At 42.2% G+C, this 72,089-nt stretch overlaps 1 protein-coding gene across 1 annotated transcript; it reads left to right on the top strand.

Moving 5' to 3' along the window:
- The first annotated feature begins 18,607 nt into the window (after positions 1 to 18,607).
- nox5 (NADPH oxidase, EF-hand calcium binding domain 5) lies at positions 18,608 to 65,587 on the top strand. Its single transcript, XM_078530058.1, has 15 exons — positions 18,608 to 18,727; positions 20,872 to 21,022; positions 23,615 to 23,825; positions 27,182 to 27,419; positions 29,762 to 29,915; positions 31,314 to 31,486; positions 32,598 to 32,780; positions 34,984 to 35,116; positions 37,619 to 37,761; positions 43,678 to 43,722; positions 45,604 to 45,728; positions 48,248 to 48,332; positions 52,281 to 52,380; positions 54,038 to 54,204; positions 65,306 to 65,587. The coding sequence occupies exons 1-15, from the start codon at positions 18,608 to 18,610 to the stop codon at positions 65,438 to 65,440; spliced, it is 2,163 nt and encodes a 720-aa protein (XP_078386184.1). The 3' UTR covers positions 65,441 to 65,587.
- Positions 65,588 to 72,089: the final 6,502 nt, after the last annotated feature.

Here is a 72,089-nt window from a genome sequence, read left to right as displayed (position 1 = left end):
AAAATAGCTGGAATATAAAGCTAGTCCCAGTAATGGTGACCATGAAACCATTGTCAATTACTGTAAAACCCCATCTGGTTCACTAATGTCCTTTAGGGAAGGAAATCTGCTGTCCTTACCTGGTCTGGCCTACGTGTGACACCAGATCCACAGCAATGTGGTTGACTCTGAACTGGCCTAGCAAGCTACTCAGTTCAAGGGCAATTAGGGATGGGCAACAAATGCTGACCCTGCCAGCGATGCTCACATCCCATGAAAGGAATTTTTTTTTTTAAATCACCATTGCAAGTTTCTGTTAACACACTTGCGAACTTTCAAGGAGACGTGAAAAATTAGGCTGGAGCTTTTGGGCGCAAGGACCCCAATGGGCGCATTGTAAAAGCTTTTGAAAGTAACCTTTTTTAATTTACTGAGAAACTGACTACTGTGCCAATGTGACTAAGTGTATCTCTTAAAAGCCATTTTCCGTCATTTAGAACAATGTTAATCACAGGTAGTGGATTGCCACTGTGATTAAAACATGCTTATTTTTTATGATAAACCCATTCTCTGCTCTGTTAATCAAACAAGTTGCTACTTGTAAAGATATTAAAGAATATTTTTAAAGCAAACTGTTAGATTTGGGCAATGAGACTGTACCCTCTGACTAAATAGCATGCCAACAAATCTCTTGTGTGAATAATGATCTATTGGACATGGTGATGGAGGTTTGAAGGGGTGAAGGACTTTGTGAAATAAAGAGAAGGCAGTAAAATTTGGCAGAGAAAATTAGCAAGGGAATATTTTTTACAAAAGAACTAAGAACATAAGAACATTAATAAGACTAGACCATTCAGCCCCTCCGGCCAGCTCCATCATTTTATAACATTATGGTTGATTAGATTGTATCCTCAGCTCTACTTTCTTGTCTACCACCATAAATTTTGACTCATTTGTCAATTAATAATCTATCTAATACAGCCTTAAAAATATTAAATGAACCTACCTCCACCGCTCTCTGGGGAAGAGAATTCCACAGACTAATAACCTTCTGGGAGAAAAATATTCTCCTCATCCCCATCTCCTTTGCAGATGGAAGGAGTATGTCCTTGCATTGTGCCTTTTTCAGCTGAGGAAAAGCTTGGGGACAGCCATTCCCTTGTTCATTCCCCAGGGCAATGCCTTGAACAGTCAGAGTCGATCTTCTGGTTTGAATTTAAACAAAGACTTGGCAGTTAACTGTTCCCTGGTGCATTCTGCATGGCAATACCTCTAACAATCAGAGTCCACCTGCCAACCAATTAGCACTCTCTTCTCATGCAGTATAAATTGTTTTTCCCTTTATAAGTAATATTCTTGAAAATATGTCCTGATGAGTGCAAGATGAATAGCTTTGACAGCATGTCTCTTTTTTTAAACAATACTCAAGTTCTGTACTACCTAACAACTATTTGTACACCTGAGACAGACATACAGCAAAGGCCAAATTTGGGATGTCATCAACATAGTTCTACTCACAGGTAAGTTAAAAACAGGTAAGCTATCTATCAAATTTCTCTGGGAGTGTATTAGACCCAAGGTTGTGCAAGTGTTCATTTCTAAGCGTTTTGATGATGCTAAGGTGAGAAACAGTCCCATGATTAAGCGAGCGCTTATTCAAGATGAGATTAAACAGATTGGTAGTAGGATTACTCATTCATGTTGTGCCCTAGACTGCGCTTGGTCTGAGGTGTGCAAATTTCTTTCATTTTTTCATTTGATCTGCTAGTGCCGCTATATTGCCTTAGTAGATGACTGCACCATAAGAAATACCTGTTTGAAACACGCCCGCACTGTAAACTCACTGAAGAGGAGCGGTTTGGCAGCACAATTAATGACACCACCAAACATGTAATAAATCTCTCTGACCATGTATTCTCTGAAAGTGAGGAGTCTGTTCTTGTGCTAGGCTTCAATTTTGTTGAACCTTCTTCACATATTAAACAGCAAGAGGTATTTGCTGAGTTTGAGCTCCTTTGCTCGCAGCTATTCTGCTACAAACTAGTGTCCAATGAAGATGCTGAATCCTTGAAATCGCACCGAGCTGGTCTGGTGCATGCATATTATGGGATTCTCAACGATGTGGCTGATTTTCGCAAGGAATCATGAATGTCTGGTAGTGTTGTGAGGCCTCAAGACCAACCCAGACATAGATATCTGTAAACCCGACAAAGGGACTGGAATAGTCATCCTTAACAAAGTGTGAATATATCAACAAAATGCAAACCATTCTTCATGACGGGTCCAAATTCGTATCCATTGGACCTGCTGCTAAGAATGACCGGACAGCCCTGCTCAAAAGCAAGTTACAAAAATGCTTGGGTTTGAGTAAGAGTAACGAACTGCCAGTGGTATATATAATAGAACTCGTCCTCATGACTCATCTATGCGTCTGCACATGTATGGGCTGCCCAAGACACACAAAAGTAATGTCCCTCGACGCCCCTTAGCTATGACTGGTTCTGCACAACATGAATTGGCGAAATGGTTGGGCAAGTTTCTACCACCAGTTTTGAGCAAGTTTTTCACATACACAGCGAAGGATTTGTTCACCTTTGCGAAGACCATGCAGGACTTGCATATCAATGGCAATGGCATGTCCATGCGCTCATTCGACATTGCTAGCCTATTCATCAATGTACCACTCAATAGACATTTGCATCACATCACTATATTATGGTGAACTAGACCCACTGCCATTATCTGAAATTGGACTTATGAACTCAGCAATTCGTGCAGTTGAGTTCAGTTTTAACGACGCCATGCGTGCCCAAATAGATGGTGCTGCCATGGGATCCCCTCTAGACCCAGCTCTCGCAAACATCTTTGTCAGTTTCCACGAGAAATGCGCCTTCGATGGAATGACCTCTAACCTCCTACCCCTTGCATATTTCCGATACGTAGATGATACATTTGCTATATTTGAATCTGTGGCTGCATGTAAGAATTTCCTTACACACCTTTAATGGGCTCTATCCTGCGCTCAAATTTATCTTTGAAATGGAATAGTCAAATGAACTCTCTTTCCTCGACCTACTAGTTGAGACATCTGCTAATGGGTTCTCTACTACTCTCCACTGCAAGCCTACCTTCACTGGTCAATTAACATGTTGGGATTTCTACACTTCCACACTCTATAAGATTGGCTTTATCGGCAACCTCGTAACTAGGGTCCAAGACATCTGCCCACCATACAAGCTTGATGCCGAGATAGGGCACATCAAAGTCATCCTGTGGGATAACGGCTACCCTGATCAGATCATTGCTCGTTGTATATCATGCAAACTCATGAATGGGCCTAAGGCTGCCAATTTCGGTCCTGAAAAGTGCCCAGTCCACCTCAAAAATTTGAGCAACAGGTGAAGCTAGCTGTTTGATGCTGCTACTAAGCTGTAGCAACACGAGTAGTATTCCCTACTAATAGAATGCTGCCATCAAGCCAAAAAGACATTCTGCCTGTCACAAATGAGTAATGTGGTATATGCATTTCAGTGTTGGTGTGATGCCAAGTATATAGGCCGTACCTCCCAATGACTGGCGGATCAAACAGCACGTCCCTTCGGTTCTTTGCAAAAGGCAAAGTACTGACTGTACCCAACCAGCCAGTGCTTGCAAAACTCAAAACATAGTGTCCAACATTAGATGTGATTCCACAATTGGACAGCACCTGCTAAACAATCCTGAATGTGCTAATATTTACACTGACAACCAATTTAAGATTATCAACTGGGCTCACAGTGTGGCTCCTTTACACATGCTAGAAGCTACATATATTCACAAACAGGGCCCTGTCCTTTGCAAACAGCAGGAGCATGTCCATGCATTGTACATTTTTCAACTAAACATAGGAACATAGAAACTAGGAGCAGGAGTAGGCCATTCGGCCCTTCGAGCCTGCTCCGCCATTCATTATGATCATGGCTGATCATCCAACTCAATAGCCTGCTCCCGCTTTCTCCGCATACCCTTTGGTCCCTTTCGCCCCAAGAGCTATATCTAACTCCTTGAAAACATACAATGTTTTGGTCCCAACTACTTTCTGTGGTAACGAATTCCACAGGCTCACCACTCTCTGGGTGAAGAAATTTCTCCTCACCTCAGTCCTAAATGGTCTACCCCATATCCTCAGACTGTGACCCCTGGTTCTGGACTCCCCCACCATCGGCAACATCCTTCCTGCATCTACCCTGTCTAGTCCTGTTAGAATTTTATAGGTTTCTATGAGATCCCCCTTCATTTTTCTGAACTGCAGTGAATATAATCCCAGTCGACTCAATCTCTCCTCATATGTCAGTCCCGCCATCCCAGGAATCAGTCGGGTAAACCTTCGCTGCACTCTATAGCAAGTACATCCTTCCTCAGATAAGGAGACCAAAACTGCACACAATATTCCAGGTGTGGTCTCACCAAGGCCCTGTACAATTGCAGCAAGACATCCCTGTTCCTGTACTCGAATCCTCTGGCTTTGAAGGCCAACATACCATTTGCCTTCTTTACCGCCTGCTGCACCTGCATGCTTACCTTCAGTGACTGGTGTACAAGGACGCCCAGGTCGTGTTGCACATTTCCCTCTCTCAATTTATAGCCATTCAGATAATAATCTACCTTCCTGTTTTTGCTACCAAAATGGATAACCTCACATTTATCCACATTATACTGCTTCTGCCATGCATTTGCCCACTCACTCAGCTTGTCCAAATCACACTGAAGCATCTCTGCATCCTCCTCACAGCTCACCCTCCCACCCAGCTTTGTGTCATCTGCAAATTTGGAGATATTACATTTAATTCCCTCATCTAAATCATTAATATATATCGTGAATAACTGGGGTCCCAGCACCAACAAAAGCTTGGGGGACAGCTATTCCTTGGTTCATTCCCCAGGACGATGCCTTGACCAACCAGAGACTAGTTTGAATTTAAACAAACGCTTGGCAGTTAACTGTTCCCCAGTGCAGTCTCCATGGCAATGCCTCTACCAATCACAATCCACTTGCCAATCAATCAGCGCTCTCTTTTCATGCGGTATAAATTGTTGTTCTCTTTACAATTGGTATTCTTGCCTGATGAGTACAAGATGAAAAGCTTCAACAGCATATTTTATTTTAGCAATTCTCATTCTGTACTACCAAGCCACTATTTGAATACCCGATCTCTGTCCTATGCTTGCACCCATACTGTTGATGCAGTCTGTCCAGTTAATTATCTGGCCAGTACCGAGCCCCAGGATGTTGATGGTTTAAAGGGCAGGGAGACATGGTTTTGTCTCTTTTTGGTTGAAGATAGCCACTGACCAGCATTAATGTTGCTTGTCTGCCCAAGCCTGGACGTTATCCAAGCCTTGCTGTAGGCTGACATGAGTGGATTCATTATCTGTGTAAAAAGCTGTCGAATCATCAGCAAACAGTCCCTTATGACAGACGGAAAGACATTAATGAATCAGTGAAAGATAGTCGGGCTGAGACCCCAGCCCTGAGGAGCACCTGCAGTAAAGTTCAGATTCTTTGATGGTTTCCCTCCAAAAACCATGACCATTCCTTCGTGTTGGGTTTAACATCTCTCAGTTCGGAGTTTTGCTTGGTTCCCACAAAAGGTCACAGGCCTTTAATGTTAACTCTGTTCCTCTCTCCACAGATGCTGCCTGACCTGCTGAGTATTTCCAGCATTTTCTGTTTTTATTTCAGGTTTCCAGCATTCACAGTATTTTGCTTTTGTTATTGCTGCTTGTGGGAGCTTGCTGTGTGCAAATTGGCTGCCATGTTTCCTGCATTACAGCTGCGTCAATGCTTCAAAAATACTTCTTTGACTGCAATGCGCTGTGGAACATCTTACAGTCATGGAAGGCGTTACATAATTGCAAGTTCCTCAATAACCACTTGAAAGGTGTAATTTAGAATAGATTGTCAGCACCATCTGTTCCCCCAATGAATCAGAAATATTTTAAGAGAGGAAAGAAGAAAAATTAAACATCTTTCTTAAAGTTGCAGAAATAAAAGAGTTACTCGAATTTGTGTCGTGGAAACAATTCACTGGTTCTTTGGTGACTCCGTTTTCTTTGCAATTAGATTGTACATTTTGGAAATTAGACTTTCTAGAGCCAATTAATACTTTCATTGTTTTCAAGAGGAGAAGTATTTGAATAGAAGCTTCATTAATATTCAGATTCATGTATGGAATCAATCATGCTCCTGAAAAACTGCACCTTAGCGTCATCTGAAACTGGAACCACTTGAAAGGTGTAGCTGGGAATAGGTTGTCAACAGCACATGCTCCCTGATGAATCATTCAAAATCCTTTAATCTACAGATGAACACACGTAACTACCACAAATCAGAGTGAAAGCATAACTTGAAAACCTCCTGTACCACCAGAAACACAATCCAGGCAAGATATTCCATACTCAAATAAATCCATTGTACACAAAAAAGGAAAATAAATCAAGAGAAAGAAGTAGCTTGAAACAGAATTGTTGCAAGATGCTTTGGACAGTAGCTGCAGCCCTTCAGACATGGTTATGAACAATGACAGGTAAATCTACTCCCTGTATTTTTTGAGGTTTATTTTTAAAGTAATCTAACTATGTATTCAATTTGTAAAGATCTAATCTTATGCATTGTTGTTGTCTTCGTGGTGTATGTTACTTAGATTGTTTTTATTTTGCCGGAGTTTGATTTCTTTGGTACCAAGAAGCTTGAAGTTAAACTTTTAATTCTGGCTCTGTTGGATACATTTTTCTTCCTGCTATCCACAATTTTGTCTTCTACCTTCTTGGAAAATGAGAGCTCCCATGTTGGGGCATAGGTCCCACAAATGCTGAAACCCCTCTGGTTCCTCACCCAACTGACCATTCTGAAATGAGATGGAGTAATGGTCAAGCAGGCTGTCAAGTCATGGAAAGGATTAGAGGTTAAACTTGATCCTGTTCTGACTGGATGTTCCAGTAGCCGTAACTGGATAACAGTCAGGAGTGGAAAACCAAGCCAATTTCCACCCTCAACAGCTCACCATAGCATCCCAAACCATGCTGTTTGAGATCAATTTATTCAAGATTGATGTGGTTTGAGCACCAGATCGTCCTGGTTTCAGTATCATACTATTTAATGCAATTACTACTATTCTTTTTTTGCACTGAATTCCAGTCAACCAAATCCTTTCTCATTTACATAGAATTCAAGAAAACTCTTCCCTTCCCATTCACTCCCAACTCATCAATTGTGCTGATGAACATGAGGAATGCTGCAACAGATTCTTTTCTACTCAATTCCTTTAAAGGTTATGAAGAGAGTTTCAGTGTTCATTGTATAGGGTGTTTAATTGTATTCAGGTGGTGGCATTAATTGGAGACACATCTATGCTCCTATATGTTGCAGTAAGTTGAAACTTTGAAAGTTGCATTTGAGGAATATGATATCTAATGTCTGTCTCTGTAAATAAATACTTGTAAGTGTATAAAGACTAGGCTCCAGTTCTGTCTTCACCGCCGGCTAGATAAGTTGTAACAGGCAGTGCATTTCTGATGTGTATCATTTGTCAATTGTTTTTATGCTTAACTGTTGTTTGAAGCAGTGTTGGAATAGAGATTTTTATTTAGGGACTGTGCTTGATGTTACAACATGACTGACAAGGGCTGCTCTTAGCTCACTGCTTGCACACAGTACTTGGTATCTGCACAGTAGAACTTTATGATGTGCTAAGACTCTATAGCTTAACAGAGCATTTTACCAATGCTGTAAATACTAGCTTCAAGTGGCAATTTCTGAATCTCTCTCACAGAAGATCAAGAGAAAGGAACTGAAAAAAGAATGTGGCTGATAATTTGGAATTCTAACCAGTTCAGGCAGGATAGGTGTTCCTTTTCCCCCCAAAATTGGGCTGTTTAGGGAGTCTTGTGGTGCAGTGGGTAGCATCCCTGCCTTTGAGCCAAAAGCTCCGGGTTCAAATCGCACCCGAGGACTTGATGGTCAAGGAAGGTGTGTTTGTAACACGGCCAAACAAGTTGAGTATCAACCTGTAAATCCTTCCAACATATGGCAGATGGTAAGAGAGCGGAGAGATCCCTGATCAGCCATGTAATGGAAAGAAATTGGCACCTCCACCATCATTGTTCATATTTCACACTACAATGTGCATGTAAAAGTGTGTATTGCCACTGCAACTCAGACTTCTTGGGGAGCCAGTTGACTGAACAGCTATTGTGGATGAGACTGGTGCCAATAACACAAGTTTCTATCCCCATTTCGGCTGGGGTGGATTCGAGATCTGCCTCCTTGCCCTACCCATGGTTGAAGCTGTGGGTCGGACCTGCCTTTGGGCAGAGAACTGAAAAAGAAGAATTGGGCTTACTAAAACAGTTTGGAACTCTTGCCGGGCATGTGCCCATGATTCAGCCACACAAACTGAAGGGCTTTTACAACATGCTCTGAACTGGTCTGCTTTCCACTTGCTCTACAAACTGAAAAACAGCTCAACACATAAGTTCTACCCAATGCTGCCTTCCCCCTTCAAACTGCAGCCACACAGGGATTAAACCTCCAGTTCCAAACAGTTCTGATTTGCAAATGAAATGGCAGAAAATATTGGCAGTGAACAACTGAGATAACTAGTGCACACTGCTTAGTGGACAAGCCATTCAATCGTCACGCTGCTCTGTGCTTCCACAAATAACTCCTTTTCTAAATAAACTGGTCGATGATAACCTGTGCATGTAGATGGTATGTGGCTTATACGCACATACAGGCCAAGTGTATTCACACCTGACTTCATGGGTTGAATTACCAGAATAGACTTGCTGATGCGATAAACACTGTACCATTACTCTCAATGCATTCTTGGTTTAATTCTCCTTTTGAAGTTTATTTTATACACTAGTTAATTTTAAAATAGTGCTTGCAGGAAACACTACCTCTAAAAACAGAAGTCCTAATGAGTTCAGTTTAAACAAGTCTAGTGTAAGTGTGTGTAGAACGTGGATGAAGAACTCCATTGGTTTCCTGTTCCCTAAAACAGCGCATTCAAAAATCTTGATTCTCATCAATGAATCCCCATGTCCGTGCCCTCCACTCCCACCCCTGCAATCTCCTTCAGCTCTTCACGCTCTCTGCTCTTTTGACTATCGTTTGCAGCTCACTGACCCACACTTCCCCTCTCACCGTTGCTTAATTGGCAAGTGTTGGGGCTTTCAACCTCCTGACTCAATAGTCAGGAACTTTCTCTTAACCTGTTCCTGCTTCCCCTGAATCCCCTTCAAAACCTGCCTCTTCAACCTTTTCTTTAGTCATTTCCCAAGCTTTTCGCCTGGTTCTGCCCTTCCTCATGCCTGTAAAGTGCTTATGTTAAATGTGCTATACAAATGGGAATTGCTGTTGTTTGATGTGCACAATACTCCAGTCACCTAGTTAAGAGGATTCCTCCTGGACTTCTTTGAAATGCCACTCTAATCAAATTAGGCGAGTTTGTTTTCCCACTGATATTCCCCTTACGTGGTTTCACCCGCCTTGGCCCCACACTCAAACTTCTCTTAAACGTCTCCAGCTTGCTGCTTCTCTACTCTCCATGAACCCTGAGAGTCTGTCAGGTAGGAAATCGAAGGTCGCAGCTTGTATCTGACCACCTTGTACAGTGTGCGGGAATGTTGTGTCAAGAGACTCTCAACGATAATATTTTTTTCTTTCATGCAGTCACCTAGAAAATGTAGTTAATAATTTCATCATCATGGAAGTAATACCAAATAGCTGGAATTTAATGGCTTTGGTGTGATTTATTTTTGTTTTTAATTAGCTACTCAATCCTGACTTAACAAGTCAATTGGGAAAGAAAGCTCATTTAATCTGCTCTTTGCCTCTGACATTAAATCAGGAAGGCGGCAACTGGGTAAGGACAGCAAGTTGCAAACTGGGATGACACGGATCCAGTGACAGAATCCAGGAATACGAGCGGAACTGCTTGTGAGTCATGAGTCCAACCCAAATATCAGCTCAGACTCATTTTGGTGCATTAATCACTGGGAAGCAATCGGAAGCAAGGGGCTACCTGATTTTTCCCAGGCCCAGAAGCTTTATGATTATATTGTCCCCAATCACTGCTGGAGCTGAGAACCAATAATATGGTGAAGGGCTGGATTCTATGGTCAATGGCAAAGCAATGGCGCTCACTGCTGACTTCAAAGAAAATTGCCGACATCTGTGCCCCTTCTCTGTAACATGAATTTTCTATTTTCTTGGCAGCAGTTTAAATCTGGCACTAAGCCAAAGGGGGCTCCAGGCATCCAACAGCTGTGATGTCAGCGACCAGGCTAAGCAGCCAATCACAATTAAGTATTCTCACGGTCAGCAATAAAGGAGGTTAAAAGCATTGAATCCTTTCACTTTTAATTTGCAAATTGGAAAATAAATGATTATGATAAGATTAAGACAGAAGCTAAAATAGTCTAAACAAAGATTTTTTTAAAATAGATAGAAGTTTTTTATCATTATAGATAAATTTGATATTCCATAATATAAAATTAGCTTTTAGGGGCCAGTGAAGTTTTTTTTTAAGCAATAATTTTGAAATCAGTGTACTGTTAAAAAAAAACAGTTATACTTCAATCAACGCTGTGTAACTATGTTGTGGTGTAACAACATAAAAGTGGAAGCTTCCATCAATTCACTTACTGCTTAGAGATTGCACTCTGGAGAATCTCAACAGTGCACCGACTGGAGGAGTAAAAAACTCCTCCTTACTGACAACAATTTCTGGATTTCTCTAATGTTTTGCACATGTGCAGACCCCCAAATTCACTGTCAGTTTCAGTTGAGTAACGATTGTGATGCTGAGATTTTGGTCATCATTACCACTACGAAATACAGGTCACAGTGTGATGCAGGGGATTGAACAAGAGGCCTTTTGGCGCCAATTGATTTCTTAAGCGAGCCACATTTTTACTTAAAGACGACATAATTATAATATGGAATTCCCGCTCTAAAGGCTGAATTTTCTTTCACTCCTGAGTCGGGAAAATTCCCAACTCTGCAAACATGGCTCAGGAGAAAGTGCCCTGGATATTCGGATTTTCGTTTTGGGGCGAGGAGGGGTGTTAACAGGAATTGGGTCCACTGGACCCCGAAAAGAGTGCGGAAGAAGCCACAGGGGCCGCTAGGTGCAGAGCCAGGCTGTTGAAAAGGCCCACCTCGGCACCCCAGGACTTCGTCCCATTTGTTAAAAAAAAAGCAATAAAACCAAAAGCCACCCTCAAGCCCTCACACCACTATATCCCCACACACTCCCCATGCCCCATCCATGCCAACTCATGCCACCTCATGCCCCCACCTACCCCATGGCCCCTCATACCCTTCGTTCCAATCTATGCCCTTCTACCCATCCCCATGGCTCCTCATACCCTATGTGAAAATGCTTCTCTATCCACCCCATGGACCCTCATACCCTCAATGCCAACCTATGCTCCTCTACCCATCTGCCATGGTCATTTGTAGCCCATATGCCATCATAGTGCCAATCCATGCCCCACCATACCTTGCCCTTAAATCCTCCATGCCAATTCACCCAGTATCCACCATGGGCAGACCTTAGGAACCATGGTGAGATGAAATAAAATAAAGTTCTGTGTCTATTGATAACTTCACTATTTAAAAAAATACTCTTAATTCGTAAAAAGACAATACATTTAAATTCCTTCAAGTACTTAAACCTTTATGAAAATAAACATTTGTACTCATCACATCAAAGACTTTATAACCTTAGCTTAGAGCTGTCAATCAAGCTGTGAGCTTACAGTCCCACCCCCACTGTAATACCAGTCATGCAGCATTAACCCTATAATGATAACCCTCAGGCCTATGGCAACAGACAGCTAGTGAAATTGCAAGCACTGATTTCTTTCAGCTGCAGGCTGTTTTTCCCCCAAATTTTTAAAGAGAGCTTGGGGATTTAAATGTCCTGACAGCTTGACAGTTCCTCTGAGTTTATTCATCTTTAGTGCACATTCATGTCTACATTTAACAATACCAAAGGACACCTTACCTCTCCAAAAGGGGCACTTGACCTCTCCCAAGGAGGCGTACCTGGACCTCTCCAAAAGGGTACCTGACATCGCCAAAAGAGTACCCTACCTTTCCAAATAACTCCGACAGCTTTAGGCCTTTTTCTCAAATGTCTAAAGTATTTTGGAATCCCACTAATGAAAATTACATCTGTTTGAAGCATGTGCAGCTGTCCCCGTGAATCACAGATGTGCAAACAACAACCTGCCCCCGTTCCCATCCCCCCTCACACCCCTTCTCCCCCACCAGCAAAAATGGTGGGTTCGGGCTCAGGGGTGGGACTTCGGTGCCATTTTGGTAAAGGCACAAAGCCCTTCCATCATTGCAAATATTCGGGCCTAAATCCCTCCATTTTTCTCCTCTTTTCACATCGTACTTTAAACCCATTTCTTTTCATCACCCATCGCAATATCTCCTTTCTTGGATTAATGTCCAGTTTATGATTACACCTGTGTGAAATGCCTGGACTGTCCTGCTATGTTAAATGGGCTCTATTATGCATTGTCAGTAGATGCAGAGTGCAGATTGATTTCAGTGGCGGCGTGCCTGCAACTTCTTGATAGCCCAGAGGCAGAGGCAAGAATCCAGTCACAACACATCCCCGAAAATGGAAAGGGTAGCAGCATAGCGGAAAGCCGATAGAAATGAAGGGAGAAACAAGCTGGGCTTCTAAAGCTCATGGATTCCCACACAGAATGAATTAATTTTACAATGTATTACAAAGTATTTACAACACCAAAACAGACCAGTTGGCGCAGTAGATCTATGGCAATGTTAATGCCCCTTCAAGCCTCCTTCCACCACTATTTATCCACCCCGCATCCTTCTATTCCATCTCACTCCTATGTTTAGCTTGCCTTTAAATGCATCTGGGCCATTAACCTCAACTACCTACTGCTCCTCGTGGGAGTGAATTCCACATTGTCACCACCCTCTGGTAAAGAAGTTTCTCCTGAATTCCCAAGTAGACTTACTAGTGATTGAACCTATATTGATGGCCTCTAGTTTTGATGTCGCTCGTCAATGGAAACCTCTTCTTCGTGTGTACCATAATATTAGAAACCTCCATAATGCCACCTCTCAAATCTTCTCCAGAAGGAAGAGTCCCATCTTGTTCAATCTTTCCTGATAGGAATATCTTCTCAGTTCTTATTGGATTGAATGATTTTCATTTGTGTGAATGAAAGCAGCATTTCACACTGTCCAATGTATAAGCCACATGTCCCTACGTACCAGGTGTTTGCTTTCTCTTGCTTTCAATCCAAACTACTCTGCATTTAAAATGGATGAGTTAGTGACTGTTCCATGCTGTAAGCCCTTGTCTGCAGAGGATAAGCTTGGGAGCAACGCAGCTCATTTTGGTGTTGTTATTAAAGATATTTTAAGAGGGCTGCAGCCTCCTGTGCTACTTAGCTGAAGGCTTAAAGTCTCTGGAGTCAGAGGGGATTAGTGTCAAATAAACAAAGTGTGAGTGACTATAGAGGCTATAATTGTGAAATAACTGCAGCCAAACAAACCTGACCTAAGTGTGAAACAAATTTAAGTTGACATTAATTGTTTCCCTTTATCTGAATTTTCATTGTAGCTGTCAACGTACATATCACAGGGTGTGGTGAGTGGTTGGAATATTACAGAGCTTAGAATTGTTTTGACTCAAGTGCTGCCGCCAGGAAAGATTAGATTAAATATATGATGGACAGGGACCAGAATAAGAAATAGCAAAGAAAATGAGCTAAGTCAGTGCCAGGGGCTCTGTTTCGGAGTTAGAGTAATGTATCTCACAGCTGCCACCAAGGACAAGGACATTTCCCCAGCATGTTTGCATCCATGAGTGATATGCTTTGCATTATGCTTTAAAACTGACTTAGAAGTGAGGTTGCCAACCCTTCAGGACAAGACCTGGAGTCTCCAGGATTTGAATAATGATCTCCAGCTCAATACACTCCTGGGAGCAGTCCTGCAGGGAAAATCATTGGGGAATTTTTTGTTTTCATTTTCTTTGAACAATTTTGTTTCTTAATGATAAAAATATTGGAGGTGGGGAAAAGGCTATTTGGCAGATTTTACTCCTTTTTTTCGTCGGTTTCCCACCTCTTCCAGGAGGACAGCAAGGCAGGCATCCGAGAATCTGGGGGCACAGTGGCCCCCCCGCTGGCCTCTCCTGCAGCCTGCCCCCCTCCTCCTCCTCCACCTCCTCCTCCTCTGCCCTCCACGCAACATTTCTTGATCTCGGAGTGGCCATGGTGCACTGCCTCATGCAGGCTGCCTGGCCACTCTTCAAACAGGCAGCTGGCTCCCCATTGGAACCGGCAGTCTGAGGCCACCCACCGCCACCCTCCCAACTATTTTCCCGTTCTCCACGGGAATGGTGGCACGGCCCATTCCACCAGCGGCAATCGGCCGCCCGCCCGCCCGACCAACCAACGAACGTAAAATTCTGGCCATAGAGTTTTCTTTCCCCCAATCTAATCACTTGCACATAAAAAAAGGGCCAAGCTTGCTGTACACAGAATTTTCAAGACCTTAGCATAAATTTCTTGGCATCACTGTTTGGATAACAGTGAGAAGGAGCAGACCACCATTGTTACAGGATCACCGAATTTTCACTCCATCAATATCATTCTGTAACAGGTGGGATGTGCGCTCTTTCAGATGCCTGGGAAAATGAAAATTTCCCCATCTCCATTCATGAAAAAGCCCCATCTTCTGCTCCATTTTATTCTCTTCCTGCATTTTCCCCTCTTCCTCTTCTTCCTTAGATGGTCTAAATCCATGAGCCAGAATTACACATCATGATGAGAGGAGCTACCTGGCAGGTTGTGGGCTAGAAGAAGGAGCCTGCATGTCACATTTGACCAATGGGGCGATTGTAGGACCATCACTGAGGTGGAAAGTTTCTCAGATCTCATTTTCTTCCATAACTTTGGATAAAACAAAAGGAAACTTATCAGTTTAAATGATAATATATCTGGTCTCCACAAAATACTCCCGTCCCTGTGGTGCTCACTGCTCACAGAAGGCAGCATGTGCTTCCTCTCCGGGACCACACAGCATGAGCAAGACCACAGAAGAGAGGCAAGCAGCCAGAGTGACACATTCCCAGTCGCCTGGGCTGCATCCATCCTGGACCTGCAAAGGAGCAAGATAAATTAATTTATATTATCAGCATTCCGCAATGGTTTGTTTGATAATTCAATCATTTTTTTTTTGTCACTTTTATCTTCAATCCGTTGGTCATCTGTTTAAGGTAGCTGAGCTTTTAAAAGACACTCGATTGGTTATTGAATACTGGGAAACATCTCACCTACTCTTGTCTAACATTGCTCAGATACATTGGATGTAGTCGCTGGTTGGCACAACTCTTGTAATGAATCCTAAACTTGTACTAGGTTTTTCTCTGTGCTTTATGTTTTATTTTTGGAATGGATTAACAGTCCTTTACAAAAACTCTGTGGAGGAATTTAACATGAACGTGTCAAGAATCTGTGTGGTAACACTGGTTGAAAGTTAAATTTGGTTGGTCTTATGGATGAAAGCTTCCCAAAAGACAGAACAAGGAATTAGAATGACACTGACCTAAGAATTACCATCATAAATTGCAAGCTTATAAAATGAAGAGATAAAGGCGCACTAAAGAGAGTGGCAATGGAAAGGCTGTAATTTAAGCGTTTATATTAAGAATTCTGTACAAAGATATGGGGGATAAATTGATTTCCATTGCATTTTTTTTTTAGGTATTTTAAAGCAAACAGAGTCTATTTGCAAAAGTAAAAACAAAATACTGCGGATGTAGGAAATTTGAAACAAAAACAGAAAATGCTGGAAAAACTCAACAGGTCTAGCAGCACTTGTGGAGAGGGAGAAACATTTCGAGTCCGTATGCGTCTTCTTCATTTACAAAAGGCTCTGTAGCAAACAGAACTCCTGCCTGAAACGACAGCAACATCTCCCAATAAAAGTAGGGTGATTTTTCCAGCAAAATGCAGTAAGTGGAGGATAGTTGCATTATACGAGTCAATGCTAATCACTTACTCCAGGGGTGATTGATGGGGCAATTACTCTATCATCTCCATTCTGGCCGGGGATTGTGGTGTCACTGTATGCAACCTAACTGGAGCACCTCCACCTCTAAAGCAGCTTATGGCAAGGTACTTAGAATAAATCCTTTGTCATGAAGGATTTGGTAAAACTGGGGGTAGCACAGCCATGAGGAGTCCCAAAATAAGGAGAAAGTGACACTGTAATATTTCATCCATTGGCAATGCATGTGAGTTGCAGACAAGTTGAAACCTTGCCATGATACACTGCCCTAAAACAAAAAAGTGCTGTTCTAATTTGAATATATTTGCATAATTACCATGCAACCTCACAAATCTTTTGTAAATTAGCCTTAAACTAGCAACTGGTCTTCAATAGTAGGTGACAGCAGTGTTACAAATTATGCACATTAAAAATAATTCTCATTAAGTAAACTTGGGTAAGATAATTGAACTAAGTCCGTCGAGGGAGAAGATTTTCTCTGGTTGTAATGCATCAGCGACATTATAAACACAACAGGAAGGCTTTTTATCTTTGTTTCTTCCAGTGCAATCCTGAAGCTGTACTAAGAAAGTGAGTTTATGATATTGGAAATTACAACTGAAGATTCATCCTCCAGAGTCCTTTAATGAGGCACATTTTTCATACAATAAAATTTGGTAAAACGCATTTTTTGGAATCGTGGAAATTTATTTGTGTTAACAATATTGGAAATTTATTTGTGGTAACAATATTGGAGATAAGAGGAGGAAGGACAGTTTGACAGACTATTTGCTTTCTAATTGGTGTGGGAAGATGGTTCCTCAGGATGATGGATATGTCAGGTGTTGTATATTTTATACATCTCAGAGCAATGCAGAGACGACACTAGTTTCTAACTGTGCAACAGATTCACAAAATGTCTGCACTCATGATTACAGCTCAGCTTCTGGTAGCTTCTAGCTGCTCTGTTTGCTTACCTCCAGGCTTAACCAATCAAGCACAGTGAGCATAGATCAGTTATCAGACGGACACAGTCAAATACGGAACAATTGAGTAACCAATGGTGGGAGGGTGGAGGTGGGCTGCTTGGCTATAGAAATTCATGTGATGAAAACACCAGGAATACACCAAATCAGAGTTGGCAACCATACAGCTGCATTACTATTCCCCAACCTCCAAAATAATCTTCAGAGTAACAATCCAAGTTTCAAATCTACCATATTTACCTTTAACTGGTCATCTTCCAGGGCACGATATTCCCGTAACTTCCATACCAAAGGAGCCAACGCTTTTTATGTAGGTTTGCTTTTCTCTGTCTATATTTATATTTTATTTTCCATTCCTACCCTTATCAAATATTTATGTAGATCCATTCCAAAAGATTTGCTTAACACACCAACTACTTTGATTGCAAGTCTGTTCCACATAGAATGATAAAGCACAGAAGGATGCCTATCGTCCTGTCCTGTTGTACCTGTGCCTGCTCATTGAAAGAGATATTCATCCATCTTGCTTCAAGCTTGTTAATCTTTGTCCATCTTTGTCCTCAAGCCTGCTATTATATGGAATCATGGACATTTGAACACAGGAGAATATTGGGCCCTTCTTTTCTGCACTGAATTTAGACCTCTCTATGGAGTTGGTTTTACATCAACCAATAATTTTGCTTCCTCGCCAATCCCTCTATCTGCACACCACCTTCTATAAGTAATTACCCATATCTTTTTAATGCTGTGATCAAGTTAACATAGATCACCAGTTGTGGCAAAACACCTACAATCTACATACAGTAAATAAGCATCTTTTTTAAAATCTCCACTTCTGTGTATACACTGCTTATCTTATGATCATGATCTTTTGTCTTCAGTTGATCCACCAATAGAAATATAATATCCTTGCATCTCAGCATTTTTAAAAAATGGACCCCATCTCAATCTTTTCCTAAATGAAACCAAGTTCAGTTTTGCAAGTCACTCTTCATAACTTTTAAATTGGTTTGATCCAGGAAGTGCTGGAAATGTATAACTAACCTTTCAGCGTTTGAAGAGAGAAGATTAATTAATGTTGCGGGTGAAGACTTTATCTAAGATCCCCATATGCTGAAATTCCCCTTTCAGCTCTGAACCCTGCCAAATGCATCAATGTTCTTTCGAAGGTTTGAGGTTTAAAACTGCATGCAGTATTACAAAAATTACCTCCCTAGTGATTCGATACAGAATAACATCTGCAACAAGATTAATCTTTTCAAATTGTTCACAGTGGCAAAAGGTTCAAACTCTAGGGGACACATTAGGATTAAGGAACCAAATGAGGGAGAACATTTTCACCCCCTGGTTGTAAAATAAATTACCAAAGAAGTGGATGGTATAAAAATGGGTTCAACAGATAATCTTTTTATGTTTTAGAGAAATGAGTGAGGATGGGGCAATGAGACTGACCTTGGTAAAAGGGACAAGGTTGTTGATCCTTATGAGTTTTCCTTTTCCTAAATATTGTATCATTTTTTTAACCATCTCTTTCTGTTGCAGCACAATGAGTGTAGATGATGATGCCAAGTGGCTGGAATGGGTAACCAAGCAGTTTGAAAATATTGCTGGAGAGGATAAAGAGATTAATTTGGAAGAATTCAAGACAGCACTTAAAGTAAAAGAGGCAAGTTTACCTTTTTAACACATAGAGAATATTTTATGATTGTTGCCAATTCAAAACTCAGCAGTTCTAGATTTTTATAGTTAAAATTAAAACAGGAACTCAGAATCACAGAAATGTTACGGTGTAGAAGGAGGCCATTCGGCCCATCATGTCAGCACCGGCTCTCTGAGCATTTTAACTTAGTGCCAGTCTCCTACCTTTTCCCCATAACCCTGCACCTTGTTTCTATTTAAGTAATCATCCAATGCCCTCTTGAATGCCTCAACCACACACCCAGGCAGTGCATTCCAACCCTAACTACTCGCTGTGTGAGTAAGTTTTTTCTCACCTCGCATTTGCTTCTTTTGCAAAACACTTTAAAACTGTGCCCTCTGGTTCTCGATCCTTTTGCAGGGAAAACTTTCCTCTGTGTATTAAAACAGTAAATGTGTTTTATTTTTAAAAATGTTTATATTTTTAAATACTAATTACAAGCAAAGAAAATCTTCCTGGCTATGTTTTGTTCATCATTAGATAATATTCACACTGATGGTTGCAACAGATTTCATCTTAACTGTGTATTATATTAATTGTTAAGTGTATCTTGAGTGCTTTGGGAACTATTCAGGTAGAATTACCTATTTTGTTTTTAACACTGTGATCAGAATTTGAATATACAATGAAGTTTGCCCAATGCTGCACTGTTGTGCTGCAAGCATCAGTCAACAGTTGGAAAATTCTTTACAAACGTTCATTTAGAAAGACATTGCCAGCAGACAGGATAAAGAAAGAATCATGGAAACATACAGAAGGAGGTCATTCAGACCATTGTGTCTGTGCCAGCTCTTTGAAAGAGCAGTCCAATTAGTCCCAATAATCCCCTGCTCTTCCCCACAGACCCGCAAATTTCCTTCACCTTCAGTTACTTATCCAATTCCCCTTTGAAAGTTACTATTGAATCTGCTTTCACCGCACTTCCAGGCAGTGCATTCCAGATCATACCAGGTCCCTCTATAGGTTTATCTTTCTCACCTCCCCCTGGTTCATTTGCCAATTAATTTAAATCCATGTGCTCTGGCACTGACTTACCTGGCAGTGAAAACAGTTTCTTCCTATCTACTCTAGCAAAGGCCTTGATAATTTTGAACACCTCTATTCAATCTCACCTGAACCTTCTCTGCCCTGAGCAGAACAACTCCACTTCTCTAGTCTCTCTATCCAGCTGAATAAAGAAACAAACTTGAATTTATGTAGTACCTTGTCACATAATTGGGTCACCCCCAAAGCACTTTACAACCAATAGATTACTTTTGAGTCACAATAGGCTGACCTGTGGGGGAATTTACACTCAGCAACATCCCACAAATTTAAAAAATGATGAATAACTAGCTAATTTCTTTTTCACTTGGAAGTGCTTGTTGAAAGAAGAATGTTGTCTAGGAAACTGGGAGCAGCATCTCCTCGGCATCAAATAGCACCATGGGATATTTTGCATCCAACAGATTAATGCATCACCCAAAAGACAGCACCTCTGGCCATATTGTATTGCATATAATTGACAGCTAGAATTTACTTGGTTAAGCCCATGTAGGCGTCTGAACCCACAGCTGTCTGATTCAGAGGCGAGCATACCACCTACTGTCGCTAGCTGATTTATAATAGGTATTTTAAAATATATAGAATTTCTAAGTGTTAGATGTGAACCTTGGCTCAGTTGGTAGCTTTGTCAACTCCCACTCAGAGGCCTGAGCCTATAAACCAGGCTGACACTCCCAGTGCAATACTGAGGGAATGCTGCACTGTCAGAGGTGCTGCCTTTCGAATGAGATATTGAACTGAGGCCTCGCCTGTCCTCAGGCTACGGGGAAAGAGCCAAAAGGAAAAGAAAGACCTGCATCTAAATAGCACCTTTCATGACCACTGGACATTTCTAAGAATGTTACAGCTAAAGAAGTACTTTTGAAGTGTAGTCACTGCTATAATGTAGGAAATATAGCAAAAAAGGAGTGGAATTAATTGGATAGCTCTTCCAAAGAGCTGGCACAGCCATGATGGACCAAATGGCCTCTTTCTGTGTTGTATAATTCTAGGAATATTTTGTATGTTATATGATAGCTTTCTTTTTTGGGGGGACCTAATTTGCTCCCTCTGTCTCCTTTCCACAGTCCTTCTTTGCAGAAAGATTTTTCACTCTGTTTGACTCTGATGGGAGTGGCAGTATAAGCTTGGATGAATTATTGAAGGCCCTGAATCTCCTCACTCATGGAAGTGAAACAGACAAACTACGATTCCTTTTCCAAGTCTATGATGTAGATGGTAAGATTACATTCCTTCATTGCCTTTGACAGTAAAAAGCAAATTAGATTTTTGTAGCATGTACAATGTAATGGAAATTCCAGTATCAACTGCAATCAATAACTGATCTTCTTGTTTTTATAGATAGACTTAAATGAGGAGCCAAGACCCATAGTTCAGGGAACCACAACTTTTGTGCAACTAGTCTCAATTCCCACATAGTGAGAATCAGGATTGAGGAAGAGTAGATGACTTAGTTGAGCTTCAGGGAGGACAAGAGGGGAAAGAAAGTAATATCAATGAAAGAGAAAGAGAGAGACACACACACAAAGACTTAACGGTTGTGACATGTTGACAGAAGTTGGACACTCATTGAGCTGAAAGGAGAGTTGGCTATCAGATGACTAGGCTTTTCTTGCATCCTGCCAAGGAGCATGAGAGAGAAGGTATTAGAGCCCATTCAGGTATGGGAGCAACACTTACAAATCAGGTGGACTTTAACCATATGGCAACTTAATCGTAATTGAGAGGGAGAAAAACTGTGTTTGTTAATGGAGAACAAAATGCTTTGGGAGCCATGCTTTAGTGAGCAAGGAAGTGTGAACATTCCACTTGAGATATGAGCAGACAGTGAGGCAAAGAATTGCAATGTTGTAAAAGGAATAAGGGTGAAGCTATCAAAAGGAAGATGTGGTAAATGTTAGTAGGAAATGTTGGAGACATTGAGAATCTGTGTTTTTGAAAGGAACAAGATTTTAGTACCCCATCAATGAATAGGGATATCAAGGTGTAACTGTTACCTTGAGCAAAGCACTCCCCCTCTTCCCTAATTCCTCACTGATGAAATCAGAACTAGTTGTATCACCTTCTGTTGCAACACAGGATCTTAAAATTGCGTAATATCTTGGGGGTTAAATTCAACTTTGGCAGGTGCAAAATGGGTGGTAATGGAAGTCAATAGTAAGGAAAATTGGATGAGCTGGTTGATGGACAGCTGATGAGGAAAGTTGAATTTCACCTCCAGTATCTCCCTCAGCCATTTCTTCATCCCACAGTTGATAAACGTTTAAAGCCCACGCTTTGCATTCACACCACACATCACTCTCTGGTTTACCTCCTCGTGTCTGCTGTTAGTGAGCTTGGTGATATCCCATACCTTGAACATTTGCCTAGATTTTCAACACAGGAAAGCTTCACTCTTAGAGCTTGGAATGGAAGAATTGTGGGATTACTATCTTGTACCTCATATTGTACATCTTCATTCTATGTAAGACCTATTTTAGGCCCTCAGTGAGATGACTCCCTTTAATCATTCCCAGGCAACCACTGATGTATGTGTAACTATCCAATCATCACTAAATTACTGCATATACATTACTTTGACTGAAGCCATTTGACTCCTCAGGTAGGACTGAGATGAGGAGAAATTTTTTCACCCAGAGAGCGGTGAGCCTGTGGAATTTGCTACCACAGAAAGTAGTTGAGGCCAAAACATTGTATGTTTTCAAGAAGGAGTTAGCTCTTGGGGCGAAAGGGATCAAAGGGAATGGGGAGAAAGCGGGAGCAGGCTATTGAGTTGGATGATCAGCCACGATCATAATGAATGGCGGAGCAGGCTCGAAGGGCTGAATGGCCTACTCCTGCTCCTATTTTCTACATTTCTTTGTTTCTATGTATATTATTGCTTTGTGATGACTCCTAGTTATCCATTATTCTCTATACAACACAATAAAATCCTGCTCTCACGGTTAATCAATTCATCATAAATTTGAGTTGTAATTTTTTATTTACTAGCTTGTTTTTGGTCATACTTTAATTACAAGATGGAAACAGGCTGTTCAACCCAACCAGTCTGCACTGGTGATTATCCTCTACATAAACCGTTGTCCTCATCACCTGTTCCCATATCCCTTATAAACCCTTTGCTTGAACCACCTATCTCACCTCTTCTTAAATGTTGACATGATTTCTGCTTCAATCAGAAACTCCCATAGTGCATATCACAGCCTCACAATCCTATGCGTAAAAACATTTCTTCTGCTCCATAACCTAAATCTTCTAAAATAACAACATGCATTTACATCACGTCATTAACACACTAAAATGTCCCCAAGGCACTTCACAAAGGTGTTATCGAACAAAGTTCGACACCGAGCCACATAAGGGAGGTTATGACAGGTGACCAAAAGCTTGAGTGAAGAGACACGTTTTAAGAAGCAGCTTAAAACAGGAGAGAGAGGTAGAGGTTCAGAAAGGTTTAGGAAAGTAATTCTAGAGCTTAGGTCCTCGGCAGCTGAAGGCACGGTTGCCAATGGTGAGCAAAATAGAGCAGGGATGCAGCAGAGGCCAGAATTGGAGGCACAAAGAGACCTTGGAAGGTTGTAGGGCTGGAAGAAGGTCACATAAGATAGGAAGGGACAAGGCCATTAAGGGATTTGAACACATGGATGACATTTAATCTTGTATCTATGACCCCTTCTTCTAGATCCCTCAACAACTGGAAACAGTCTGTTTCTCTCTAACTTTAAACATCTGTCTCAAGTTACCCTGTAATCTTCTACGTTCCACTGTAAACAGCCCTCATTTAACTTTGCTGTCAATATCGAATTATAGGCAGTGGCTCCATAGACCCCGATGAGTTACGCATTGTCCTCAAATCCTGCTTACGAGAAAGTGCCATCTCACTACCAGAGGAGAAGCTTGATGACCTCACGATGGCACTTTTCGAATCTGCTGACAAAGACAGCAGTGGCGCGATTACCTTCGAGGAGCTCAAGGAAGAGCTGGAGAACTTTCCAGAAGTAATGGAGAACCTGACAATAAGGTAATGTTAGAAGAATGAATTTGGTTTCAGTCCAATTTCCTAGCCAGTCCCAAACCACAGCACAAATTTCTTATAGTTTGGGCAACAAACTTTCAGCCTCAATGAAACAACTAAAAAGATGGATAAAGATGCAACAAATGGAATTTGGTATAATAAGACAAGTGCTCCTGAGGTTGATGGTAAGTTAATTGTTGAGGAAAGGAAGACAAGCTGTAACCTGAAGCATAGCCTGTTCAGCAACTGACCTATGACTGTCTGGTTCATTAGAGTTGCCAAGTCTGGTTGGATGTATTCCTGGAGGATTCATTACATGCTTCCCATCTCAAAGCACCTCACTCAATCAAACAGTCTTTTTCTCCCATCACCAGTTCCTTTATAACTGACAAATGAAAGTGTTCAAAGAAAATGGGTAAAGTAATTTTTTTTTTAAATTTTAAGTGATTTTCCTCCCAGGCATTGTTCACATCAGTATCCTGGAAATTAATCTTTAATTTCTGGAGGGTTAGCAACCCTATGGTCTAGGGACTGGGTACCAACCTTGGAATCTGACCTTCCCATAATATAAACATCCTCACTTTAAAATCATAAGGTCTGTCCATGAAAAACGTATTGAGGCCAATTGTAGCACCATCCCAGTGGAGGTTTCCCTGTCCTTACACAAACAAATGGTTGAAACTGAGTCCTCCCTGCATGGACTCTGGGCTCAAAGTGAGCTCATTCAATTTTCTCGGCACCTTCAATTTGACTAAAATTACCCATGGGCTCCATCAATACTCTCAACCAAGTGGGAACAAAGGTTGTGCAGAAGCTCCTTGCATTTGTTTGACATTTGCAATAAATTCTTTAATTGCTTTCAGCCACAGGTTTGTTTAATTAAGCGTTGATGAGGAGCTATATTGTAAGCAAATGTGTGATGTCTTTGACAATTGAAACAGTTAATTATATTTATGTGTCCATGACAGAAATAGCCTGAGATCCAAGTGTGTATGAAGCCCTCCTGGGGGTTATTATGGAGTTGTGTGTAGTTGGACTGTCAAATCAGTACAAGACCTTTATTTCAAAACTTTAAGTTCAGGTGAAATTGCAAAGCTCTAGAAGCAGCCATTTAAAGACTAATATTCAAATTAAATAGTATGTGTGTAACACCTTATGTTACACTAATACTTTAAAAAGTAGACATGTAGATTTTACATGACAGGAGTGGTGCCAGCTGGATGCATGGATCTCCCACAATCTGTGCTTCAATGGTATAAAGAAGCCAAGGTTCCAGGGACAGATGGCTCCCTGAAAAAAATGTCTCTATGATTCTGCTGCCAATGCAATGAATCAGGTTCCTTTGATGTCAACAGATCCCCCATGTTGACTGTCTTGGGTAGACCTTAACTTTCAAAGCCGAACAGAAGACTGGCAATGGTAATTCTACCAACCGTTATATACCCCACTCAGTGTCCTTTTACATTTGCTTTGGGCAGGGTGTACAACGGTCGCCAATCTGCTACCAGCAGTTCTATGCCCAGTGGCGAACGTTAAAGGAGTTTCTGCTCTGAGTGTAAGATTGGGAGGGTGTGGAGCCTTGTGCAAAGTCACCCAATGAACACAATTGCCCATACACCTCTCTGGATTGTAGCTTTGAGCACTGCATGATCCTGCGTGCACCGAAAGGACCATCATTCATCATAATTTGTAGGGGTACATTACCTGACTGATGCTGTGTTAAAACGTTCACAAGGAGATTTAATACAAACACATTAAGCACTCAGGCAGGAGTAATGGCAATCGGAAAACATACCCTGTTTAATGACTTTGAAGTAAAGCTCTTAAAGCTTTAGCAGGAAATAATTAAACCATTCATATTAAATTTCTTTGTCCACTATTTTAATGGAGGATATAAGTGTATTAGCACCCCCATTAAAATACCAATGTTGGGGGGGAAATTCCATACAAATGTGTTGTGTTAACTAAGGCCTGAGATAACAAGTAACAGCAAATTCTATGTGGCAAGTGTGAACAAACATGAAGCATTTGTCACACGATAAGTAATAGCTGCTGTTCGAATGCTGTGGAATGTCTGGACTGGGCCAGTACCGATTAGGATAAAAAAAAATCATATTTTTTTGATCTTAGTAAAAACGCAATCACAATGCAAACAGTCCTGGTAAAGTTAACTTCGCTGGTTTGTTTACATTTGTCTACATCTACCTCATGCTTAGAGTACACGAGTGTACAGATACTGATGCAGGGGGAGACTCGTTATGAGGGTGGGAGGAATGCGTCTGTGAATGTTTTTTGCATAGAATTACATCCCAGGCACAACACAAAATTAGGCCATTCGGTCCATTTGGTCCATGCTGGTGTTTATGCTCCACACGAACATTCTTCCACCCTCGTTCATTGAACTGTATCAGCATGACCTTCTATTCCTTTCTCCCTCATGTTGTTCCCTAGCTTCCCCTGAAATATATTTATACCATTTGCCTCAGCTACTCCTTGTGGTAGCGAGTTCCACTCTCTGGATAAAGAAGTTTCTCCTGAATTCTCTTTTGGATTTATTAATGACTATCTTATAGTTATGGCCTCTAATTTTAATCTCCCTCACAAGCAAAAAATCTTCTCAATGTTTTCCCTATCAAACGTTTTATAATCTTAAAGACCTTATCTGGTCCCTCCGTAAGCCTTCCCTTCTCAAGAGAAAGGAGCCCCTGTCTGTCCAATTTTTCCTGATGGGTACAACCTCCTAGCTCTGGTAAATTCTTGTAAATCTGTTTTGCACCTTCTCAAGTGCCTTTATGTTATTTTTATGATATGAATTTATTTTTGTTCACAGTACTCCAAGCATCCTGTCATTTGCTGAGATTGGGAATCTTTCTGTTCAGCTCAATATTGGCCATGTTTGTGTTTGAAAACAGATAGTGTACAACGTTATGTAGTGAGTGGGGCAGTAGGATTGTTAGGCCTAGAAAAGACTAGAAAAGATCCAGCAGACACAATGGGCCACATACCCTCCTGCTGCATTGTTAACCTCTAAATTAAAAAGAGAGGGAGCATTTTAAACATGTGCATTGAAATAAACTGAAAGTTAAAATGTCTGGAAGCAACGTGGCAAATTTCTGTGCAAATGCAAGTCCTGAATGCCAATGAATCCAGCATCTCCAGTAAGTGCAATACACTGGGTGTCTTATACATAGACCACCCCTGAGTCATGAAGTTCTAATCTCACATTAGAAGGGTTGAACAGGACCACCCTATCGGTTCATATGCAGTGCTGTTGATAGCGGCCTTGGGAAGTCTAGAGTTAACATATCCCACTCCACTGAAGGACGGCAGCTATTTTGGTAACATTTTTTCTCTTCCTACAGCGCTGCCAATTGGCTAAAACCACCGACTACAGAGAAATACATGAGGCAGACCCCACGGTATCTGACACGAGCCTATTGGCACAATAATAGCCGCAAGCTGCTCTTCATGTGTTGTTACATCCTCATCAACATCTTTCTTTTCACGTTTGCTGCCATGAAACATACCAGCTTTGGTGGGTGGGTTATGTTGGCAAAAGGCTGTGGGCAGTGTCTTAACTTCAACTGTACCTTCATTGGGGTGAGTACTAATACACATTCCCATTTGAACTAAATCTTTTGACAGTGAATTTACATTGTGGAGGATTTGCACACTAGTTTGGCAGGTCCATGTGCAACCCAGTGTGACATGAGTCACACAGAACAGGGAAGCTCCAATATTTAATCCTTAGACTATGTTGAGTTAATTACAACCAGCTTGATAGTAGTTGCACTTGTACTGGCGATAAAGTGGAAAATCAGCCAGGATTCCTGTTTCCGAGTGCTCTCTATGGATTGCTGCTGGAATTGTCAGGTGAGGATGGGTTTATGCTCACCTCTATTCTCCCTCCTGCCCCCACAATTGAATCACCTGCCAAGTCTCAGGAGATCATTAAGATTTTGAGTGATTGTGTAAAACAAGCAACTGAAAATGGAAATGTAAACAGGAAAAAATGTGTAATGTATAAATGTGTATCTCCTGAAGCCATGTCTGCACCCTCACTGTCTTTGTTCACATATGAAGAATGATGACTAGAGGGCTGCTGACCCTTCTCTGTAATCCCACCTCCCCAGCATTGGTCAGTACCTAAAGGACATAAGGGAAGATTTAATAGAGGTGTTCGAAACCATTAAAAGTTTTTATAGAATCATAGTGTGGTTAAGCACAGAAGGAGGTCATTCAGCCTCTTGTGCCCAAGCTGGTTCTATGCAAGAGCAACTCAGTTAGTTCCACTCAGCCACCCTTTCCCCAAAGCCTTGCAAATCTTTTCTCTCCAAATAGTTATCCGGTTTTCTTTTGAAAGCCACAATTGAATCTGCCTCCATCACACTCTCAGGCAGTGTATTGCAGACACTAAACACGTTCTGCTTAAAAAAAAAGTTTTGCTTTATGTCACTGTCGTGTTCATTTACCATTCACCTCAAATCAGAGTCCTTGGCTTTTCGACCCTTTGACCAATGGTGAAAATGTTAGAAATGCAGGTCCCTTTAAGAGTAAACCAGGACAAACTTCAGAGTGAATTGAGAGCAGACGATGCTTATTGAAGTCTACTTCGGAGCTGGGTTTTTCCCCAGTAGGGAGTTAGCTTCTGGACAGGGAGGAGATACAGAATGGAAGAGTGGAAATTGGTATTTGTTCTGAACTATAGTTTAACAATAAAACAGTTGTGATTCACAGAATGTCTTCTGCTGCCTGATTGGGTAAATAGATATCCACGAATGGGAACAGTTTTTCCCAATCTACTTTCTCCAGGCTCCTCGTGATTTTGAATTAGTGGAGGAAATTTGATAAATAAATAAGGAAAAGCTGTTTCCAGTGGCAGAAGGGTTGGTTACTAGAACACACAGATATAAGCTAATTGGCAAGTGAACCAGAAGTGCAATGAGGCAGAGTTATTTTACTTAACGATTTATTATGATCTGGAATTCACTGGCTGAAGATAGTGGAAGCAGATTCAATATTAAATTTCAAAAGGGATTTTGATATATGGTTGAAGGGGAAAATTGTGTAAAGCTGTGGGGAAAGAGCAGGGGAGTGGAATTATTTGGATAGCTCTTTCAAAGAATTGGTGTTGGCATGATCGGCCAAGTGGCCTCATTAGGTACTGTATCACTCTAGGATAAGAACATTGAGAACATTGGCAAAAGGAGGAACAAAATTAGAATGAAGAGCTATGGCTGAAGTAGTATAGTATTCAAGGTTACAAGAGTTCTACTTCTTTAAAAACCCTGTTGAAACATTGCACATCAAGGAGTGAAGCCAAGAAAAATTAGGCTCATCCACTTAGGAGGAATGTCAATTCATACCAGTCTTGGCAGCCTGGTGAGAACCATTAGTAGATCATGTGGCTGTCCACTTTGGATGTGGTTCAAGATCCAGGGAGATACAGAATTTGATAGAAAGAAAATATCTTGTTAACATAATAACCCCTGACTAAATAGGACACTTGATGTTGAATCTGATGGGAACTCATGGTATTATTTAGTACTCACAACACAAAAATAGACTATTCAGCCAACAAGTGCCTCTTCCCATCCTTCATCTAATGTCACCACCATATCCTATCCTTTTCTCCCTCGTACATTTATCTAGCTTCTCCTTAAATGCATCTATGCTAGTTGCCTCAGCTATTCCTTATGACAGAAAATTCTACTCTCTAGGTAATGAAGCTTCTCCTGAATTCCCTGTTAGATTTATTAGTGGTCTTATATTTATGGGCCCTAGTTCTGGTCGACTCTGCAAGTGGAAGCATTTAATAAAAACAACTTAATTTGAATAGGACCTCTGAATGTTTGTGTTATGATCATTGTTTCTTTTATTATTTGTGTTACAGGAACTTATGATTATTTTAGCCAAACCTTCATTACTTTTCCCTCTTAAAGGTCCTTATGCTGCGCCGATGTCTGACCTGGTTAAGAGCAACCTGGGTGGTGCGGGTTCTGCCTTTGGACCAACACGTACTCTTGCACCAGCTGGTGGGGTTTGCTATATTTGGACTGAGTATTATTCATGCTATTGCACATGTCGTGAACTTTGGTAAGTTCAAACAAAGTGATGGACGACATTATTTACACATTAAAGCTTCCTCTTTGTAAAATAAGAGAGTGTTTTCGATCAGTTTTTGAAAGCAAACCTGATGATCAGGATTTTGTTTGAAGAAAACAGTTAAACTGTCTGCATGATTTAATTGTAACAACATAAGAAATGGGAGCAGGAGTAGGCCAAACAGCACCTTGAGCCTGCTCCACCATTCAGTAAGATCATAGCTGATCCTCGATCTCAAATCCACTTTCTTGTCCGATCCCCATGTCCCTTGATTCCCTTGGAGTCCAAAAATCTATTGATCTCAGTTTTGAATATATTCAAAGATTGAGGGCGGAATCGTCCGTGCTCACTGGGATAGACAATTCCAAAGACTCACAACCCTATGTAATTTCTCCTCATCTCTGTCTGAAATGACCATACCGTTATCCTGAGACTATACCCCCTACTTTTAGGCTCTCCAGTCAGGGAAAACAGCTTCTCAGCATCTACCCTGTCAAGCATCTCTCAGAAACATATATGTTTCAATGATATGTTTCATTCTTCTAAACTCCGGAGGTGATGATACTCAAGTTATCTAGGCATGATAGTTTTATACAGTATCACTAACTGAACTTCTGTAATATTTCATTTATACCTTTTGGGTTCGTTTACACTTGTCAAAGAGGCAGATGCAATGACAAGGGGAATGGACTTTTCTCCAGCCAGTATTTCCAACTTGGTCCAAAGTGAAGCTTCAAAAACATCCTTGAATCTTAGATGAACTTCTACTGTACAAGAGTTACACACTTCATTTTCTGAATTACGTGTCTCTTGTAGCTTTCTGAATGAGAATACAAATTCCTAATCTTGTCCATAACAACAACTTGTACTTATATAGCACCTTTAACTTATAAAATGTCCGAAGATGCTTCACAGGAGCATTATCAAATAAAACTTGACACCAAGGGTAGTTAGAGCAGATGACCGAAACCTTGGTCAAAGCTTTAGATTTTAAGGAGCCTCTTAAAAGAGGAAACACAGATAAAGATGTGGATAGGTTTAGGAGGGGAAATCCAAATCTTAGGACCTAGGCAGCTGAAGGCAGAGCCACCAGAAGTGAAGCAAAGTAATGGATGCTTCACCAGCCAGAATTAGAGGGACCCAGTAATCCCAGAAGGTGGAGGAGGTTACAGGCTATAACCATGGCCAACCCAACACTACCTCAGCTCAATTACGCTGGTTTTAATGCTCAACACCAGCCTCTCCCACAGTTCTCCCCACAACCTTATCGACATATCCTTCTTTCCTTTCACCTTGTAATTATCTAGCTTCTCCTTAAATGCATCCGTGCTATTCGCCAAGACTGCTGCAGGAGGTAGCAAGTTTATTGAGATTTATTTCATTTTGCAGTGAAATTGACTCACGTTGGGACCTACCAGCTGTGGGAGTATCTCTTTACAACAAGACCTGGGATTGGTTGGATTTATGGAACGGCATCCATTACTGGAGTAATCTTGCAGCTTCTGATCATTTTGATGTTAATCTGTTCAAGCACATTTGTTCGCAGGAGTGGACACTTTGAGGTATAAAAAACTAGTCAATGTTCTTTACAATTTAATAATCAAGTGTAATGATTTGGTCATTGATATCAGGCCACTGAAGCAAGTCAATAGAAGATAGGAAGGAGAGTGCTGGTTTACTTACTATCCATTGTTCTCTATTACTTTGAGGCCATTATTAAAGTTCAGATGCCTTGATCCCACCCCTTCATTGTGTCACACTTTGGAGCGCTAGCAACATCATGGGGCCCTAACAAACATAGTCTTCCTGCTGGACTAAAACAATAACAGATAATTGCTAATGAGACCAACTAATTGGAATACTCCTTGTCAAGCACAGATCTAGTATAGACCACACTTGTTACCTGCCAGTGAATTGCAAGGTAATAGTCAGGGCAAGTTATTTGTTGTGACAGAAAAACACCAACACTGAAGAGATGTTTGCAGTCTCTAAATGGCTCCTTTTGTCCCTAAGTCTAGACTTTGTACTCCTGATACTGCTTGGTTGAACTACTCAGTCCCTGAAGTTATTTGCTGACATTGGACACTTTACCTGCTGGTGATGTACTCACTTTCTCTCTCTGCATATCTGGTTGCGAGCATAGCTAGGTGGCTACCAGCTGCCCCTGGGAGTGTTTGAAGAACATTGTATAAGTGGGACAACAACTTGAGCTATGTACAATAAGCAGCAAAAAACCTAGGATGGTTCTTCCTAATGCCAATCCAATTCACAACGGCTGATCTGTACACCTGCACAGAACTGTACACCTGCCTATGTAAAACAGAGAAGTTGTGTCAAATGATTATTATTGTCTATTGCAAGTGCTGATTGTGTTGTGCAAGTTATGTTAGGCTTGCATTGTAGAGGTATCAGATTTTTGCAAGATGTTGCAGAATAATGTGAGCTCGAAACAATTTTTATGGAGTCTGATATCAGTTGATGACTGCCTCTCCTAATGACATGTACATATTTACTGTGATTGACAGGTTTTGATCAGTATTCACAAACCAGTACTCATCTTCTGCATGAGCACTTATAGCCTTGAAAATGACTCAAGGCTTCTTGATGCTGAATTGTGTTCAGTTGTTTGAACTTCAAAAGTTGCTAACTCCATCCCAAATCACTCTCTTCCAGGTGTTTTACTGGACCCACTTGAGCTATATTTGGGTCTGGGCTCTGTTAGTCCTTCACGGTCCCAACTTCTGGAAGTGGTTTGTGGTCTCAGGGTTCTTGTTCCTTATGGAAAAAATAGTCGGAATCACAGTTTCGCGAATTGGTGGCACTCAGGTTGTGGAGGTCAACTTGCTGCCGTCTAAGGTGAGTAATAGTCCAGTGTATGATTGAATGGATGGATAGACAGATAGATAGAAGGCCCTTTCTTCAAATGGATTGTGAGACCATTGCATTTTGATTTACGATGGCAAAACACTGCAACGTTGGAATCCTGAAATAAAAACAAAAAATGCTGGAAATTCTCAGCAACTGATGAAAGGTCATCACGACCTGAAACGTTAACTCTGTTTCTCGCCACGGATGTGCCTTGATTTATGTCATCCCCACTACTCTTTTCAACCTGGCGTTGTAGTGCGTTGTAATATGGGGCCTGAAGCTGCATTTGGGTTCTCACTAAAGAAGAAAGACAGATAGATTGATGTAGCCTGTTGTTTCCTGCTGCTGTAGTCAACATGGAAGAGTTGCTTAAAATTAATTTTTTGACTGGTATTTAACTGACTTGCCATTACTGGCCAATTTTTTTTATCAGAGCCTTCAAATGGATCTCTCCATGATAGATGGTTGCTCCATTTGAGGAAGGAGCAAGAAGTCTAATATAAATCTGGAGCAGGCTGTCTGTAGTAGAAACACCATCCAGTCTCCTGGCTGAAGGCAGGTGCTGGGATGTAGTGGTCAGGGGTCTAGAGTAAGCAAAATTCAGATAACTCACCCTGCTATCCCCGTACCAAAAATTGAAAACAGACTGCCTTATTGAGCAGCTGCTATGACGAGCCTGCTCAGCAGATAGCACTATTGCCTCTGGGTCAAATGTTTTGTGACTAGGCTGTCAGTCCAGTGCAATGTTGAGGATGAGATGGTAAAGTAATTTACTGTGTGAAGCTCAGTGTATTGACTGTTAATTGTTGTACCTCAGTAGTTACAAGCCTTTTCCAGCAGTGAGTAAGATTCATCATTATCCACTGTGGTACAGGGTTGGCCAAATTCACGTCTACAGTAAAATAGATTTTGTCTTCAGTCTTCATCAGGAGCTCTGTTCCCTAGCCACCAACTCCATCCCTCTCCCTGGCAACTGTCTGAGGCTGTGCCAAACGGTTCAAACTTTGGTGTCATGTTTGACCCCAAGATGAGCTTTCAGTCACATAAATGCAAGTTGTTATCACCATCTACTTCTTTGAAGAAGGATGCTATTTTGCCTTTGCTATTTGTTCATGTTCTCCCTCCAGCTAATAGACTTCTCCCCACTCTTCCTCCTGCCCGGAGTGCAGGTGGCCCTTTTAAGCTGCCACCGATGCCCCAGACCTGCCCCAGCAATGATTCCCTGTCCCACCGTCTACTGAGATACCACCAACAGGCTGAGGAAAAAGAACCTGAAGTGGGCCAACCACAGGAAATTCACTTGGTCAGTGGTGGAAAGTTGGGCATGAGCAACCAGCCTCACCATGTTAACCCAGTGTGATGCCAGTGAAGATCCCAGCTCCTGGGGCTGGATTTTTTAGCTCTGCCAGGGCCGAGAACAAAGGCAGGCAGGCGTGGAATTCTGTGTTACCAGCTGTCGTTCCAGTTCCCCAGCTCTATCTTGTCCTCGGGCCATTTTCCTGGAGGCAGGATTGGGGTCCAGGGTGGGAGACGGAGCAGCAGGACCACCCGTCCACAAGTAGCGGGCAGACAATTGACAATCAAAGGCCTCTTAAAGCCTGTTAACAGAGGCTAACTGAGATTTTTCAGTCAGCCTCTAGGTTCCCCGAGGCGGAAGAGAACAGTGTAGTGACCTAAATCCTGTCTCCCAGTGGTGCTTTGAGCAGGCGTAGAGGTCCTTCCCTGCCAGCCAGGGTGCAGCAGCAGCCACAAGCCATCCAGGGGACAGGTTCTCCCTCCATGGTGCTCTCCCGGCTGCAAAGGCCATTTTTAATTTAAAATTTAAAAAATGTTGGAGAAAGGGTTCGTCCATTTTGAAGCACCATCTCCCTCAATTACTTGCCATGGTATCCTGTTGTTGCTTTCAAGCTGGAAGGCCTCTGATTGGCCCTCCAGCTTCTAGACCTTGCCCGTTGTCCCTAATTGGTCAGCCAGCTTGCCCTCTGACCTTTAATTGGTCGCTCTGGGGAAAATCTCCGTTCCCCAGACCATGCGGGTTTCTGACCCTCATTTGAATCTGACAGTGGCGTTCAGAAGCCCACAGGGAAAATCCTACCCTTGGTGTGTGACGTTTTCAATTGTGCCAAGTAGACACTAGAAGCAAGACTTCCGTATATGAAATTGTAATGAAAATATCCTTCTTAATATTCAGGTTACCCATCTAGTTATCAAGAGATCACCATTCTTTCACTATAAACCAGGAGACTATGTGTATGTCAACATTCCAGCAATAGCCAAGTACGAGTGGCATCCATTTACAATCAGCAGTGCTCCAGAGCAGCAAGGTAAGGTAGAGAAACGTTGTGACTTACTTCTGCTATAAGGGCAGGTCAAGGACATTGGGATTGACTTCACTGGAAAAGAGAAGGCATCAAATGACATTTTTAAAGTTATGAAGAGAGCTGACAAAAGTTGATCAGCAGCTTGATCGCTGAGGCAAAGGGTTCAAATATCAGGGGATGCAAAAAATAAGAATTTATAGAGCAGGAATGTATGTCAGGTGGAAATTCTTGCCCAAAGCATGATAGACTGTGAAATAATTTGCCAGGAAAGGACAATGAAGTAGACAATATGTGGGTTCAAGAGGCAATGGGATCTGTTTTTGAAGAGAGAAGATTGAAGGGTCTAAAGGGGAAAAGGTAAATTGAATTGACCTGTGGAAAAGGAACAGGTTCATAGGGCCATATGCCTTTTCCTGTTTCTAAAAAACGCCCTGCTCCAATGTACATCTTATGCCAATTATTCTCCTATCTTCTATTCAACCCATTAAAAAATAATACTGACACATGTACCTTTCAGGAGCTGCTCAGTCCACAGTTTGTGTAGGGAATATACGTTCTTTTATATTTAGTCTGTGTGTTGAAAAGATAAAACTTCAACATCACCAAGTTCCATAAGTTTACATTTTTTGTATATATTTTACATTATATTACTTTACGTAAAAGGTTACTACACAAGATGAGAGCTCATGATGTTGGGAGAAATATATTAACATGAATTGGCTAACTAACAGGAAACAGATAGCTGGGATAAATGGGACATTTTCAGGTTGGCAAACTATAACTAATGGAGTGCCATAGGGATCAGTGCTGGGGCCTCAACTATGTACAATCTCTTTTAATGACTTGGATAAATGGACCGACAATATTGTAGTCAAATTTGTTGATGATACAAAGATAGGAAGGAAGGCAAGTTGTGAGGAGGGCAAAGAAATATAGATAGGTAACGGGGGCAGGAAAAAATTTGGCAGATCGAGTTTAATGTGGGTAAAGGTGAGATTGACCACTTTGGTGGGAAGGATAGAAAGGCAGAATATTATTTAAATGGAGAGAGTCTGCAGAATGTGATGGTACAAGGGGATCTGTGTGTCTTTGTACATGAATCACCAGAAGTTAGCATACAGGTACAGCAAGTAATTAGGAATGAAATGAAATGTCAGTCTTTATTGTAAGGGGGATGAAATATAGAAGTAAGGAAGTCTTGCCACAACTGTATGGGGCATTGGTGAAACCACACTAGAGTACTGCATACAGTTTTGGTCTCCTTACTTAAAGAGGGATATATTTGCATTGGAGGAAGTTCAAAGAAATCCTGCTGGGCTGATTCCTGGGATGATGGGGTTGTCTTTTGAGGAAAGGCTGAGCAGGTTAGACCTATACCCACTGGAGTTTAAAAGAATGAGAGGTGATCTTATTGAAACATATAAGATCCTGAGCGGGCTTTGACAGGATAGATACTGTGGAGATGTTTCCCTAGGTGTTTCTCCTAGAACTAGGAGGTACAGTTTCAAAATAAGGAGCCTTCCATTTAAGACAGAGGTGAGGAGGAATTTCTTCTTTCAGAGGGTTATCAGTCTTTGGAATTTTCTGCCCCAGAAACCAGAGGAGTCTGGGTCATTGAACATATTCAAGGCTGAGTTAGACAGATTTTTGATGTACAAGGGAATCAAGAGTCGTAGGGGAAAGGCAGGAAAGTGGAGTTATGGCCACAATCGGATCAACCATTATCATCGTGAATGGCAGAGCAGGCTTGAGGAGCCTTGATGGCCTACTATTTCTTATGTTCTTAGCCTTCTTCTAAAAATTATTCCGTAGCTAATTTTTTCTGCCAAATTTTCTGCCTTCCCTTCATCTCCTAAAGTCCTTCACTCCTTGAAACCTCCAACACCATGTCAATTGGATCATTATTCACACAAGAGATTTGGCAGGAAGTTATTCAGCCATGGGGTACATTACCATTGCCCATTTCTAACGGATGACACTGGGTAACATTCAGGGTGGACCTTTAATCCACTTGTCCCTGCATCATCTATAGGTATTTAGTATAGTTGAGCTATAGTATTTAGTATAGCCTATATTTGAGCCTCTGCTATCATTGCAGCCAAGGTCAATTAACTTAGGGCAAAAGGTAGCTTGGATCTGGCCCATAATAGTGAGCCCAGTTGTACTGCCCTTATTTGCCACCTGGATGAAATCAACCAACTCAGATTTTAAATGTTATTTCTGTACATTTATCAGCTGAATGGTTGAGGGAGCCACTCCTTAAAGCCTTAGGTTTTATACTTTTAAACTCAGTGTCAAAATAAACAGTATAACTAAGCAGAGTGATCAGCCAACTGGGCCACTTAATTCCCAAACATGACGTGAACATTGAGCAGAATGGACTCAAAACCATGTGCGAAGAGTGACACCTAGTGGCAGATCTTTGTGACCATTTATTGAATCATTCCAGTTGCCAGAAAGAAGAGAGATAATATCTGTAATGTTTACACTTATTTTGATCTGCAGACACTATTTGGCTTCATGTCAGGTCCCTTGGCCAGTGGACCAACCAACTCTATGAATACTTCCGACAACCTGAGCTACTGGGCAATGAACCAAAGCGGCTGACAAAAAACCTGAGGAACATGAAGCACCAGAAGTGTGCACAGGTCTGCCCTCCTGTTTCTGTTGCTTTTTCAATGAACTTGGTCTTTGCTATAACCCCGGTTTTATAACTGAAACCTTGCTAACAGGTTCATGCTATTGTCCAAAGTTGGCAATTCCGCATCTTTTCATGATTAGTGTAGCCTGTTCCCATATTGAGCCTTACTTGGTCAGCTTTGTGCTGAGATTTAAACTTTGCAAACCTATCGTGACTGCTACCAATGTACCCATTGCATTGGGCCCTGCTGAAACTTCCCAGGATAATCACTCCAAATCCAGTGGAGCACAAAACCTGTACCTACCAGTTATATATATTAACCTTTACCCAGATGTATTAATACGATATCTGGAGGAAATATCCTTATATCGTACAGGGATGACAAACTAATTCGAGCATCAACATGTCACTCTTGAGCCAAACATTTCTCTGTCTCTCTCTCTGCCTTTCCAATGTCCTTCCTACCCCAGGATATTTGAAGTGGAAAAGCTTGGGAAATTTTGGAAAACAATCCTAGAGAAAAATTCCTGCATTTACAAATGATGCAAACCCAAGTGTCATTGCTATGCAGTAGCATTTCAATTCAGTTACATGGTAGGTATGCAAATGGCCTGTTGCATTACATTTTCTGTTCAAAAAACTTCTGCTCTAGTTTCCTTCTGCAGTGCCCAAGAGATAGCCGAAGAGAGCCACAGAGCACACTGAGTGATGTTAGGTTTGCATTTTTTACTGTTTCCCATGTGTTCCTAGGCAACAACATATTGATGGATTGTGATGACATTGACAAGCTGCTTGAGCTTCAGACGTACTGGGGTATCGCTTGACTTTGTGCGATAGTGTAAAATGGATGATAGTGAGTGGGCAGCCTGTTTTACATTAGCTTCAATGGAAATAAAAAATTGAGAGTGATATAACAACCCATTTTACATCAAGTCAAGATCTACCCCATGGTCTTTGCCATCATCCAAATACCCAATCTGTGCCTGGTAACATGTAAAATCACCACCTGCTATTCTACATTTAGTGCATTTGTCATCTGCCATCCTTACGGTTAACCCTCATTCCTTCCTACACTACTTAGGTATGGTTCTTTTCCTGTTTTTTTGCCATCCCCAGGAGCACCTTGGCAACTTGGCTGCCTCTAATGATTCAGTAGCGACCAACAAGGAGGACATGGTAGAGCTGACATCATATAAACCCCGCCAGCATCGCCAGAATGAGCCCTTGGACATTAACATCAAACTGGATGGTACAGATGGCCCTCAGCTCAGAGAGGTATGAAGCAGACCTGGGTATAGAGGAATATGTCAATAGGGTTAGATGAGAGTAGGGTGTAGAGTGGGTATGGAATAAATACTAGCATGGACCTGTGATGCCAAGTGATCTGTTTCTGTGTTGTACATTCTCTGTAATAAATAACTTCAAAATCTGAGTCATAGAATCATTGTTGGGCTGTTCTTCTCTAATAACTCTGCAACGTACCAAGGTATTCTTGAAGATGAATACTAAATATATTCAAAGGTATTTCATTGACTGTAAATACCTTTGACCTGTCAAAGGTATTTCATTGACTGTAAAGCACTTTGAGATGCCTAATGGTCATGAAAAGCCCAAATAAATATGAACATACGAATTAGGAGCAGGATTAGGCCACTCGGCCCCTCGAGCCTGCTTCGCCATTCAATAAGATCATGACTGATCTGAGTGTAACTCAACCCCATATTCCTGCCCTGCCCTGATAACCTTTCACCCCCTTGCCAATCAAGAATCTATCTTGCTTTGCCTTAAAAATATTCAAGGACCCTGCTTCTGCCACCTTTTGAAGAAGAGAGTTCCAAAGACTCACTCACGCAAGTCTTTCGTTACAAATCGGGTGCTCACTACGCTTCTGGCTGATAATAAGCATGCACTTCCTGTCCACTGTATTGGAGACATAAGGGTCTGTATCCTGCCCAAAAAGCAGGCAAGGGGTCATCTAATTTCTAAATATGTTTGTAAGAATACTTGTAATATTGAATGTGTTGGTATAAAGGAAGACACTTATCATCTTTAAATAAATATTTTAAAACTTATGATGCTGTTGGCTGCTTCAGTGAATACCCCACTTACAGCCAATCATTTGTATAACTAATGGTTTTTGGCATTTTAGCTGAAAGCATCTTTACTTATTAATCAACTAGCAGCACATTGTTAGACATCAGATCACTGAGACACTGCAGTTATTTAAGTATTTTAAGATGAAAAGGATATAAAAAGCACAGGTGATGGACATCTGGGGCTGAATCTTGAGCCCCTGCAAGGGCTGGGAATGAAGGCGGGTGGGAGCTGAAAATAGCCAGCCAGCCTGCATGCCTGTTCCCCTGCCCCATCCCAGCTCCAGGCCCTTCTTTACCCAGAGGCAGGGATGGAGGGTTGCCAGGGCTACCTGTTGGCACGTGGCTGGTAGCCGGGTTACCCAATTATCAGCCGCGTTAGGCCAACTGAGAGAGACCAATTAGGATTTTCCAGGCCTGCTGAGGCAATGGAGGTCAGTTGGCGGCAGGCTGAGGAGCCCTCTGCTTCAGGCAGTCCTGGAGGCCCTCCCTCCCCGCTGGCGTGCATCAGCAGCTGCAAGCTACCCTGTAGAAGGGCTGCCCCACCACCAGCTACCCCCCACCACCCTCCTACCGCCCCCACCGCCCCCCCCACTCAGTGGTGGTCTGGCTGCAGAGGCCATTTAATAAAAAAATTAATTCAAAAAATTTGGAGAGGGGGCACCTCCATTTTGAAGCACCCTCTCTCTCACTTACCTCCCACGGGTATCCTGCTGCTGCTTTCAAGCTGGATGGCCTATGATTGGCCCTCCAGCATTGAGAGCCCATCCAATTGATGCATGGCAAGCCTGCCCTCTGGCCATTAATTGGCTACACTGAGGAAAATCACATGTGAGTGCCTGTTTCCCCCACAGCGCAGACTTCTTCCACCACTCCAGGCTTTTGAACCTGACAGCAGGTTTCAGAAGCCCACAGGGAAAATCTGGGCCCTGAAGTCAGATGGAAAATTGTGGAAATGCATCTAGGTTCAAGTCAACGTGTGATGGAAGAGGACATGTCAAGGTTCAGAATGGGGCCCTTCATCGAAACCAGCACTGTCAGGCTGGAGCAACACCTCGATGGGACTGAAGAAAGTGAAGAGGGAGGGGTGGAACAGCAGTGAGGGGGTGGGGGGGTCAACCCTGTCAGAACAACTTGTGACAACTGTGCAGTAACTCCTGCACAGATTTAGTGGTTGGCTAAGGAAAGGGTCAGGTTAACAATGATAACCCCCTTGACCAGGGTTTCTTTATTTTCACTCTCAGGAGCCATTGGCATAGCAACATTTACTGCCCGTGACCAGTTGTCCTGTAGTAGTGAATCTTCACTTCGAATTTCTGCAGTGCCTTTGGTGGTGATGGCTCCAACCAATGGCGTTTGGTAGGGGATTCTAGGACTATGAGCCAGCAGTGATGAAGGAATGGGAATATATACCCAAGAGAGCGTGGTGTGTGACTTGGAGGGGAACTTGGAGGTGATGGTAATCCTTTGACATGGCTGCTCAATATTAGAGATTGCAGGGCTGGGAGGTGTTGAAGTGAATTTAGGTACAGTGAATCTGTACTGCAGTCACGGTGCCTTCATAGTGAAGGGGTAACTATTGAATTCAGTTAGCAGGGAGTGGAATATTTCCACTCAGGGTTCATTTTGGACGCAGTCAGCTGGGTAAGAGATTTAGAAATGTACCTTAGTGGATGGAATGAGGTTGTGGGGGGTGGAGGGAGTGGAATCAAATGGTAACTTAGCAACCCTAATTGTGGAGGCGTCACAACATAGGCATCAGGACATTGTATGATGGGGCATGTGGATTCATCTGTCCTGTAAATGGCTGCTTTTCTTGTTTTTAGTATTGTTGCAGGTTGCGAATGATGCAAATAACTAGAAAAGAAAACATTAATTAAACTGGAAGGCGGAGGTGCCAGAGGCTGCAGAGATGTTTATTTGAAGATCTGTTAAATTTATCAACCCTGCAACAAAGCAACTTTATCTCCAACTGCACACTGTTCCTGCCTGGATTGACATGAGGAGCTGCTTTCATGCCTGCATATTAATTATCCTTCTTTATCTCCGCTGCATTTTAAATTATATTCCTTTCTTTTTTGTTGTTGTTGTATTAACATTGATGTGATTCCTTTCTGTATCTGTCATCCTGGATTTGCCCACAAGGTGATGCACAAGACCAACCCTGGGATGATTCGGAGAACGAAGAAAGAATTTGTATTTATATAGAGTCTTTCATAGCCTTAGGACATCCTAAAGTGTTTTATAGCCATTGAAGCACTTATTGCAATCAGACAGAGAATATGGCAGAAAATTTGTGCATAGCAAACTCCAAAAAACAGCAAAGTGATAATGATCAGATAATCTGCTTCAGTGTTCTCCACTGAGGGATAAATATTGGTCAGGACACGAGTAGAGTTTCCCTACTCTTCAAACATTTTTTAACCGTTCATGGGATGTGGGCATCGCTGGCTAGGCCAGCATTTATTGCCCATCACTAACTGCCCTTGAGAAGGTGGTGGTGAGCTGACTTCTTGAACCGCTGTAGTCCATGTGGTGTAGGTACACCCACAATGCTGTTAGGGAGGGAGTTCTAGGATTTGATCCAGCAGCAGTGAAGGAACAGCGATATAGTTCCAGGTCAGGATGGTGTTAGGCTTGATGGGGAACATGCAAGTGGTGGTAATTCCATGCATCTGCTGCCCTTGTCCTTCTAGGCGATAGAGTTTGCAGGTTTGGAAGGTGCTGTCTTAGGAGCCTTGGTGAGTTTCTGCAGTGCATCTTATAGATGGTACACACTGCTGCCACTGTGTTTCGGTGGTGGAGGGAGTGAATGTTTGTGGATGTGGTGCCAGTCAAGCGGGCTTTGCCCTGGATGACGTCAAGCTTCTTGAGTGTTGTGGAGCTGTACTCATCCAGGCAAGTGGAGAGTATTCCGTCACACTCCCCTGACTTGTACCTCAGATGTTTTGTGGGATCTGTTATATTCACCTGAAAAAGCAGGTGGACCTTTTCTTCATTTTCTTTTAATACTTTTGTTTATTAGTTGTAAAGAAAATATGTAAATGGGTACAGTAGCATAGTGGTTATGTTGGTAGCCTAGTAATCCAGAGGCCTAGACAAATGGTCTGATACCATGAGTTTAAATCCCACCACAGCAGCTGGGGAATTGAAATTCAATTAAATAAATCTGGAATAAATACCTAATATTATTAATAATGACCATGAAACTAGCAGATTGTCTTAAAAACTCATCTGGCTCACTAATATCCTTTAAGGAAGGAAATCTGCCACACTTACCCATTTTGGCCATATGGACCCCCAAAAATATGGTTTTCTCTTAACCTCTGAAATGGCCCAGCAAAATTGCTGCACAAATGTCCAGTGAAAATAAAAAAACCGGACAGACCACCAGGCACTGACCTAGGCCCACAAAGTTCTCCTCACTAACATCTGGGGAACTTGTGGAAAAATTGGGAGAGCTGCCCCATAGATTAGTCAAGCAACAGCTTGACATAGTCATGGCATCAGGTCAAACACAGGCCAGGAAACATCCTGCTGATTACACCCATCCTGACTGCAGTGCGTTGTCTGCTGCTGGAAGTGTCCAGGTGGAGATAGTGTTAAGCCAGAATCGGCCTTGGCTCTGATACCCGCTTGGTTCACAGATTGAGAATATCCACTCTGAGCTGGAAGTCCGCTGACACCCATTGATTCAGACCTCGCCATGAATCAGCACCTTCAGGGAAGGAGGGAAGAAAATTAGGGGAGGGGCGTCGAATATACAATGACATCCACAAGCTGCATGTCATCGTTAGCTTAGTAATTGATACTCTGATTTTTTTTTAAAGGTCTCTACAAAACTGAGTGACAATCATCGATACTGCAACATTAAGGTAAAGAAAAGGTTCCACATTCAAAGCAGTTGTTTAAAGTGCATTTAAATTACTTCATGTACAATCAATCACTTTCAGGTATTGTCACTGCTGTCATGTATAGGAACACGTCACAGCTTTTGACACAGCAATATCCAACAAACAACAATGTCCAGTTCACCTTTTTGGGTTAAAGGCATAACGCTGACCTGGAGAATTCTCCGCTCTTCTCTACTTTATGCCATGGGATCTTTAACATGCACCTGAACCATTAGAAAAGCTAGACAGAGATTTGGTTTAACATTTCACACAAAGAACAGCACCTCTGACAAAGCAGCACTCCCTCAATACTGCACTATGTGTCAGCATAGGTTACATGGTCAAAGCCTGGAGTGGTTGCTGAATCCCAAACCTTTCGACTCAGAGGCAAGAGTATTGTGTACCTATGTACCAGTGGCTTTGTTTGCTGCTCATCTGTGAGGGAAAGTTTTGAGAACATTTCCTAATTCAAGGCCCTTTGAATAAGCTTCACCTTCAAAACAATAATCATGATTTGTTTGAGGCTGATTTATACTTTGTGCAAAATATGAACTTATATATAGTTAATTATCAGTGATATTTCTATGTGGTCAGTTGACTCATTACTTTATAGAAAGGCAGATATGTAGATGTGGGTGAACACGAATCAGGGTTGGATATGATGTTTTTCACAACAACAGCTTATTTTTATACAGCACCTTTTATGTAATAAAACATCCCAAGGTGCTTCACAGGAGCCAGATAAAACAAAATATGACACCGAGCCACATAAGGAGATATTAGGTCAGATGATCGACGGCTTGGTCAGAGATAGGTTTTTCGGAGTGTCTTCAAGGAGGCGGAGAGGTTTAGAAAGAGTATCCCAGAACTTAGGGCCATGGCAACCAATGGTGGAGTAATTAAAATCCGGGATGTTCAAGAGGCCAGAATTAGATGAGTGCAGATATCTTGGAGGGTTATGGGGTCGGAGGAGATTGCAGAGGTGGGGAGGGGTGAGGCCATGGATGGATTTGAGAATTTTAAAATCAAGGCATTGCTTGACCGGGTGCCCAAGTAGATCAGCGGGCACAGGGGTGCTAAGTGAACGAGACTTAGTGCGAGTTAAAACATGGGCAGCAGAGTTTTGGATGACCTCATGTTTGCAGAGGGTAGAATGTGGGAGACCAGCCAGCAGTGCATTGGAATAAAAACAGAAAATGCTGGAAAAGCTCAGCGGGGCTGTGGAGAGAGAAACAGTTAACGTTTTGTGTCCAAATGACTCTTCTTCAGAAGAAGAGTGTTCTAAAGAAGAGTCATACGGACTCGAAACGTTAACTCCGTTCCTCTCTCCACAGATGTTGCCAGGCCTGCTGAGCTTTTCCAGCATTTTCTGCTTTTATTTCAGATTTCCAGCATCCGCGGTATTTTGCTTTTATTTTAGTACATTGAACTAGTCAAGTCTTGAGGTACCAAAGGCTGTTTAATCAAAGAACCTGCTGACTCAGTGTCACAAAGGAGGAACTGTTTCCTCCCACAGTTGCAGACCCTAAGCTGTAACTCAACAGCCCCAGGAAAGGAGGGGGATATGAGAAATTCTGAGAAGTTAAAATTTTGAAAAAAGCACAGAAGCACCTTATTCCTGTCTTTCTGCAACCTCACAAAATTTCCATGGACCAACTTCTTGTTAAAAGGTGAAAGAATGTGGCAGAGCTTTGAAATGTTTTTGTAATTAGAACTTACAGGCATTAGAGACCTGAAATGTCACATTGATTTCAGGCAAATAGTTTGACTATATCTCGTTTCCCATCGAAAGGAATAATGCAGTTTTTGTAATTTTTTTATCATTTATAAGTATGCCCACTAATGAACTGTGCTCCTCACCAGTGCTACATTGACGGCCCGTACGGGACACCAACCAGGACAATCTTCACCTCAGAGCACGCAGTGCTGATTGGAGCTGGCATCGGTATCACCCCATTTGCTTCCATTTTGCAAAGCATCATGTACAGGTGAGCTTAGACCTCGAGTGACAATATGAAGGACAAATGTGACAATCTGTCCCATTTCTGTGCACGTCACAAGGTGAGACATATCTGGGCTGTGGAATGTAAATCTTCCATCGCAGCAATCCAGTGTTAATATCAAGCAGTCCCAGGCCAGCTAAAGAACAGAAGGAATAACTTGCATTTATATAGCGCCTTCTAAAACCATGGAATGTCCAGAAGTGCTTTAGATCCACTGAAGCACTTCTGGAGTGAAGTCACTGTTGTAATGTCAGAAGTGCAACAGCCAATTTGCGCACAGGAACTTCCTACAAAGAACCATGAGGTAATGACAAGACAATCAGTTTTTATTGATGTTTATTGAGGGATGAATATTGGCTGGGACACTGTAGAGAAAGCTGCCTTGGCCTTCTTTGAAACAGTACGGGCCATAGGATCTTTTACTTCCCCCTTAAAGGCCAGGCCAGGGCCTCAGTTTAACAGCTTGCCTAAAAGTCAGCAGTTAAAACTAAAGTACAGTTAGAAGCAGAGCATGGCTCCTTGAATTCTGTTCCAACAATACACTCCACCTTCAACCTGCGAAGAGCACATCATACTACACCAGTGTGACAGTTTATCATTTTCCATACCAGCGACCTATAGGGACCCAGACAGAACGGATTGAAAAGACCCACTTCCCTTAGCAGAGAAGTCAATAACCAGGAGCCATAAAGCAATTGACAGAAGCGTTAGAGGTGAACCGAGAAGAAATAGTTTCAACCAGAGGGTGACGGGGGTCTGGAACTCACTGCGTGAAAGGGTGGAAGAGGTAGAAACCCTTGTTACATTTAAAAAAACACTTGAATATGAACTTCAAGTGCCATAAGATGCAAGGTTACGGACCAAGAGCTGGAAAGTGGGATTTAGGTTGGATAGCTCTTTTTCAACAGGCACCAACATGATGGGCTGAATGGCCTCCTTCTATCGCCATAAATTTTCCATGTCTCTTTAGTCTCTTTCAGTAAAGATATCCAATTTGGTGTCAAGCTGGGAGCAATTTGTGGTGTGCCCAGGAAGACTGCCCAAGTAGAGTATAATTACCGCGGGAGTGTGATCATTCACAATGTGAAAATTCAATTCAATAGTTTTCATGTACTGGCAGTTTAATATCTGGCTTTCTGTCATTTATCTTGAACTTGGTGTGTTGCCCAGTAAGAGTTAAAGAGTCACATCTAGGCCAGACCAGGTAAGGACGGCAGATTTCCTTCCCTAAAGGACATTAGTGAACCAGGTGGGTTTGTATGACAATCAGCAATGGTTTAATTCCAGATTTTCTTATTGAATTCAAATTTCACCATCTGCTGTGGTGGGATATGAACCCAGGTCCCCAGAGCAATTCCCTGGGTCTCTGGAATACTAGTCCAGTGACAATACCACTATACCACCACCTCCCCTAAGTGCTATGTATAATGGGGCGCTGATCTGATAATGCCTGTATTCCACCATCGCCCAAGACAAATTTTGAGCCCAAATTGTTTGAAGAAGTAGATTACATTATATGGGTGAACTTCACATGTTAGCAGTCCTGACACAGAACATTACATGATGGGATTACTCATTGAGGTATTGAGGGCAGCACTGTCAATGATTTCAATACATTCGTGGACTTGAAAGTCATGAGAATTGAGCGTAATATCCTCCAATGCCCAAAATCCTTGTCTGCTTTCTGTTCACATGGTGTTCTGCATTCAAAGCATCCATCTTTATAAATAGAGACATAGAGTGTAAAGCAAGGAAGCTATTGTCATCCTTTGTGAAACATTGGTTTGGCCTCAAATAGAGTATTGTGTTGTGTTCTGGGCAATGCATTTCTGGAAGGATGTGAAGGCTTTAGTGAAAGTGTAGAACAGTTTACAAGAGTAGTTCCAGGAATGATGGACTTCAATTACAAGGATGGATTGGAGAAGGTGGAGTTATTCTCCTAAGATAAGGCTGAGCGGAGATTTGATAGAGGCGTTCGAAATCATGAGGGATGTAGGCGGAATAGGAAGGGAGAAACTGGTTTTATTGGCAGAAAGATCGAGAACCAGAGGATACTGATTTAAGGTGAAAGGCAAAAGAACTAAAAGTGACATGAGGACAATGTATTTAAGCAGTGGAGACATGGTTGGGATCTGGAATGTATGACCTGAGAATATGGTGGAGGCAGATTCAACTGTGGCTTTCAAAAGTATATCGGTTAAGCACCTGAAGAGAAAAAGATAGTTGAACAATGGGTAAAGGGTGGGGGCTGGGATTAGCTGATTTGCACTTGCAGAGAGTTGGCATGGACAGGATGGGCCAAATGGCCACCTCCTGTAACCATTCAATGATTCATTGGGTCATAAGGTTCATCCCATGGAAAGTAATCTTGGAGTGTTTCTTTTCTTAATTGTCACCTTTAAGACCTCGAATGTATCTAGTTATAAAAATAACAAACTAAAATACTTTAATAATATATAAAATAATTTTCACTGTGGTAATTTTGTGCCTCTTAATTATCACAGGTATCGCATGAGAAAGCAGAATTGCCCTAATTGTAGTTATTCCTGGTGTGAAAACGTCAAGGATAACGAGATGAGTTTGAGAAAGGTAAATGTGAGAGGCCAAAGCCGAGTCTGGCCAACCCTCCAGGGTTACCTGAAGTCTCCAGAAATTAAACATTAATCACCAGCGATGAGCAACGCACAGAAAAAAATCATGGGAGCATTTTCTTTGAATACTAGTATTTATTAGTTGGGAACATACTTAGAGCTGGGGAGGTCAAGTGATAAAACCTCCAGGAATATGTCCAAGCAGAGTTGGCAACTTTATGCAACCGAGGGAAGAGACCCCAGGACCGAGGTAAGTCATGGCGAGTGAGGAGATGGGATGTGGGAAGGCAGCAGGAAGGGAGGAAGTCTGGGGACAGGGGAGGTCCAAGCTTTACCTGTGGGATCAGGATGTGTACTCTTGCATTTAACATCAGCTTTACCTTAGACAGTCAGCACCACGTGCGATTCACACGGCCCAGGGTTAAAATCGTATCAGAATCTGAATGAAGCCATCAGACCCTGATGCATGAATTTTTATGAAGCAGTTGTCACCTCGGGTGATTAGCTCACAACGTCCTGAGAGTTAAATTAGCAGCCAATTGGAATATGGCACAAAGAGGGATGTAAGTTTTCTCCCCCTATTTTAACCCCCCTTACACCCTATTCTCATTGAGGGTGGGGCTACAACAGCCTTGATTTATTTATTTATAGCCTTAATTATACATTCCAAATGAAAAAGCCACCTTTCTCTGAGTTGCAGCTATGGGCTTACTCAATGGGAGTTTGGATGACCATTTTTCCATTGCAAGATACTCATTGTTTAAACTTTTTGAAACACAGAAGGCAATAATGGCATCAACAGTCTATTCCAATACAGGATTGCCAGAGTAATACTGTTACCTATTAAGGCTGCACTTGACACTGTTTGTGTGAAGTACGAGCAGGCTGCATGAAATCATTAGTTGGGTTAGCATCAGATTCTGGATGATTTGGGTACCTTGGCTGTGGTGTCTGAGGCCTAAAACTGAATACCTCTCAACACCTTGACCATCGCTGTGAGAATGGTTCATGCTGCAGTACCATTCAAGGGCGTTTTACCTCAAGTACAGAGGATAATTAATTAATGTTGTGAAATATTAACTGACATTGATATTCCCTGATAACTAGTTTATGTGGAAATTACCGGACAGCAGAAAATGATTAGGAGATGGTGACTTAAGTGAAGAGTTCAGGTGATATCAGAAACCATGATGCTAACAGGATCCAAGCCGGTTGATAAAGCTGAGACCAAGACACAGGGGTTTTCTTTATTAAGAGAGTTTATTGACATGTTCAGTCTCATAGCTCTCCTCCCACTCAACCCAGTGTCCCAGCTATGCCCTATTTATATGTGCTGAAAAGCAATTAATACCCATCACCTGTTTCTCTTAAGATTAACGATGTAATTAACAAACCTTAACAGTGTAATTGATAAGACATTGACACATGAGATAAATGTTTATAGTTCATTTTTAAAATAAAAAGTCAGTTCTCTTCCCACCTTCCTTGATGTTCCAGAGGTTGGTCGCATTCTGGTCTCTCACCAAAAGAGCATCATATTTGAGTGCTTGGCAGGCCATACAACTATGGAAAGGATGCTATTGTAAAGCTTGATTGTGTTGTCATCTGCCCCACTCTTTTTACAGTGTCTGCGCTGTTTCAGCACGGTCCTTTCATTAAGCAGATGGATGAGTACCCATTACAGTGTGTAGTTATTCATCCAAGCTTAAAAGCATCATGCTGAAACAGCTCAACCACTGGAAAACTAAGCTCCATGCATTTTAATGTAATCAGGTTGCTGGTAAAATTATAGAAAAGCATGAGAAAATTAAATTTACCTCTCAGTGAAGTGTTTCGTTTCTCCATTTCTGAACCTTTTATGCGTTTTTTAAAATTTAAAATTAGCCACTGTTTTTGGTCATATCTGTTGGATATATTACATGATTGGAGTATAAATCCAAGTGGATTAAAAATTATATATAAAAAACAAAAAGAGCAAAGCTAGAGGCCATCAATATGAGATAGTCAGCAAGAAATCAAATCAGGAATTCAGAGGAAACCTCTTTACCTAGAGAGTGGTGAGAATGTGGGAGTCACTACCCCAGGGAGCACCTGCGGCAATAACAAAGATGCATTCAAGTGTAAGCTATTGAGGGAGAAGGGAATAGAGGGTTAGGCTGAAGGAGTTAGATGAAGAAGGATGGGAGAATAAACACCTGCATGGACTTTTGGGTCAAATTGCCTGTTTCTGTTTTAAAACCAAAACAATATGTCTGCTTTTAGATGTGATTTCATAATTGGGCAGCACTTGTTGAACAATCCGGAATGTGCTAATGGCTAAACAAAAAAACATTTTAAGATAGTCAGTTGAGCCTATAATGTATGTTCGCTAGAAGCGACATACACTCATACACAGGGACCCATTCTCTGTTAACAAAAGGAAAATGGTAGAGCCTTGTTCTTTTTTGAATTACCCAGTAGCTTGGGGAGCTTATAGGTCCCCATTGCTTTCTCCATGGCAACACGTCAGCCAATTAGAGTCAACTTGTCAACCATTAAGTGCCCTTTTCTCCTGTAGTATAAATTGTTGTGATTGTTTGAAATTTAGCATTCTTGCACTTGACCTGATGAGTGCAAGATGAAAAGCTTTGGCAACATGTCTCTCTTTGCAGCAACATTCAAGTTCTGTACTACCAATTTGTTCCAGTTAAACCTTTCCCAAAGCTACAGTTGTCAGGTCATGAAACATGCTCAATGTTTGCTGGATGGGAATTAATGGTAAAATGTTCAGTCACTTTCATTAACAAACTATCTAGTAGAGTTATTCATTTCTCCTGTGTGTAGTTATTTTTCTCTTTTCTGTCAACACTGATTGAATGCAATTTGTGCCCAGCTACTAGTTGGCAATTGAGAGCAGCATGTAGTGACTGACTTTTAGATTATTCTTCCCTCTTTGGAATCAGTGAGAGAAAGAATTCAATCCAATTTCACCCATTTTTGGGTGTAAGATGAGTGCGAAAGTTGGCAAAATCGAATCAGAATTTCCTGCATCCAATTTTATATCTGACGTTCACCGGTTGCCATTTTGGATTTGGGTGTTTGATTGAATTGAGCACTGAGCTTGAATATGGTAATTAGGGGCGCAATGTTTCTTTCAGGACCCTGAGACCAAAATTGGACAAAGTGTGTGCTCCTGTGAGTCATTCTAAGTATATGACAGCCTAAACAACAGTCCTTCAAGGGACCACTAGGGGTGGTTGAAGGAGAGTTCCATTTTTTGGCCTCCACTTGCTTTGATTTGGATCCAGGTGTAGTAGGTGTGCTATTCCTGGCTCCACGGACATCTTGTGGACCATTTCCAGCTTGTGCTCCCTCCCCTTCCATTTATAGATCACTTTTCAAGAACGTACATCAGGAATTTTCACCAGAGTTTACCTGCAGCTGATTAGTGGAACTATCAGAGAAATAGAAATAGCAACTAAGATACTGAGAACTTATTTCCCCTTGCTGGGGAGCCTAGAACACTGGGGCACATCCTCAGGATAAGGAGTTGATTTATTAGGACTGAGATCAGGAGAAATTTCTTCGCTCAGAAGATTGTGAATCTTTCGAATTTTCTACTCCAGAGGGTTGTGGATACCCCATCATTGAATATTTTAAGGCTGAGATGGACAGATATTCAATCTCTCAGAGAATCAATGGATATGGGGAGCAGGCAGGAAAGTGGAGTTGGGGGAAACCAACCATGATTGTACTGAATGGAGAAGCAGGCGTGAGGGATCAAATGGTCTACTCCAGCTCCTTTTTCTCATGTTCTTATTGTCCTTTGCCCGGTCTGGCAGATTTTTGAGATCAGTTGGACTCTGTCTTGTTGGGAGTTGCATTTATCACCCCAAAATTCGTCAGAGTTTGCACGTTGAAATTGGTTGTTTTGTAAGAGATTAATAATGATGATTTGTGGTTACAGGTTGACTTTATCTGGATCAACAGGGACCAGAAGTCATTTGAGTGGTTTGTTAGCCTCCTAACTAAACTAGAGATGGACCAGGCAGACGAAGAGCCTCAAGGTAGGTGTCATCCTCTTATTCTATTTCAATGCCAAATCACAGCTGGCAGCAGTAAATTGGCATTTCCTCTTTTTAGTTATTATGACAAAATGTGATCCTAGATCACAGGTAAGAATTAAATCACTGAGAATATATATGTTTCCACCTGAGTCACCAATAAAGAGATAAGAAAACACTTGCATTTACGTAGCACCTTTCGTGACTCCAGAATGTTCCAGTCAATGAAGTACTTTTGAAGTGTAGTCACTGTTGTAATGTAGGAAATGTGACAATAATTTGTGCACAAACAACAATGTGATAATAATCGAATAATCTGTGTTAGTGATGTTGAGGGATAAATTGTGGTCAGGACACTGAGGAATACGTCCCGTCTTTTCTCCAATATTGTGCATTGGACTTTTTACATCCACCTGAGAGGGCAGACGGAGCCTAGGTTTAACACTAATGCACAGGTCAGTGATGGCCACCAGGATTTAATTGAAATATAAATAAACATGGATGTGAGAAATGTTCCTATTATTCTCACTTAGACAGTGAAATACACCTGGCAGTACAACTATAGATTTTATCCTTCCAGAGCTGGGCTGTGTTTGGTACAAAATATGGAAAAGTACTCTGTGTTCTTGCAGGCGTTCGCCTTGGCTCAGTGGTAGAGCTCTTAACCTCTGAGTTAGAGCAAGGGACTTCAAACTCCTTTCTGAACACTTGAGCACATAATCTAGGCTGAGAGTTTAGTGTAGTACTGAAGGAGTGCAAGGCTGTTACAGTAACTGAAAGTTGGAAGATGTGTTAAGCCAAGGCCACATCTGTCCTCTCAGGTGGACATAAAAAATCCCAAGATACTATTTGAAGAACCTCCTCTGGTGTCCTGGCCAATATTTATCTCTCACTGAACACCAGAAAACAGATCACGTGCTCAGTTATCTCATTGCTGTTTGTGGGAGCTTGCTGTGCCCAAGCTGGCTGCTCTGCTTTGCTAGTTTAGAACAGTGATTGCACTTCAAAAAAAGCATAAATTACTTTGAAATATTTTGAACATCCTGGGGGCATGAAAGGTCGTATGAATATGCAAGTTCTTTCTATATGAACATGCTACATATTAATAAGAACAAAAATGATTAAGTGTTATGAGGAAAGTTTTCAAAAAAAAGTGGATATTCACTTATTTATTTAATTTTTTGTATTCAGGATATGGATGGCATTGGAAAGGCTGAATTTACTGCCGATCCCCTATTGCCTTGGGAAAATCTTCCAATGAGATGGTATTCATGAATCTGTCAAAATTGATGTGACTGTGATTAAAACTGATGATGTGTGTAAGAAATGGAAAATACTTTATTACCTGTCACATGCCTTACCTTGATCAGTGCAAAATTTCATCACACAAAAAAATTATTAGTGGATTATTTGATGCTACCCATAACATTCAAAATGAAACTCCAGAATTGTTAGTTGATAATTTCTGATAAATGGATTCCAAACAGGATGGTGAAGTATGAAACTAGATGCAAATCCTTTCCTTGATCATAGGTTTACAGCGTTACATATGTCTGCCTCCTAGTGTCTCAGCAGTCTCTCCTTATAAGTGCTCTGAGTACTTAATTAAACAATGTCCTTCACCTGTGTATCTTAACAGTTCCTTCCTCCCAATATATAGGTAGATTCTTGGAGATGCACATGTACATGACCTCTGCTCTCAGTAAAAATGACATGAAAGCTTTAGGTCTACAGATGGCTCTAGACCTGTTAGCGAAGAAGGAGAATCGTGATTCCATTACAGGCCTGCGAACCAGAACACAACCAGGGCGGCCAGATTGGAGCAAGGTAACTGTTTTCACCTACAGAGGGAAGAGAAGTGGTCTTCACTGCAAGACGATTTGAGCGCAGGCGTAAAGATGTCTTGCTTCAACTGTGTAGAACCTTGGCTAGACCATATCTGGAATATTGTGTACAGTTTTGGTCTCCTTACCTAAGGAAGGAAATACTTGCCATAGAGGGAGTGCAACAGAGGTTCACCAGACTAATTCCTGAGATGACGGGACTGTCTTGTGAGGAGAGATTGAGGAGACTGGGCCTGTATACTCTACAGTTTAGAAGAATGAGAGGTGATCTCATTGAAACTTACAAAATTCTTAAAGGGGTAAATGCAGGAAGGATGTTTCCCCTGGCTGGGGGTCTAGAACCAGGAGACACAGACTCAGAATAATGGGCAAGCCATTTAGGACTGAGATGAAGAGGAATTTTTTCACTCAGATGGTGGAGAATCTTTGGAACTCTTTACCCCAGAGGACTCTGGAAGCTCAATCATTGAGCAAGTTCAAGACAGAGATCGATAGACCTCTAGATAATAATGACATTAAGGGTTATTGGGATAAAGCGGGAAATTTGTGTTAAGATAGATGATCAGCCATGATCTAACAGAATGGCTGAGCAGGCTCAAGGGGCTGAATGGCCTAATCCTGCTCCTATCTTCCTAAGTAAATGGAACTACAGGATTGTTTCCCTTTGGGGCAGTAAGATGTACAGGTCCCAGGTTTGTAATGAGTTCACTGATCTCAGCTGCAGCAAGATATGAGGTGCTAGAATTGACTTTACTGCCCCTACACTGCGGAAGTGCCAAGGAAAGAGCAGCTGAAGGTGGGGTGACCCAGAAGGAATGGGCTCGTGGAGATCAGTTCATCTCCTGCAAGCACAGGAGATGCAACATCTCGGAGAGATCTATCCAGGACTCTACAAACTTCTTCCATGTGAAATCACAATTTGTATTTTTATCATCTGGTATGCTATAATCATTGTTCACAGTGCACTCTCTTTTCACTGGGGAGACCACACACAAATTCCTCCTGTCTGCCAACGTGACCCTGATCTCCATGCTGCTTGCCACTTTAATTTCCTGCCCTGCTCTCACCTCTCCCCCTTTGTCTTTCTGCAAGGGCAGTGCTATAACAATGTGAGTTGGGTCTAATGGCATCCAGGGGAAGGAGAGCTGGGAAGATTCTTGGGGTGCAGACCTTGCTTCAGAACGTAGTTCAAGCGCAGAAGACTGCACCCTTTGGGTTGGCTTGTTTTCCTCAGCTCTTTGCAGCCCAGTAAACCATCTACAGACTTTCAAACCACTTCTTCATCTTTTCTTTTTTCCCCTCTCACTACCTTAACGATTGTAACCTTCTTTGTTTCTCAAATTGTTTTAATGTGTACTTGATGGAGAGATCATTTCACGTGGGTAATGATATCTTGTTTTCCTGTTAATCACCTTACCACCCTCTCCACTCCTTTCCCCCCCTCCTCCTTTCCATTTGATTGATTCTGTTCTATGTTCCCTCATTGATGGCTGCACAGTGATGATGTTATTTGATTGTGACCCAGAAGCCCAGAATTATGCTCTGAACATGAGTTCAAATCTCACCAAAGCAGCTGGGGAAATTTACATTTAAATAATTAATAAATCAGGAATAAAATGTTGGTCTCATTCATAATGATCATGAAACTACCAGATTGTGGTAAAAACCCATCTGGTTCACTATTGCCCTTCAAGGGGAGAAATCTACCATCCTTAGCCATTCTGGCCTACATGTAACGGCAATGTGGTTGACTCTTAACTGCCCTTTGAAATGGTGAAACAAGCCTCTTAAACTGTTACAGAAAAAAGCACTGTGGGTGTACCTACAGCACACGCACTGCGGTGGCTCATGAAGGCGGTTCACCATGACTTTCTCAAGCACAGTAAGATCTGGACATTAAATGCTGGCCTTGCCAACGATGCTCACATCCTAAGAATGAATGAAAAATGCAAAAGAGAACAAGAAGGCCCATACAAAATATGATGAGTGAAATTGAGCTTCAGAGTCCCTGATAGGGTGGTTCAGCTTGGTCCCAATTCTAACTTGGTTCCAATTCTGCAATCCTTTGACTTGATGTTAGCCTAGGCTAATGGTTTTGCCCTACCTATTCAGCTGCGGTAATGGTAATGACAATACAGCCCACAAGACCACATGTTCAAGTCAATTTGAGCTTCCTACCCCCAATCATACAGTGGAATCAGTTCTATAGATAGATGAGGCTACCAAAGTTCTCAACTTTGTACCTGTTTACACTGCAGATAGATCCAGAAATCAGCAATAATGCCTAAACAATTGTATGGCTGAAAGAGCAGCACAGGTACATTTGCTCTAAAGATATATTTAGAATGTTGCCATTCTGCTGTTGACTGTTCCCCAAGAGCTGGCCTAGTCAACAACAACAACTTGTATTTCCATCAATAGAGTAAAATGCTTCACAAGCAGCATCATCAAACAGAAACTGACACCAAGGCACATAAGACGATATGAGGAAAAATAAGCAAAAGCTTGGACAGAGAGGTAGCTTTTAAAGAGCACCTTAAAGGAGGAGAGGGAGATGTTCAGACCAACAATGTCAACATTGCCGTCTGGGTGACCAGCGGTCCCCGCATCAACCTTTGCTACTTGCAGTGCCTTCCAGGAGCAGGTATCAAAATCACCTTGACAGGCGTTTACTTGCCAGTTCCTGCAGACATGTGCTCCATCTCAGTTGCATCATAGTTCTGCCTGCAAAGATAGGGCTGCCTCAGAAGACAAGATGTGATAGGATTGGGATAAACTGGCTATCTAACTCACCTCAAATCACTGTGGTGGGCTGTTACTTCCCAGCTGCCTTTCAATGTTGAATGTTGGTGTCGGGGAGTTTGGGCATGTGGGATAATTGGAGCACAGGCTTGCATGTTGTGCCCTGTTACAGGCACAGCTTAGAACCCTTAACCCTTTGTTACAATAGAACAATATCAAGGAGCTAGAAGAAAGGAAGGAACAAGAAGAGAATACTAATTTAATTACACAAACTAGTAATTGTTACTTGAGGAATATAATGTGTGCGCCAGCCTTTTTGTATTCCAAAAGCAAAATGTTGAATGGACACATTAAAAATAATTTATAGCACAGACACTTTACACAGCATCTTAAATTACATAACAACTGTAAAAAGAGCTTTTAGATTATGACAGAGTGACACATTGATTGCTCTCTTGTTGGAGCTGTAAATCATTGATTTTTATTCTCCCTATCTTTCCTCTATACTATCGATTTCAGTCAGTAATTATGTGGGTGTGAAATGTGTATCAAAGCCTAGACAGCAATTTAATCTAATGATACATGTTTTACAGTAACAATCACTAATGCATTGCGAGAAAGAAGTTGCATTAAGAGGTATTTTAATAATATGTTGTAAAACCCGCAGTCGCTGAACAGAAGCAGCAGTAACCTTGCCTTATTAACCTCCCGCAGGGGAGTTAGTGGCATTTGTCTGAGTGCTTTATTTGTACTAATTCACATTTGGAGGTTTCCTGCATCACTAGTGAAACAATTGATGGCTAAACTCACTTCCTGTGGGACTGAGGAAGAGCTGATTAGATTTTCAGTCCATTTGGGTCGGAGAAATCAAAAAATCTTAACTTCAGACAAGAGTCATTAATGAACTGAGTCTTGCCCAATGCACTGCACAGTCAAGCTAGAGTTGTATTTAAATTCAGGAGTGGGTGCAGAGTAGATCGAATAGTCGGCTCAAATTGAATCTTTGCTGCTCCATTCTTTCCTCTCAGCTTTGACCTGGATTTATACACCACATTGCACAGAACTTACAGCTCAGAAACAGGCTGTTTGGCCCAGCTGGTCTATGCCAGTCTTTATGCTCCACATGTGCCAGCTGACAACGTATTTCATCTCAATCCCTCCCCTTTTCTATTCCTTTCTCCATCATGTACTTCCCTAGCTTCCATTTAAATGACATTTGTGATATTAATGTTGATATGTCCCTACAATCTGAGCAGCTCAAACATCAGAAAGGTCCATCTCAAGTTCCTTACTCTATTTCCCCTACCTTAACTCTTTCCCTCTGTTCTGAGCCCCACAGGACCAGAGCCTCTGATTGACGGTTACTGAAAATTCAAGTCCTGTTTCCGTTTGGAATTCTTACAGATGTTTTAGGGATTGGATTCCATATTGTCCCCCATTTACAATGAGGCCCATTGATTAATAGGCACTGAATCAAATCAAATACCATTTTTATTACTTGGGATTCCAGGATGTTTGTCAATGTTTTGGGAAACTGCATTCCAAACACTTGTAAACTAGTGCTTTTGCCCCATGACCTGCACTCCACTGCTGTGCTGTCATCTGTTCCTTGGTTTCTGATGTCCTGTCATGGCAACCATTCATATGTAAAGAGGAGACATAGCAGTAAATGAAGGGGGAACAGATGCTGCAAGCACATGTTAATTTTTGAAGTGTGCTTTGCGACCATTTTTATGAGGCTGAATGCTAATGGAGCCCCTGTACTAAAAATGCTGCTTCCTAGCACTGTTTATTGGGAAGATGTTTGAGTTTTTCCAGGAGACGATACTCTGAAATAGCACCTCATTTATGCACTTGCATCCTGAGCTCTCCCCCTCACGTTTTGTTATTCGTTCAGGAGATGTGGGGGTCACTGGCTAGGCCAGCATTTATTGCCCATTTAGCAAGGCTAAATGGAATATATTTTAATGCAAGGAGCCTGAGGAATAAGACAGACGAGCTGAGGGCACAGATAGACACGTGGGAGTATGATATCATAGCCATGACCGAGACTTGGCTAAAAGGGTAGGATTGGCAGCTCAACGTTCCTGGCTATAGGGTATTCAGATGAGATAGAGGGGGGATAAAAGAAGAGTGGGGGTCACAATATTGATCAAGGAATCAATTATAGCAGTGAGGAGGGATGATATCTTGGAAGGATCATCAAATGAGGCCATATGGTAGAAGTTAAAAACACAAAAGGGAACAAACATGCTGTTGGGTGTGTACTATAGGCCCCCAAACAGTCAGGGAGAGATAGAGAATTAAATATGTAATCAAATTTCAGAGAAGTGTAAGAATAATAAGGCAGTAATAGTAGGGGATTTTGACTACCAGATATTAACTGGGATAGTTTTAGTGTCCAAGGTAGGGAGGGAGCAAAATTCTTAAGTTGCATCCAGGAGAACTTTTTTAGCCAGTACATAGAAAGCCCAGCAAAGGAGGGGGGCAGTTCTGGACCTAATATTCGGAAATGAGCCCAGGCAGGTGGAAGGCATATCAGTAGGGGAGCATTTTGGAGATAGTGACCATAACTCAATTAGATTTAGGATAGTTATGGAAAAGGATAAGGTTGGGCCAGGAATAAAAGTTCTAAACTGGAGAAAGGCTAATTTTACTAAGATGAGATACGATTTGGTCCAGCAGCTACTTGCAAATAAAACTGTGTCTGAGCAATGGGAGGCATTCAAGCAGGAAATAGCGAGAGTACAGGGCAAATATGTTCCCATAAAGACAAAGGGGGGATCATCCGGAGAACCCTGGATGTCAATGGACATAAAGGTTAGGATTAAGAAAAAAAGAGAGGCTTATGGCAGATACCGAGGGTTCAATACGGCAGAGTCCCTAGAGGAGTATAAAAAGTGCAGGGGGATCTTAAAAAGGAAATTAGGAAAGCTAAAAGAGTGCATGAGAAAGTATTGATGGGTAGAACAAAGGAAAACCCAAAGGGTTTTTTTTAATATATAAGGAGCAAGAGAATAACTAGGGAAAGAGTAAGGGCAATTAGGGACCATAGATGTAATCTGTGTGTGGACCCAGAAGACGTAGATACAATCCTCAATGAATACTTTGCGTCAGTCTTCACAATGGAAAAGGATGACTTAGGTATAGACATCAGAGTGGATTCCTCTAATGCTCCCCTACTGATATGCCTTTCACCTGCCCGGGCTCATTTCCGAATATTAGGTTCAGAACTGCCCCCTCCCTTCAGGGTGAAATATTATCAGAAATTAACCTAGAGAGAGAGGAGGTACTAGCGGGTTTAGTGGCCTTAAAAGTGGATAAATCCTCAGGCCCAGATGAGATGCAACCCAGGCTGTTGAGGGAGGTAAGGGAAGAGATATCAGGGGCCCTGGTAGTAATTTTCAAATCCTCTCTGGCCATAGCTGAGGTGCCAGAAGACTGGAGGACTGCTAACATTATCCCATTATTAAAAAAGGGAGGAAGGGATAGACCAGGAAAATACAGGCCAGTCGGTCTAACCTCGGTTGCAGGGAAGTTACTAGAAGGAATTCTGAGGGACAGAATATATCTGCACTTAGAGAGGCATGGATTAATCAGGGATAGTCAGCTTGGATTTGTTAAGGAAAGGTTGTTTGACAAATTTGATTGAATTTTTTGAGGAGGTAAACAGGAATGTTGATGAGGGTAATGCATTTGATGTGGTCTGCACGGACTTTAGCAAGGCTTTTGATAAGGTCCCTCATGGCAGACTGGTCAAGAAAGTAAGAGCCCATGGGATCCAAGGCAAAGTGGCACATTGGATCCAAAATTGGTTGAGAGGCAGGAAGCAGAGGGTGATGGTAGAGGGATGTTTCTGTGACTGGAAGCCTGTTTCCAGTGGGGTTCCACAGGGCTCAGTGCTGGGGCCCTTGCTGTTTGTGGTGTACCTAAATGATTTTGACTTAAATGTAAGGGGTATAATCAAGAAGTTCACAGATGACATGAAAATTGGTAGGGTGGTAAATAGTGAGGAGGATAGCTGTAAACTGCAGGAGGATATCAATGAAGTGGTCAGGTGAGCTGAGCAGTGGCAAATGGAATTCAACCCAGAAAAGTGTGAGGTAATGAACTTGGGGAGGGCTAACAAGGCAAGGGATTACACTATGAACGGTAGGACCCTGGAAAGTACTGAAGATCAGAGGGACCTTGGTGTGCATATCCACAGATCCCTGAAGATAGCAGGGCAGGTAGATAAGGTGGTTAAGAAGGCATATGGGATACTTGCCTTTATTAGCTGAGGCATAGAATACAAGAGCAGGGAGGTTATGCTGGAACTGTATAAAACATTGGTTAGGCCACAACTGTGGCACTGCATACAGTTCTGGTCACCACATTATAGGAAGGATGTGATTGCACTGGAGAGGGTGCAGAGAAGATTTACCAGGATGCTGCCTCGGCTGGAGGGTCTGAGCTATGAGGAAAGATTGGATAGGCTGGGGTTGTTTTCCTTGGAGCACCGGAGGTTGAGAGGGGGCCTGGTGTATAAGATTATGAGGAGCGTAGATAGGGTGGATAGGAAGGCACTTTTTCCATTAATAGAGAGGTCATTAACCAGGGGGCATAGATTTAAGGTAAGAGGTAGAAGGCTAAGAGGGGAGCTGAAGAGAAATTTTTTCACCCAGAGGGTGGTGGGAGTCTGGAACTCACTGCCTGAAAGGGTGGTTGAGTCAGAAGCTCTCGTAACATTTAAGAAGTATTTAGATATTCACTTGCGTTGCCATAGCCTCTGGGGCTATGGGCCAAGCGCTGGAAAATGGAATTAGTGTAGTCAGATCTTTGTTGACTGGTGCAGACATGATGGGCCGAATGGTCTCCTTCTGTGCTGTAAATGTCTATGAGTCTATTTGCCCTTGAGAAGGTGGTGGTGAGCTGCCTTCTTGAACCCCTGCAGTCCATGTGGTATAGGTACATCCACAGTGCTGTTAGGGAGGGAGTTCCAGGATTTTGACCCAGCGACAGTGAAGGAACAGCAATATATTTCCAAGTCAGGACGGTGAGTGGCTTGGAGGTGAACTTCCAGGTGGTGGTGTTCCCATGCGTCTGCTGCTCTTGGCCTTCTAGATCATAGTGATCATGGCTTTTGGAGGTGCTGTCTAAGGGGCCTTGGTGAGTTCCTGCAGTGCATCATGTAGATGGTACACACTGCTGCCACTGTGCGTCGGTGGTGGAGGGAGTGTACGTTTGTGGATGGGGTGCCAATCAAGCGAGCTGCTTTGTCCTGGATGGTGTCAAGCTTCTTGAGTGTTGTTGGAGTTGCACTCATCCAGGCAAGTGGAGAGTATTCCATCACACTCCTGACGTGCCTTGTAGAAGGTGGACAGGCTTTGGGGAGTCAGGAGGTGAGTTACTCGCAGCAGGATTCCTAGCCTCTGACCTTCTCTTGTAGCCACAGTGTTGAATTGGCTAGTCCAGTTCAATTTCTGGTCAGTGGTAACTCCCAGGGTGTTTATAGACTGGATTTGAGGCGCAAATTTGGCAGCAGCTCAGTGATCAGAAATGGGAGGTGGAAAGACACAGATCAGATACTCCTGTAATAGGAGCTCCACACTGATGTCCTATTAGCCCATGATAGCATGATGGTACATCAACACACTGAGAACTAGTTGTCAGATGAGTGGCTCAGGCTGGAAATGAGCTGTGTGCACGAGGAAAGTCAGAGTTTTATCTCCAGACGGTGCTATTAGGGCAGCATTGAGGACGTCACAATTGAGGATGTCACAATTGACCACAGCACCTCTGAACTAGTGTGGCAGCTGGATGCATAGTCACTCCCTCCTGTCAATCATGGGTCATGTGATGTACTGTGGGGGGCTCTGACCAGTGAGCTCTTATCGCGGGCAATCCATGGGGCGGGGCTTTTCTGATGAGAGATCTCAATCGAGCCTGCAAGCACTGAAAATGTCTCTGTAATAAAGTTTAACTGTTTCTTGATGAAACCTGTCTGCTCCAAAGAGTCATCACAACCAGGGACTTATAAAAAATGACAGGAACATAGGCTTGATTATAGAAGATTAGGGTGTGATATAATTGAGGTGTTTAAGATGGAGTTGATGGGGTAGATAGAGAGAAATAATTTCCTCTGGTGGGGGAGTCCAGAACCAGGAGGCAAAGCTCTAAAACTAGGGTTTTGGGGGTGATGTCAGGAAGAATGTCTCCATGCAAAGGGTAATGGAAATCTGGAACTCTTCCCCCAACCCCCACTGCTGCCCCTCCCCCCACCAAAAATGTTGAGATTGAGGATCAATTAAAAATTACAAAACTGAGATTGTTAGAATTTGCTTAGGCAAGGAGATTAATGGCTGTGGAACCAAAGTGGCTAGATGCAGTTAAGATCAGCTATCGTACATTCGAGAGAGTGAATATTCTAATCTTGTTCATATATTCCAAGGGGAGAATCTTCAGCTCAGCGAACAGGGGCGGGGCCCACTCGCCGAGGTGTAAAATGACGCGAGGTGACGGGGGCATACGTCCTGATGTCACCGCGCGTCATTTAGATTTTCAGTTCGGCGGGCGCGCCTATTAAGGCCATTTAACTAACAATTATAATAATTAACGGAGCTGCCCTGTCCAACCCTAAGGTTGGCGCGGGGCAGGCGAAGAGCCTAGGCGGCCTTCGCATTTTTCATGGAACCTCATCCACGGGCAGGATGAGGTTTCATGAAGGGTTTTAAATTTTCTCAAAAATTTTTATTGAAATTAATGCACATGCCTCAGCTCATGTGACAGTTTCACATGAGGGAACACGTCATAAAAAAATTTTCAGCACTTTATTGAACTGTTAAAACTTAAAACTAATGTCCCTGTGCCTCAGGGAGGTTTCTGCGCTCTTTCACGTGCATGCGTGAAAGAGCGCATTCCCAACTCAGGGAACTCCCCCCCTGCCCGTGTGCACAGGGAGCACTCAGCACTTCCGGGTGCGTGTCACGCTGGGCGGGCCTTAATTGGCTTGCGCATGTAAAATGGCGGCACGGACCCGATTGGGGGCACCAATCAGGTCCGGGCCATCGCCCGCACAACCCCCCACAATGGGGGGAAAATTCTACTCCAAGTTTCTCTATGAAAAAAAGACCAAGGTCAATCTAATGCAAACTTCTACCATCCTGGTGTCTACCACCTTTGTGTCAGTTATCACTTGGTAGCACTAAGCATTCTGAGTCACAAAGTTGTGGGCTGAAGTCCCACTCCAGGACTTGAACATAAAGAATCAAAGCTGAAACTCCTAGTGCAGCACCTAAAGAATGCTGCACTGTAGGAGGTGCTGTCTTTCAGATAAGATGTTAAACCAAGACCATGCGTGCCCTCTCAGGTGTTTTTGTTTCTGAGACCTTGCTGTATATACATTGATTGCTGCATTACCTACATTACAACAGTGACTAGGCTTCAAAAGTACTTCATTGGCTGTAAAGCGCTTTGGGATGACCTGTGGTCATGAAAAACGCTATATAAATGCAAGTCTTTGTCTTGTGGTAGTTGCACAATACAGTAATAATGGGCTGGACAAATCAGCGAGGGTTCTCCTCCTAATTTCAGTCCAATGACTGCTGCTGTATAACATGGACATTGCGGGAGAATAGAATCAGACTTGATTTTGATGTCCCTTTGTCAAATAATTCGCTAACTAGATTCACATGCAAAGATTATTCATGAAGTACCGAGGGTGACTGGTCCCTGAAAAAGGAAAGACATGCATTTATACAGCGCTGTTTAAAATCTCTGGCCATCCTAAGTGCATTTACTGTTTTAACATAGGAAATATAGCAACAACTTAGGTCATAGCGTTATCCACCAACAGCAGTGATCACTAAATCATTTGTTTTTTAGGTACTGAGTTGATTGTGGGATAAATGTTGGTCAGAACATTGGAAGAACTGCCCTCTTCTCCTTCAAAATAGTGCCATGGGATCTCTTACATCTGCTTGTGAGAGTAGACAGTGCCTCAGCTTAATGTCTCATTCTGATAGTCCAGCGCCCCCTCAGTACAAGACTGAAGTATCAGCCTAAATCTTATGCTCAAATCTCTGGAGAGGGACCTGAATCCGCAACATTCAAACTCAAGGGATGAGAGTGTTACCACTGAGCCAAGGCCATTAGTCCAACATAGTTTGGGGGCGGAACAGAAAGAATTGGGGAAGGAACCATTTTGGAAGCAGAATATCACAAAGGATCCCTGGTATATGAAAAAGTATCCACTCACCGTCAAACTGATATCTTTGCAAGTCAAGTATCCAGTAACTTTTCCAGTAAGTGGCATAATAGCAAATGTCGGTGCATTATGATAAGATTGTGTTTTTATCTTCCAGGTTTTCCAAAAAATTGCTGAAGAAAGGAAGGGAAAGGTCTATGTTTTCTTCTGTGGTTCCCCAGTGCTGGCTAAAACAATCAAGGCTCAATGTGAGCATTTTGGCTTCAAGTTCTACAAGGAAAACTTCCAGTGATCATCAATCAAACGGGTCTTCCTCTGATACAATGTACAGGTGGCAAACACCCACTGGAACCTTCATTATCCGCCTCAAATGGAAAGGATTCATCTGGTGGGCAATGGGAATTTGGTGGTGATTGAGTAACCTGAGTTTGGCCATATCAGTCTGCTACAGAGATACCCTAGGCTCAGGAATGAAAAAAAGTGACAAAAGCTTTATTTAATGTTTTGCTGTTTATGGGATTGATCAATGACTGGCCAGAGTGGATTGACAGGGGCAGTGAGAGAAAGTCTTGTCCAAGTTTTTTATTACAAGTTTTCTGTCCGATAATCAGGAAGCTGAAGTGTGGATAGTGGAGATGACATTCTATTTGTTCCCCCGGCACAATTAACTGTACAGAATCAAAGATCTCAAGTATCAACCCTGAAATGTGCTGAGTTATTTGACCTTAGTCAAGGTAGTTGTTGACTACTGCCTTTAGCATTAGTACTGCTGGACTAGAGAGGAGTTTGGTGCATGTTGTATTAAACTGCGATGCCCCTTACAGTCGACTATCTTCCAGACACTCACTAACCAACTCAACACATGAAGTGTGGTCATTTATATGAGGTATTGGAGAAGATCCAAAACACAGGAAACTGTGCAAAATACCCCAGCATGAGTCAGAAGAGGCGGGAAAAAAAGGGGATCATGGGATCTAAAAATAATATTTATGTTCAAATATTTACTGAGATCTTTCTTTTGAAAACCCCAACTTATTGTATTGTATATGTGTGGAATAATGGGCTGAATTTTACATGCCCCCTGCCCCTCTACCTAACCTACCCAAACTCTCCCGGCCCAAGACCCCAGACTTAACCTGTTCCAGGGATCCATGGACCTTGGTCTTCTTACTCAGCAGTCCCGGCAGTGGCCACTGACACCTTCCTGGTGCTGCTGGGATGATTGGCTGGCAGCTCCCGAGGGCGGGACTTCCACCCCATTGATGGGCAGAAGTCCCTCTCGGCCCACGTTAATCTGCCCCATAGCACTTTATGGCTGTGGGGCGGGTCAACGTGGAGCGGGTCAGCTCCATGATGACGTTTCTGGGGTGGGGCAGGTGGGGGTGGGGGGCCTGCTGTCCAACCCCCTGTATTATTCCACCAAATGTTATTAAAACTCTTCATTTTAACAGAGAGAAGCCCAAATGTACACAATAAACAAACTCAGTGACAGTCTGGAAGCTCATGACAATTTGTGTGTGCAGTTGGCCAATTCTCCTGATGTGTCTAGGTGTCTACAAGAATAATAGTCGTTGCAGCAGCAGCTTGCACATGTCACTGACCTCCGTCTGTTGCAGCATAACATGTACTTCTAAAAGATAATGGCACTTCTCCTGTTTCCTTGAGGAGAGGCAACATCTACTGGTGGAGTTTGTAACAGGATCTTAGAAATTAACAATGTACAATGGAACCTAAGACCTCTTCAGCGCCACAGAATCATCTACTCGTCTGTCACCTACATATGAAAATACCAACATACGAAATAGGAGCAGAAGTAGGCCATTCGGCCCATTGCGCCTCCTCCACCATTTAATAAGATCATGGCTGATCTGTTTGTACTACTAATTCCACATTCCCATCTAACCCCGAAAACCTTTGATTCCCTTGCCTAACAAGAATCTATCTACCTCTGCCTTAAAAATATTCAATGTCCTCGCCTTCACCACCTTCTGAGGCAGAGAGTTCCAAAGTCGCACAATCCTCAGAGAGAAAAAATTTCTCCTCATCTCGGTCCTAAAAGGATGACCCCTAATTTTAAAACAGTGCCCCATAGTTCTGGACTCACCCACAAGAGGAAACATCCTTTCCACGTCCACCTTGTCAAGACCATTCAGGAACTTATCTACTTCAATCAAGTCACCCCTCACTCTTCTAAACTCCAGTGGCCAGTAACAAGCCCAACCTTTCCTCATAAGACAACCGGCTCGTTCCAGGTATCAATCTGGTAAACCTCCTCTGAGCCGCCTCTAATGCATTTACATCCTTCCTTAAATAAGGAGACCTAAACTGCACACAGTATTCAGGATGTCCTTTTCAACCTGTGATGAAATCCTACCCTGAATTGATGCCTGTGCAATAGCCAATCTGAGTCAATGCCAGTTAAGCGCTAGTTTTAACAGTGAGCATTTGCCCTGGTCTGAACTGGATGGTCTGATTTTTCTAGGTTCCCTTGGTAATTAACACAATTTAACACTAGGGGATAAAAGTTTGGTTTTCCAAAAGCTGTTTGAAAAATGCACAGAGCAAAAACATTTTAATTTCTCTTCGTTCCCACATCGCAAGGTCAGGAGGCTATTGGTAAGACATACATACCTGTCCAATCTCGGATTTGACAAGAGCTGAACATCTCCACCGCTGGTTTAATTTTTACTGGGCTCTCCTTTCTCTTCCATGCCTGGTGACACATGAGGCAAACTCATTTCTCACATTGTTTTTGACCCCCAGCAGATGACGAGTTCAGACTAGGTGTTGTCTTCAGGGATTAGAGGCCGTGCTGAATTGTGTGGGGCTGCTCAGCCCCCTGTCCAGTGTGGTATTGTTGAAATCTGCAGCTCACCAGCTGGGAAGGTCACAGGTGCCAAATTGTGTCCCACTGCTGTGTGGTACACCGTGAGGCAGCATCGTGCAGGCAGCTGAACAAGTCAAGATTGGAAGGGTAGCAACTGAGATCAGGGTAGCGGGGGAGTGGATAGTACGAAATAGTGGGCCCTGTTGGAAGGTTAGTGGCAGTGATCATTTGATGCGGCTGGTGGAGTCCAGGTTGTGATTGGTGGGGTGGGGAGTGGTGGTTTTGCTGAGCAGTGGCCAGTAACAGCCCACATCGTCTGAATATGAGGAACGGTTGAGCAGATTGGGCTTATAGTCATTGGAATTTAGAAGAATGGGAGGTGATCTTATTGAAACATGTAACATTCTGAAGGACTTAACAGGGTGAATCCTGAGAGGATCTTTCCTCTCATTGGGAGAATCTAAAACTAAGCGGCACAGTTTAAAAAAGGGGGTTTACCATTTAGGCCGGAGATGAGGATGAATTTCTTATCTGAGGGCTGTTAGCCTCTCCCAGAGAGCAGTGGAAGCTGGGTGAATATATCAAGGCTGAGTTAGACAGATTTTTGATTGACAAAGGCATCAGGGGTTATGGACGACAGTTGGGAGAGTGGGGTTAAAGTCGCAATCAGATCAGCCATGACCTTACTGAATGGCAGAGCAGGCTCGATGGGCCAGATGGCCTACTCCTGCTCCTATTTCTTGTAACCTTATGGAACAGCAATGTGATAATGACCAGATCATTTTGTTATACGTGATATTGATTGAGGGATAAATTTTGCCCTGGACAACAGGGGTACTCCCCTGCTCTTCTTCCATATAGTTCCTTGGGTTCTTTCAAGTTCGCCTGAAGGCTTATCCAGTGCTCCTTCAGTGCTGCACTGAGGTGTCAGCCTAGATGTTTGTACTGAAGTGTCTGGAATGGTGCTTGAACCTTCAGCTTTCTGACAGAGGAGAGAGTGCTGAATGGGTTAGTATTTCAAGCTGATGCTGCCTCTAGACCTTGACTCAGACAAAGGGTCTATACCTAAAAGGTTAAACTCTCCTTTTTTAACATGCCATGGTATCTCTAGCATCCTGTGTTTTCTATTCTGGAAAACAATTAAGAGATTCAGATAAACCAAAGAAAAAATTTGTCAAGACAAGAAGGAAAACACGAGCTAACTCTTTGAAGAGAAAACAAAAACGTCTCAGACAGGCAGTGCAGTACTGAGGGAGTCAGAGGTGTCGTCTTTTGGATGAGATGTTAAACCGAAGCCAAGTCCAACTCTATCAGGCGGACGTAAAAGATCCCATTTTGAAGAAGAGCTGGGCAGGTCTCCCTGGTATCCTCGTCAGTATATACCCCTCAATCAATATCACTAATGAAAAAATAATCTGGTCAAGAAGGAGTTCCATTGAAATAAATCAGAAGAATGGAGGATTAGAGAGAGAAAGTAAGAAAAAGCATTTTAAATTGAAGATGTAAAAAAAAACAAAGCAGGTGATGGGGTCAAAGAGCTATTGGAGATGAGAGGAGCACAGATAGCCTATGACTTGGACATATCACCTCCGACATAGTTCTTATTGGCTTGGCTGTAAGTCCTGGTCGTGGTGAAACATGAACAAGCCAACGTACTATGGTAACCTCCATTATAGTGGTCATTCCCTTGAGAAGAAGTTTAATCTGACCCGAACATTATGCTACACTTTGATATTATTTAGACAATCGGATGGAAATTCTGATTGGCAATGCTTATGTTTAAATGCTTTGTGCATGTTGGTCAGATTCCTCTTTGTCCCATTTTAAAACATATATTGACTCAGAATATTAAAATGGAGCAGAAAGCAGTTTGGCGTGAACACATTAAGTGTTTGTATAGGAACAGTTAACAGAACAAATGCAATTTCTACCTAAAAGTATTCGTACCAGATTCCACTCGTCTGCTATTTTAACAAAGGCATCATCTGTTTTATTGTAAAACCAACATTAGATATGGCAGAGCAGGCTCGATAGACCAGATGGCCTACTCCTGCTCCTATTTCTTGTAAATCGAAAATAGTGTCTGTAATGAACTATTAATTCAGTGCTTCAGGAGTAATTAAACTCTGGTCTGTATCTTGCTTCCTTTTAATTACCTTCAGCCTCGTGATTCAATGTCATTTCTATTTTGTTGAGATTTTGAAAAATGTAGATTTATTCTCTTTTGGTATTTGTAGCTCTTGCAGCATGAACCAGAGATGTCAAGGCTAATATAAAATGAACAAACCAGGCATGAATTTCAACTGACCCCATACATCATGGGGCCAGTGGACAAGCTACAAGAATTTATCTCTTGAAAAAATATAATCACCAGTGAATGATGTATAAAATGTTAATTTTTGGCATTAAATGAACTTTGCCTGTTCAAGCTAAAATTAGATGCATGCAAGAGAGCATTTGTGCAAGGAATATTCTGCTACTAAATCATGAAGTATATTGTTCCATATTATTCTAGGCTTGCCTTCCCATCAGTGACAATGCCTCTGCAGTTGGTCCACTTGTTATGTTTTGCATTTCATGGGAAATAAATATCTGTTCGCCATTGTAATTAAACATGGTCTTTCCTACATGCTGTAATGCAGATTAACCTTGCTTCTGTATTGTTCTTTATTTCCTAATGTGAACTTGATTGGCACCCCATCCACCACTTTAAACATTCATTCTCTCCAGATCCAGGACACAGTGGCAGCAGTGTGTGTACCATCTACAAGATGCACTGCAGCAATTCACCAAGGCTCCTTAGGCAGCACCTTCCAAACCCACGACCTCTACCAGCTAGAAGGAAAAGAGCAGTAGAAACATGGGAATGCCACCTCCAAGACACACACCATCCTGATTTGGAATTAAATCACCATTGCTTCACTGTCACTGGGTCAAAATTCTGGAATCCCTTCCTAACAGCACTGTGGGTGTACCTACACCTCATGACAGCAGCGGTTCAAGAATCTGGCTCACGACCACCTTCTCTTGGGCAATTAGGAATGGGCAAGCAATGCTGGCCTTGCCAGCGATGCCCACATCCCAGGAATGAATTAAAAAAGAATAAAATTACCTATGCTGACACCAAACGCATTGTTCACTCTCATACATCTGGTCCCCATGGCCATAATTACTCTCCGGTCTGAAACCATTCATAAATCTGTGTAAACATTTATGAATCTGCATGTCTTACGTTCTGCCTGGAGCTTCTGTTCTACAGAGTTTTACCTCTCCAAATGTTTAGACCAACAGATGTAGGGGTGCTTAACCCAAAGACTGGCTTCAAATACATTTTTCTATGGCAACATGATAAAATATTGTCCAACATAGATAAAAGGTCACCACTTTGATTCCTGCTGTATGTGCTCTGTTCCCTGGGGTTGCATTCAGCAAGCCCTGTGCTGAAAGAGATAAGAGTCAGCCAGGCTTTATCCAGAGAGCGGTTAGAATATGGAACTCGCAACCACACAGTGTAGTTAAAGTGAATAGTTTAGATTCATTTTAGGGGAAGCTAGATAAGTACATGAGGGAGAAAGGATATGCTGATAAACTGAGATGAAGCAAGAAAGAAGGAGGCTCATGTGGAACATAAACACCAGCATAAACCTATTAGGGTGAATGGCCTGTTTCTGTGCTGTAAGTTCTATGTACTTCAGTGTAACAAGGTAGCCAATATAACTTTGCTCTAAAGGTATACTTGGAAACAATGAAGACTTGCCTGAGGTGTAGAGGAGAGTTTGAGCCAGGAGAGGGAAGCACTGTCTTAGATCGAGTACTTGTTTCTTCTGGTCACTTTCCTACAGGTGCAATTCCATAACAAGGAGCTGCTCATTCTAATAAATATAAGTTACTGGCGCTTTCTATTTTATTTCTTTTCTCTTTCTCAAATAATATTGTTGTACAATTTAAAGTGGATTTGCTGCCCATTTAATGCCTGTAAGAGCCTTTTGATTCTGACGCTGACCGAACTTTGTTGCATATTCATGAGTTAATTAGTGACAGGAATTATTAATTAGCTCCCAAGGAATAAATACCCAATTCAATCAATTATTAAAACCTGGAGCAAGTTGAGATA

Source organism: Cetorhinus maximus, chromosome 26 (genome assembly GCF_964194155.1).
Source record: "Cetorhinus maximus chromosome 26, sCetMax3.hap1.1, whole genome shotgun sequence".
Taxonomy (NCBI): Eukaryota; Metazoa; Chordata; class Chondrichthyes; order Lamniformes; family Cetorhinidae; genus Cetorhinus; species Cetorhinus maximus.
Note: the sequence above shows the minus strand (reverse complement) of the source record. Positions and strands in the feature narration are given on the sequence as shown.

Excerpts from the sequence above, each read along its gene's own strand:
- nox5 (XM_078530058.1), top strand. The coding sequence starts at position 18,608 with ATGAGTGTAGATGATGATGCCAAGTGGCTGGAATGGGTAACCAAGCAG. Across the intron at positions 32,781-34,983 it reads TCAACTTGCTGCCGTCTAAG|GTTACCCATCTAGTTATCAA; the intron begins GTGAGTAATAGT and ends CTTAATATTCAG. Across the intron at positions 45,729-48,247 it reads TTGCAAAGCATCATGTACAG|GTATCGCATGAGAAAGCAGA; the intron begins GTGAGCTTAGAC and ends TAATTATCACAG.